General features: G+C 40.0%; 2 protein-coding genes across 3 annotated transcripts; one reads left to right on the top strand and one right to left on the bottom strand.

The window, feature by feature from the left end:
* Positions 1-4870: 4870 nt before the first annotated feature.
* On the top strand, positions 4871-5675 carry LOC128979667 (tubulin polymerization-promoting protein family member 2-like). Its single transcript, XM_054398008.1, has 3 exons — positions 4871-5046; positions 5182-5335; positions 5493-5675. Exons 1-3 carry the CDS (start codon positions 4877-4879, stop codon positions 5673-5675), a joined length of 507 nt encoding a protein of 168 aa, XP_054253983.1. The 5' UTR covers positions 4871-4876.
* Positions 5676-16151: 10476 nt separating this feature from the next.
* Positions 16152-45971, bottom strand: SYK (spleen associated tyrosine kinase). 2 transcript variants are annotated; one of them, XM_054397837.1, is made up of 13 exons: positions 45558-45971; positions 43259-43419; positions 33569-33707; positions 32094-32175; positions 31087-31136; positions 26409-26477; positions 22032-22122; positions 21174-21351; positions 20010-20219; positions 19360-19549; positions 18023-18163; positions 17670-17782; positions 16152-16224 (listed from the first exon to the last, which is right to left on the bottom strand). In XM_054397837.1, the coding sequence occupies exons 1-13, from the start codon at positions 45969-45971 to the stop codon at positions 16152-16154; spliced, it is 1911 nt and encodes a 636-aa protein (XP_054253812.1). The 2 variants fall into 2 exon arrangements, with proteins under 2 accessions (XP_054253812.1, XP_054253813.1); XM_054397838.1 differs by lacking the exon at positions 26409-26477.
* Between the last annotated feature and the right edge of the window lie 26118 nt (positions 45972-72089).

Here is a 72089-nt window from a genome sequence, read left to right as displayed (position 1 = left end):
GAGGGTACTCTCAATCCCCTCATCCAGGTCATTGATAAAGATATTGAACAAAAGTGGGCCCAGTACTGACCCCGGGGGGGCACCACTTGCCACAGGCCTCCAAATTGACTGTGCCACTGATGACGACACTCTGAACTCTATTGTGGAGCCAGTTTGCAATCCACCTCACTGACCAACCATCTATGCCACATCTCCTGAGCTTTTCTATGAGGATGTTATGGGATATTTCTAAGTAGAGTCTTGAAGAGGGCAAAATTAGCCCTCTTAAAGTCCAGGGTTGAAATTTTACTTATCACTCTGCTTCTTTGTCTGTTGATGTTAAACTCTAACATGTCATGGTCACCACAACCAGGATTACCCCCAACCTTAACATCTACAACCAGTCCTTCTTTGTCCAGCATTGCACTTCTCCATGTTGGTTCTTGAACTACTTGCAGGAGAAAGTTGTCATCAATGCACTGCAGGAACCTTTTGGACTGCTTGTGCTTGGCTGTGATCTTTCCAACTAATATCAGAGTGGTTGAAGTTGCCCATGAGCACCAGGGCACTTGATCTTGAGGCTACTTCCAGCTGCCTGTAGAAGGCCTCATCAGTAGCTTCTTCCTGGTTTGGTGGTCTGTAGTAAACACCCACAACCTATCACCCCTGTTTGCACGTCCCTTCATTCTTACCCATATCTTTCAATGCTTTCATCATCTCCCCCTGGGTTAAGCTCAACACAGGATATGGATGATGGGCAATCTGCACCAGAGGTGTCTTCACAGTTAGAAAGTCCTACCATTTGTATTACAACCACATCCACAAGGAAGTAAAGAAGAGTTATGGTTGTAGATGGCTCCCTTCTGAGGGGAAAAAGAACATCCAATATGTTGGGTAGACCCTCCTCATAGGTAATCAGGCTTTCTCCCTGGAGCAGGACATCCCTAGGAGACTTCTTATCTTGGTATGGTTCTCATGCTATTGCCCATTACTGATATTCCACATAGGTGTGGAATATCAGATATTCTACATATCTGTAGTTCAAGAGTGATCAAAAGAGACTTCAGTGCCTTGGGATGGTTGGTGCGGGAACCTGAGACGTATTTTTTTCCTCTCTCCTTCCAATTGCAGGCAGTGGCACTGGAAGAAAGAGGTGGATCCATTCTACTAATATACGGCTCTGTGGCTGGTGTCACCACCACAATTTTTTTTTTTTTTAAGGGGATGCAAGCACCAGGCTTGCTGACATCTAATAGGAAACACCTTTCTCAAATTGGGAAGAGGATCTTTGTTCAGGAGTTTGCAGGGCTGATTGACAGGGCTTTAAAATAGATATGAAGAGAAAGGAGAATAATAATAACAGTCTTATCTGTGACAAGATGTGGAATGACACACTGGGGTTAGAGGGCCGAGGTGCTAGTAGGGTCCTTCAACTTGTTGTCCTGAGCCATGCCAGGGACACTGCAGCACAGTCAAAGTCTTACAGTGAAGAGCCAGGGGCTCTTGAGGTAGTAGAAGCCAACAGGAAAACATCTGTGAAACACCTTAAGGAAAATTTTTTAAAGGTAGAAAGAAGGACCCTGGGAACTATGAACCTGTCAGCCTCATCTCTGTGCCTGGAATGAACATGAAACAGGCCCTCCCAGAAGCTCTAATAAGGCACATGGAGAACAGGGAAGTGATTCGAAACAGCCAGCATAGCTTTAGTAAGGGAAAGTCCTGCCTGACTCACCTAGTGGATTTCTACAATGAAGTGACTACCTCAGTAGACAAGGAAAGATCAACAGATAGCAGGTATCATCTTTCTGGAATTCTGTAAAGTCTTTGACACAGTTCCTCCACAACATCCCTAAGTTGGAGAGACATGGACTTGAGGGGTTGACTGTTCAGTGGATAAGGAATTGACTGCATCCAGTGGGTAGTGGTCAATAGCTAGATGTCCAGACAGAAGTGGGTGACAAATGGTGTTCCTCAGGAGTCCTTACTTGGATCAGTGCTGTTTAGTATCTGTATCAGTGATAAAGACAATGGAATCAAGTTCACTCTCAGCAGGTTTGCTGGTGACACTAAGTTGAATGGTGCAGTTGATAGGGCAGAAGGGCAGGATGTCTTCCAGAGCTACCTTGACCAGCCAGAGAAGTGGGCCCATGTGAATCCCATGAGGTTTAACAAGGCCAAGTGCAAGGTCCCACACCTGGGACAATTATCAATACAGGCTGGGGGATGATGTGATAGAGAGCAACCCTGTGAAAAAGGATTAGTGGGTACTGGTAAATGAGAATCTGGACACAAGCCAACAATGTGCCCTTGCAGCCCAGAAGACCAATTGCATCCTGGCCTGCATCAAAAGAAGTGTGGCCAGCAGATTGAGAGAGGTGATTCTGCCACTCTGCTCTGGTGAGACTTCACCCGGAGTATTGCATCCAGCTCTGGAGCCCTCAACACAGAAAAGACATGGAACTAAGGAAAAGGTCCAGAGGCCACAAAAATTATGAGAAGGGTGGAGCATCTGTCCTATGAAGACAGGCTACGAGAGCTGGGGCTGTTCAGCCAGGAGAAGGCTCCAGGGAGACTTTATAGTGGCCTTCCTATACCTGAATGGTGGTGGAGGCCCCATCCTTGGACAACCCCACTTGATGGGACCCTGAGGAACCTGATCTAGTTGGGGATGTCTCTGCCTGCTGCAGGGGTGTGGACTAGGTGACCTTTAAAAGTCCCTTTTGACCTAGTACCTATTGTGATTCTATGATTCTGTAAGAATTATGGCCAGCCCAAGAGTAGGACTGAAAGCATGTTGAAGTGCAGGAGCAGTGGACATGCAGCAGTATCTGCAAAGTTTTCCTGATGAAATGGGTAAAGCCTAGCCAAACTTACCCTGCTACTGTGGGCTTGCTGTGACAAACAGAAAGACTGGAAAATATATGCCTCTTAAGTAGTGTGGAGAATAAAATATTTCTGAACTAAGGCATGTTTAATACCTGGTTCTGTGTTGCTAAGCACCGCTGAAGGAAAATAGGTAAATCAACAAATGAAGGCACATTAATTTAATCTTACATGGGCCACAATGATTAAATGCCTTTTTAAATGGTGTGGTATCACAGTGGCCCTACAAACAGAGTATGACTACCAAGGTGCAAGCTGAGCCTTGCTGCTGTCATGAAGATCGCAGACCCAATTTTCAGCTGCATTGTTTGTGAGCCTATCAGTGGAGAATTGCGTTTCTCAAACTTTTTTTGACAAGTGATGGGTGTGGTGTATTTCTTCCTTCACACCACACACTGCCTTTTCATAGAATCATAGAATCAGTCAGGGTTAGAAAGGACCACAAGGATCATCTAGTTCCAACCCCCCTGCCATGGGCAGGGACACCTCACACTACATCAGGCTGGCCAGAGCCTCATTCAGCCTGGCCTTAAACACCTCCAGGGATGGGCCTCAACCACCTCCCTGGACAACCCATTCCAGGCTCTCTCCACTCTCATGGTGAAGAACTTCTTCCTCACATCGTCTGAATCTCCCCACTTCCAGCTTTATTCCATTCCCCCTAGTCCTATCACTACCTGATAGCCTAAAAAGTCCCTCCCACCTTTCTTGTAGGCCCCCTTCAGATACTGGAAGGCCTTACAGATTTCCTGGTGACCCCCTACAGGCATGCAGGTACGTCCCCTAGCCAGGGCATGAGCATGATAGCAGCAGATCAGCTCCTCAAGGAAGGAAGAGCAAGATCTGACTCCATTTCCTAGTTATAGTGTTAAATGCCCCTTTTCTTTGAAGTACGTGTCCCAGCATGGATGACCTTTTAAGTGCATGATGCTTAGGTGAAGAGGCTGCAATGTTCACATTTTTTCCCCTCAGTAAACTGCAGATTCAATAACATCCTCCTAAGAATTTAGACCACCATGTCTCTGGTGGCACAGGTTTTCTTCCTCTCTCACTCCCCACCCTGTTGTGGGCCATCTGAGGACTGTGATGTGCATGGGTGCTGAGGTCACAATCAGCCAGGAAGGTATAAGAGGTGGTTTTGAACACCTACTGCCACCATGACAACAGGGAAGGTGCCAGCCACTGGCTCACACAGGTAATCTGGATCCACATCTCCCAGGGATGGAGGGAAGGTGTCCTGGGAAGTCGCTGGCAAAGCAACCTGGGGACTCCCACTACCCACTTCCTGCTTGCAGCACACAGCCTCCCTGGTACAAGGCTGCCTGATTCATGCTCTAGAGAGGTGCAGACCCACACAAGAACAAACCTCTAGAAGAGGCTTTTGAGAATCTGAGGATATCTCATGAGCTGCAGGAATTGTCTGCTTAAGTTGTGGTAGACTGATTTACAAGCCAAGTTATGGCTTTTACATTATCAGAGATCCTTGATACCTAGTTGCAGTGGTCTGAGTTGATGATCAGTGTAAAATTTATTAGTATTAGGAGCAGGACAATCTAATTCAGGGAGTAAAGTGTGATGGGGAAAGAGAGGAACAACTTTTTTTTGTGACTACTTGCAAGAAGGCCTGTATGATTTAGGCACTTATCTGGAGCTTAGAAGACAAATGTGGAATCTTTAACATCAAGTAACAGAGCATAAAATAGCTTACAATGCAGACGTTTGTCTTGAGACAGTCTAACTGAAACTTGTATTTCAAAAAGGTTCAGGAGGAATTCCTCCTTTGCCTTGTCTTGAGTTCCAACATGTTCCTGCCCTGATTCTGCCTGGATCCTAGGTGCTTGGTACCAATGTCCATGTGGTTATGATGGTTGTCCCATGTTGGAGAGAGACCTGTGAGAGTGTGTCTGTGTCCTTTGCTCTGCTAGAAATGAGATGTGTGTGACACGAATGTGTTCAGTAGCTGCAGATGGTCCTCAGATTCTTTCTGATAACTTCTTTTCACCAGAACAGCAAGATGTCAGGGGTAGAAACAGCTTTCCGTAAATTTGCAGTGTATGGTGACACAGCTGCCAGTGGCAATGACATGACAGGGAAAAACTTCTCCAAGATGTGCAAGGAGTGTGGTGTGATGGATGGAAAAGCTGTGACCAGCACTGATGTTGACATCGTCTTCAACAAAGTCAAGTGAGTGTTGCAGGCAGGCACAGTGGGCAGCAGAGCTGGGTGGGAGAACGGGAAGTGCAAGAGGCAGCCTTGGGTGGCTTACCATCCTGCTGTCACCTGCAAGGCAACTTTCCTATTGTTCTCTCCTTGCCATAGGACCAAGGGTGCCCGCACCATCACCTTTGCTGAATTCCAGCAGGCCATGAAGGAGCTCTGTGGAAAGCGCTTCAAGGGCAAATCACCGGAGGAAGCGCTGCAGGCTGTGTATGGCCTCATTGAGGGGAAGGAGCCTGGCCATGTAGGTGCCACGGTAAGTATGAGTTTCTTCATCTTCTATGCACCTTGAGCTGTTACAGGAACATTCATCCCAGCTGTAAGGATGTGTGCCATCCTTGTGTATAAGGAAGATCTTGTTCATGAGCTATTTCCTAATGCTTCCTGTCACTTGCTGGTCTTGTTTCCTGCAGAAAGCCACCAAGGTTGGTGGGGTCGAGAGGCTGACAGACACTAGCAAATACACCGGCACCCACAAAGAGCGTTTTGATGAGAGTGGCAAAGGGAAAGGTCTTGCTGGCCGTGAGGATCTGACAGACAACAGTGGCTATGTTGGAGCCTACAAGGGAGCTGGCACATATGACAAGACACACTAGGATGGAAGCTGCTTAAGGAAATAAGAACTCTTAGCCTGTAACATAAAATAAACATCTGAAGCAAACAGCCTTCTGTGTCTGTGCATCCAAATCTAGCAGCAGGGGGAAATGCATGAGGGACAGTTTCCCTGACATGATGTATAATTACTTAGCTACACTATCCCAGTCCTACAAGCCCTCATCATGGGCCATGACAGAAGTGTGCAAGGCACAGTACTTGCTCAGAGTGCATCGTTGCTCTTTGGCTTACAGCAGTCACAAATGTTCTCCTTGCTGCCCTAACCCGAGATAACATAGTAGTTGGTGGATTGTGGTGAAGGCACCACATACCCAGACCCAGGTGCCAGCCAGACAGCAAAAATAAGCCACCTGCCTTCTAAGGGGTAAGCAACCAAATGCACCCATGGCATGGGATGCTTGTGCTCCTGCCAAGTGAGGGCATCATTCTAGCTTCATGCTTTCTATAGGCTAAATCTGGTTCTTGACAAGAGTGCCCACTGGCCAAATCCAGCCTTGAGAAACTTACAAGTATTACTCCAACTTGCAAACAAGTCACTCTCTCTTTGCCCGAGCTTTGTAAGCTCTCTCCTTGCTCTCTTTGCCTGAGTGCTAAGCCTTTGTTGCTAAGCTCCACAGCTATTGCTAGTAAGCCTTCCATCAGGCTCTGCTTGCAAGCATACTAGTGGCCTCTGCACTCTGGAGGGAAGCCAGCACCCCGGGAAGGGTTGCCAGGCCTCAGTTTTCCTGAGGAATCTGCAAAGGAGAGTCTGTCACTGAAGCTACAGTTAGCCAGCGCCATATTGACAGTCCCACTGGACTGGAAGAGAGCCTGCCGTGTCTTAAAGAGGAATGGACCCTCGAGGGTAAGCCATTAGCCCAAAGGAGAACTTGCCCAAATCCTGGAAGTCCAAGTATCTGCTACAGCCATAAGGCAGCAGACAACAATCCACAGAGCCTCTGCGCTTAGCTCATGAAAGCAGGAATTGCGCCCTGCCGCATCCCGCGTGACCCCGCCCCGTTCGCAGGAGAGAAGGGAGCCTCTCCGCAGCTCGGTAGACCCCAGGGCAACTCAAAGTCGGGACTACCCGCGAGGGAGGGAGTCCCACCAGCTCACTTTGAGCCAAGGGGAAGCGGCTGCAGCCGCACCCTCTTTCATCCGGAGCCGCGGTGGGCCGACCCCCTCTGCTCCCAAGCAACAGCTCCAGGACGAACCACCGTCCCCCTCGGCTGGCTCACTGTGCGAGGCCGCTCCCCCGCCCCACCTAACACAGAGCAGGATCGGAAACGTCCGAGCCCGCTTACGCGGGGCTGCTCCCCTGCCGGGCCGAATCCATCCAAGGAGCCAGCGCCGGCCTGCTAGCTCCGAACCTCCGGCAGAGGCCAGCCTTCCAGCAGCTACAGCTGCTCCGAGGGACTGCCCAAGCCGTCTAAGGGAACCTGCCGACCGGCTAGCCTACGTCTCGGCTTCCCCCCCACAGCGGGTCCGCCAGGAGCCGCAGCCTCAGCCCTAGGCGCACCCCCCCAGAACAGAGCAGCCCAGGAGCCAGCCCCGGAGCAAGCCGGGCAGGCAGCAGCCACCTATCGTAGCTAAGCAGCCGAACTAGCTACAAAGGACACAGGGTATCTTTTCAGTTTCACGTGTACAGCACCCACTAATATTCAGTTAAAAGCCTCCCGCGCCTACCTCGCGTAACATTTGCAGCTAAAGCTTCTGACACATTGTAACACTTCCCTATATATAGTTAAATCAGCCACCACGTCTTGTCGAGTCGCCATTTGGTGGACAAGCGGCGGAATTGCAGTTTCGTTCTTTAATCGAAAGCAATTTTGTAAATATTCTAATTGGGTTCAAATTGTACATACAAGACTAGTTATGGGATATATCTTACAATCATACAGTAGAATATGTATATAAAATAGTGATTAATCATTTATTAACTATTTTTAATAATTAATAAAATTATTTTCCTACTTAAAATTTCATAAATCATAATTAATAAGCTGTCCATCACATGGCTCTAGGAATTACAAAATCTTATTCATTCTCTCATTCACTCACTCACTCTCTCTTATGCTGTTCTTGTGTACCAATGATCTTTCAAGGTAATTTAAAAACAATCCATTGTAGTGAGTCAAACAGAAAGCTAAGCAGATGCATTGAGCATAATTGGCAGTATCTTGGTAGCTGGGGACTGCACTGGTAACCTGGAAGGAAGAGGTCACAGACCACCCTACTGCCTTGTAGTGGCATTGGTGCAAAGAAACTCCCTGAGCAGAGGAGGATTTATGACTCTAGAGGGACTGCCCCTGGTGGAGAAGGCCACACCAGAGAAAAGCAATCAGAAACAAGGACCAGCAAAAGAAGAGCAAAAGAAGGGATGATCCCAATCCCCTCTGCCATCTGTGGCCTCCTCAAAGGCATTTGAGACCAAGAAAGGGACAGGAGAGGTGTGTGGGTGAAAGCTCATGCATTTCCCCTAAGTGTTTGTTTAATAACTTGTCTTTATTTCTCAATACCAGACTTGGTAAAGTCTATGTAAGTAGGAAATAAAATAAATTCTGAAGACTGCTTCTTTGCCCAAGAGCGTAGGAATGGGATATAGTAAAACAGAAAAGATAGCACCAGAAAATATGTGCCTGCTTTTAATTTTTACTGTGACTCAGGTCTTTAAAAGACATACTCAGGTGGCTGTCCTCAGCAATGTGCTCTCTTGGTACATCAAGGCCTGTACAACAGTTGAAGCAAAGTACCTGTAAACTGAGAGATAACAAAATGTACAAAAAACCAAAACCCAAAGCACTCATTAAAACAATGACAGAACATTCTCACATAGCTCTGCATTTGGGGACATAGCATTTCTTATTTAAATAGTGTCAGCAGGTAATTGCAACAAAATATATTTCAGAGCTATGACTGCTATTCCTGGTGCTTTCTCTTACTAGTTTTTGAAGCAGCTTTACTCATCCTGTTGCTCTTAAGATGCTCCTGCGAAACATGGCTGAGAGGCTGCAGGGCTAGTATGATGATGTGGTGGGTTGAAATCCCCCCTAACATAAAATTGCCAGACCAGGTCAGTTGAAGCTGTATTTATAAGCACAACTACAATCTAGAAATATGGAATGCAATGAATATGTAAAAAATATACAATATTCATGTATATTTACAATTTACAAACAACACAAGAACTCTCCTGGACAAATCCAGGGAGTTAACAACCTCTTCCCCCTTCACCCCCCTGTACGTAGGACAAGAGAAAAAGGGAAAAAGGCAGGGAGTCACTTGTTACTACTTATCCACAACAAAGCACAGCAGCCAAGGTCAGCAACAGCTAAGCAAAAGCCAGCTAGTGTCTGCCAGAGTGAAGCAAGCAAAAAGAGCAAAAGATTAGCTTATACAACTAGCTTTATGTTAGATACCAGGCCAATGGAATTATGTAGACCTTATCATTATTTTTCTTTTGCATCCAATGGTAATTTATTGACATTCTATCACTCTCTGTTCAAGATCTGTGGAAAATTTTCTAGGCACAGCCTAAAACTACCACAGATAGTGCCCTGGACCTGGACACCACACTTTAACTGGCTTCTGTGCTTTGATGTGTATTCTGTGATTTGGTCTTCCTGGGATGAAGGGCTGATTGATTTCTTTCTCCCAACATACTATTAGGTGGAGAACGCAGCTGGTACATGTTCCATTGTAATAAAAGATAATGGATTTGAGGTTCTCCAGTATTTTCCACACCCCTTCACATCTTAATGTTTGTTAATACATAATGTGTAGTGATCAGCAGCGTCCTGCTGATTCTTGCAGGCCAAGCAGAAAAGTGCACCAGCTCCATGGACCCGGCAACATACCACCACCAAATAAGGCAATTTTCAAGCAAAAGATGTAGGTATCAGTAGTCTCACAGCTCTATCAATGGCCAGGTTTGATGCAGCGTATGATGCCTCCATTTCTTCTAGTTACACTTCAAACACCTTGGGATCTATTTGTCTAGCAGGAAAGGATGACAAAGACTGCCCTCAATAACCAAGCAAACTTTGGGTGTATTTCTTTGTTCAGGCCTCAACCTCCTTGTAATGAAATGACTCAAGAAATTGCCCACATACAGTTCTGCAAACAAACACAGGAATGTGTTGTATTAGTGATTTCTTATATGGGAGCTTACATGGGAACAAACTGAGAGCTTTGTACTTCTGCTTCTGTGGTGTCTGAGCTCTGGTTTGTATTAACTTGGGTACAATGTGACACTGGAGGGTGAATTTCTGAGGTCTGACTCAATCTGTACTTCATCCTGTAAACCATCTTGTGTAGCATTCCAGCATCAACAAGAATTACTACTTGTCCTGCTTATTCCTTATAAGTAGAAACCACAAAAAGATGAGGAATGCCATACTCACTCCCTGTGGCAGCTACAGAGTAGACAGATAAAAAGGAAGTCACGGCTGACCGAAAAGTTTAAAAATAGTACCTGATTACTTCATGGCCCTGAGGAAGCAGCAGTACCAGTGGATATAAGATTTTAAAATAGCCCAGTAAGTGCATGTATTAATTACAGAGTCAAGGACACATCTGCAAAAAAAGAAAAAAAAAAAGTTTATTCTTCAGTGCACTGGGAGTCTGCGAGAATTGATGTGACTCCTCAGTGGAGTGTACATGTGGGATCCTGTTACACCCCTGACACCTGTTACTAAGTACAAGTACCACTTTGTATTTGCTTTCTTAAAGAAAACCTATTAGCAGGAAAACCATTTGTGCTGGGAGAAAGAGGCTAGGAGCCTTCCTCTTGGTTTTGGCTCAAATTTTTTGTGCATCACTTCTCTATGTGGGCCTTCAACCATGAGAGGCAGTGTGAGGACTTTAGGAGAGGGTCGAGTGCTGGTGCTCCTGTTGTAATTTAAAGACCTGTTTGCATAGTAGTCAGAAGAATGAGGCCTGTGGAAGCTGCTAGAAGAGAAATGTAGCTGCATATATACAAATGGTTCAGTTTGTGGGATTTACTGGCATCAGTGGAAATCTTGGTGAAACAAACTGACATTGATAATCTAGGTATTTATACTCATTTGTGCTAAGATGTGTCATTACTCTGGAAAAATAAGGAAACGTTGTCTCCAAACTACATCTTTGTGGGGGAAAGAAACATCAAATTAAGCCAGTCAATTTACTTCTGCCCCAAAGCAGAGTGGAAAAAATACCCCTAAGTCCTGCTCTTTGGGAAGTTCAGTGACTGTGTTTTTCTGGTGCATCTCTTGATGTATTCCTGCCCCACACAGCTGTTCTCTTCCAAGCAGTTTCCCTTTTTATCTTCTGGAAATACCACTCAAGACCAACATTAACAATTCTTTGACAACCTGTCATTGCTGCAGGTTACTGGAGGTGGGACCCGATACACCAATCAGACAGAAATAATTTCAAAACATTGATAAAATCTGTATGCAGATTTATAACAAGATCTGAAGATACAACTAGAGTGGCTGTGTAGGAAGAACCGAGGCAGTGGGACAAGGCAGAATTGAACACAGGTAGGAAAGATGACAAGAAACTGTGTGTGTGTGTGTGTGTGTGTGTGTGTGTGTGTGCGCGCGCACGTGCATAAACTGTAAAGCAAAGTTGTCAAACTGTGCCAGAGTATGAAAGTCCTCTGCTACCTGCTCTGCCAGTCAGGCATAGTAACAATTACAGTCTTGATACTCTTGCTGTTGCCGAAACCACACAATTTCACTTGAACAGAGTAGGAAGAACAGACAGACGTTTATGTCAGTGCAGCCACAAGTTGGTAGCGATGTGGCAGGACAGACCAGTGAGTATTCACGCAAAGTAACGCTTGTGCTGCAGCATGGGCAGATGGATAACACAATTTTCTGCAGTATTGAACTCTTCTTTCAGGAAACATTCCCTGGTGTGTGTGTTGCAGGTTGTATTTCTAACATGACAGAGCCTCAGGAAAGCTGGTACTCAACTTACTGACCTGCTCTTTTACACAGGGTGTGCCAGACCCACATAGGTGTACCCCGGTGGCACTGGGACTCCTCCATGAGCACTTTGTACAGTTCAGCAAAGCCTGGACCTAACAGGCTCTTATTCTGACAGTCTGAAGCATTTGCATTACTAGACAGATGTGGAGAGTTACGAATCTGTGCATATTCATACTGGTCTTGTCATCCAGGTGCTATTTACACCTGGAGTGATGATTTTTTTTTTTTTTTTTTTTTTTTGAAGAACAGTGTAATGCTTTCCCTGGGCTGCCTCTTTCTTCCTCTGGGTCTCTGATTACGTGTACAACTCCATTGCCTCGAGGAAGCTGTGGATATGTGGATATACTCAGGGCAAAGTTGATTAAATGCCAAAGAACCCAGTAGGTATTCACCTCAACTTGTATGACAGAGAAGAAAAAATACCCATTTGGAGATGATGCCCAGTGCTAGCGTGGCTTCAGAACACTAATTGAAAGACTGTTGTTTGAAGTTTGTTTGTACTAAAACTGAAGGACGATGTACATGCTACAGACTTTGTTTTTTGCCAGCACTATCAACTTGAGACAATTTCTCTCCCTATACGCTTAATTTTTCTGATAATTACAGCATGCTCCAGCCTGATTGCTCCCCTCCTTTTCCTGTTGCCAATCTTCACAGGCTATATGGCTGCCCCAGTAATGGTGTTTGTGTCTCAACCTCTAGCTGTCTTCAGTTGCAGCAGGAGGGATTCATCTGTTGCTGTCACCAGGTCCACAAGCCACCCTGGCAGTTAAAACCGGGACCCGAATGTGATTGTGCCACTGTCTCATGTTGCACCATGGTGTGTAGCACTGGGACACAATACTTGGGAATGGTGATGCTGACTCTTGAAGTGGGTCTTCTACATTGGGAAAAGTCTGAAATTGTTTTAAGTCTGATACTGTTTTTCTTCACTGCTGCTTTTCTTCACTGTCAAGAATCACATACTGCCTTTTTTCCTTCCCTGTCCTCATTTTTTTTTTGTCTCTTTCACATGACTTACAGGCTTTCTTTGTTCACTAAACTTAAGTTGGTTATTACAATTGCTGGATTAATATTCCCTTGTACCACTCAACTATTTGCAACATAAACAATTGACAATTTCCCCTCACAGTGAACAGCAAACAGAAGAACAAGCTCCTCTGCACTGCACAGGCACAGCAACAACCAGGGTGGATGGGAGAGAACAAAAAATGCTTGGACAGGTACATCAGACTAGCAGTGTTCAAGAATGGCCACTGCCTGGTAGGGTCAGGCCAGGCCACATGACTGACTGCCTCCCCCCTGCACACAGCCCAGCTAAGCTCCTACTGTTCTGAATGGGATGATTTCATCATATGGATATTTTCCACTGGTTGATTCACTGGCAAAAAGTCCCCTTTCCCCCCCTCCTATGCTTTCAAAAGACTCCACAATTTGGTAGATTTTGAGCCTGAAATGAAGCTGTAATGACAGTGTTTTCCTTCAGTGAAAAACCTGTTCAACATGTTCTCTCCTGCTCCTTCTGAGGAGCTTTCATGCTGCGGTTTGCTACCCCTTAATTCTGCTGTGATGATTACTTGTGGGACTCCACTGCCAAATGGCATTTCTCATACAAGTCAATATAAAAATAAAGACAACCAAATCCAGACAGCCAAAAGTCCCTTAATTGATGGTGCAGTCCCACAAGCAGGAAGGCAGAACAATTAGGCCACATCTGCCACACGGGAGAACAGCCACAGTGTAAGTCAGTCCCAGATTGATCCCTCCCAAAGGTAAGTACTTGCTTGAAGAGCTGCCCACAATTTGGCCTTTAATTATTCAGACACATATTCAGCTGCATCCAGCCTTTGCTTTCTTGAGGACTCCAGCTTGTCACAAAAGCTAAATGAAAAGAGTAAGACCTCTCTGCTATTATTTCAGAATTCCTGTAACAGTTGCCTGCACCTTTGAGGGAGGCTCTATGTGGCATAATGTAATTAAATCCTACACAGCTGACACCTGGAACGTAGAAAACTGCTGATACACTGCATTGTCTCCTGATGGCCTGTAGCTTTCCAGATCCAGCACAACACTGCTGAAAAGCAGTATTTTGGAAAGGCTTAGGTGTAGTAACAACACACATATTTTGGGAGATTTTCTTGATAGTCCTTAATAGGTCCAAAAGGAGCTCAGGCTTCAGAGGGCTTATCTGTTGCATCAGGGACTTTTCAGTGTCAATATGGGAATCTCAAGCTTCCACAACAATCACAGCAATTCAGTAAATATACAAGCTCTGCACAGCATTAGCATTTTTAAGGAAGCACTTAAATATTAAAGGATTCTTATTAAAACAATGTATTTTGTAAAACACTGCATTTAATTTTAAATCCCAATCCATTTATTTCACAATAGTTTATATTCTCAATGTAAACTTTTGTTACATAATAATGAAGTTAAAAATAATCAAGTAACAACAAAAAGTGACACTCACTCAGAAAAGAGGGGAAGAAATATTCCTCCAGTTTTGTTGTAACAGATAACAGTTTGTGAAAGTCAGCAAGCTATGTATAAAGAGAGATGTCTCAGGTAAATTGAGTAGTCATTTGCTGGCTAGTAGAGATTTGTGCAATTTATTTAAAACTAATATCCCCATGAATGTATTCATTGCACATGTAAAACTAACAATTTATTTGCAACATGATTAAAGCAACAAAACACCTACATGCAGCTGTGGCTAACTTTTACACAGGCTGTCATTGTAGAAAAACATCTCTCAAAAACAAAACAAAAAATTATCTTCAATATAAGTCATGTTTGGTCACATTTGAAATATGGTCTATTGATCTCAGTAGCATGTGCTTTCTGAGGTGTCTTGCACTGGATACCCAAGATTAAAATACCAAAAAATCACTATTTTTTTTCTTAAATAGACCATAAACTTAGTAAAAATAACAATAAAAAATTACAGCAACTCCTACATTTGTTTACAGTCATATCTTCTATGAAAATTATTTCACAATTTTTCAGTGTAATTGCCCACATTGTTTCTTTGCGACAGAAAACCCCCCACCACTGCATCTCTAAGAATACCCTGTTGACACAATTAAAACGTATGTTTTAACCAGCCATACGCCATAAATATATCTAACTCCAAATCTTATTCTTCATATTCTTCTAAAGTTTTTTTATCAGGAAGATAAAATATATGTACATGCCTGAGATACATTTAAATGGCAGTAAAGTAGCTGCTTGTGCAGAAGAAGTGAGAGAAATTTTAATACTTATATTTAAAATGAGATTAGACAAATGAAGCATAAGAGTAAACACAGATTCAGGTTTGTTACTACCATTTCTGTATTTGCACATTAATATAGATGCATATTACAAAGAGTGGTAAGATAAAAACCTTTTTGTGAGATGCTCACGGTGATTGGAACAGGACAAATACTAACATTCAGAAGCAGAAAAAAGTAAACTTGATGTCCATATGCCTGGTAAAAAATTTTTGAGCTAGCAGTGAAACTTAGCTCTAGAGAGGACAAGGTGTGGTGAATTCTCACAAAAGCTTTCCAAGAGAACTTTAGAAAAAGACAGAAAAGATTGCTGCTCAAAACACTATACACCAAAGACATACATAGAAAAGATATCTCTGTAGATGGCTGAAACAGCAAAGAGAAGGAAAGGTGCTGCTCCATCACCTTTCACTATGCGGCTATCTTATCAGGAACGCAGTGACGGACCTTATCTTGAAAACCTGAATCGTTGTCTTAGGTGCTGATATGTTCTGATCCAAGACGAGAGCAAGGCTTTTTGTTCCCACATTTCATGAGGGAAAAAAATAACTCCCTGAGGGACTGCTGTGTTTCCACATGAGATGAGGAATGCAAGAAGTTGGTCACATTTAAAAGAGATGATGCTAGAAATTCTTATCTCCCGGTTTCCCTCTTCCTAAATTATTACTGAGAAGAATATAATTTGGTTTTAAAGGAGCTTGGGGGTAAAATGAAACAGTCAGTCAAAGTAACTGACGCAATTTCACAGTGAATTTCTTTTATAGTGAGTAATGTTTATGTTACTCTTCCCTGGGGAGAAGAAAGGCTGTAACAACAACTCTTAACACATTTGAAAGCTAAGAAAATTAGTCACAAGAATCTAAATTCCAGTCCACATTCAGATACAAGAGAGGAAGAGGGCTGAAAGACATTACAAAGGCTTTCCATGACTGCAAATTGTAATGCCAATAAAACTGTAAATCAAATTAAATGAAATGTAGCAAAAATACAAGCATCTGCTCTGATGTCCTTGCTGCTGGCTTTGGAGTCTCTTTACTTACTGCACTCTACTTCAGGGCTGGCATTGTGCAGAAGGCAAGAAAAGGCAATCTGACCAACACAGGGCTTAGCACTGAGCTTTGCATAGTGAAAGCGGCAGTACAAAAATCAAAGTCACTTGGTTTCAGAAACTGAACTGCTTCTTGGAGGGTGCTGGCTGGAGGAGAGGAAGCTGCTGTTCTTCATGCTGTTAGTGGGAAATGTCGTAATAGTAGTTACGTAATCTCATCTCAACTGCCACAAATCCCGGTCGGTCATCAACACTGTGGAAAGACAACAATTATCACTGGCAAAGTGCAAGGGCCTTGTAATACCAGGGAACCTACCCTAGTGACAATTCATTTATTGCTGCACACAGTATTTTGAGGCTACCAAAATGATGCTACAAAATACAAAGTGGTCAATGTCACTACAGAGAACCCAGTCAGTAGATTTCTATCATGCTTGTAACTTTGAAGTTGCTGAAGGTACCAGTAAAAAGAAACAGCAAATCAGCTCCACTTTCTACTTCATTTACATCAGTAACATTTACAGTGCAGTACCTGCCTTATAATGGGTACTGCAGTCACACAGAGTATCTTAGCACCACTGAGAAGATTCTATACTTACACTATATGGCTGTACTGGCTTTCGTTCCTCTGTATCTGCAATTCTTTGTTGACTTGGTAGAATACACTGAAACTGATGAGGCCTTAATACCTTGCATAGTGAGACAGTTACACTGTCTGACTTGAGTCTTCTTTTTATATCTTTATTATTTGAAAACAATTATGTGTACAAACAAACAAAAAGCAGCCTGCTTTACGGTGTGTTTGTCAGTCACGACAAAACATGATCCCTTTCGCTCTCAGAATGGTTAAGGCACTCTTTAAGTCAAACCAAAAGGCAAACATAATTTTATTTTTCCACATTCTTTCTAGTACTGGAGATCCTCCTACAGCTAAAAGTAATTTCAAGAAAATAGTTTAAAATTATAAATCACAAAACGTTTGTAATAAAGTTTTGCAATATATTAATTAAGAAGGAACAGAAGGCAGGCTTTCTGATTTGTCTTCTCTGTATTTCACAATTCTAACTTCAGAATTTTTATCAATCAGAAAAAAATAAGTTTCTGACATATTAGGTATCATCTGAACAGGATGTCAGTGTAGGATCCAATCTGAGTATAGTCACACAAACACTTTGGTTGGAAGAGAGCTTTAAGATCACTGAGTCCAAAAGTAAGCCTAGTACTGCCAAGTCATCATTAAATCTTCACAAAACAGAGAAAAATAAGTCAAAACAATGAATTACTGAAGAACGGAAATTTTCATTTGGTAATAGATTTCCAAATTTCAGCTATAAAGAAATAGTCTTGGAAATTAAAATTTAAATAAAATACAATCCAAATGAAAAAAAAAAGAAAAGCTTCATTTCAAACTTTTCAAAATATGCCAGGCCGATCTTTTTGTGGAATTACCTGATTCTTAGGACACCCTTTTTTTGTATATAACTCTTCCAGCATAATCAGCTGTGCAGAATCAGCTTCTTGTAGAACACAAAATCATGCAAAAGTACAATTGACTCCTTCATTTAGAGGTTGTTTATAAGCCGAAATGATGTATTTCGAAATATCTTCCCCCTGCTACTGTCCTCCCACTTTCTGGATAGTAACTAAATTGAGTAAGATCTACTTCTATTAAAAAGCAGAGCACGATGTCACACTCACTTGTATGTCCAACACAATTTCATTAGATCATAGACTTCTGTTGGACAGACTTCTGGACATTCCATTCGTTCTCCTCTTTCGATCATCTGTGCAACTTCACCACCTTTCATTCCCTGGAACAGGTGAACAGAACAGTCATTAGAGTTGGAAATCATGACAGCACAGACACTTGTATAAAATAAATAGAGGCCAGGAGTTCATTTAGGGGCTATCTTTTGACTCCTTTGTTATAACAGATAAGGTGCTAAGGTCTACTTTGGCCTGCAATAACACTTTTTAGGTAGGAAAAGGCATTGGTTAAAATTTGCTTAGAGTTTTTACAGGAAAAAAAAATGCCAGATAGAACTACTCACCTTATATGGTTTCTGCCCATAAGAGAAAGCTTCCCACATTAACACCCCAAAGCTCCAGACATCACTTTTGCTAGAAAATTTGTAGAAATTCATGCATTCTGGAGCATACCACTTGACAGGCCATTTTCCATGACTTTGTGCCTGAAATAAGTAATAATAGAAAGGATGAAAAAACAGGCTAGTAAACATCAAAAATCATATAAGCCAAGTGCACTTAGATCTGCACATGTTTATCTAAGCACCATAACATTTATGATTCAGTTAGCATTAGAGTGAATGTGCAACAGCTTCTTCAGAGGTGTTGCAAAATTGTTCCTGATCTTCTCCTTTCAAAATAAGACCATGGAATTAAACCTGTGGTAAAGCAAATCTTAGCTAAATGACCTGGAGTCATGTTTTTAGTGGCATTTAAAGTTGCTCTTAAAAATATTTCATCTAAGCTCTCCATTGAGAGCAAGAGATATAGGTGAATTGAGTCTCATTACTACGTTGAAGTTGATGCTTCATTTCAAAGTACAGCGACTGCCCTTTTGGCAAACTTTGATTAAATTATGTCAGAATGCTGTGTTACAAGAACGCAAGTGTCAAGCTATCACACTGCAATGACAGATCTGTTGAAAGAACCCCACTGCATTTTGTGGAATTGTAAAGAGAATTGACCTTGGATATGAATTTTCAAACCTCTGACAAGCAGCTCTGGTTAGGTTAGTGGTAGGGATTTAAGATGTTACTGCCTGATAGCAGTTACTATTCCCATAGGAAGGTCATCAGGGCAATATACCAGAAAAAAAAGATGAAGACACAATTAGAGCTATTCCTTCCCACAGGTGTTTTTACCTTATTAAATGTGGCAGTTACTTCAGTCCCTTTAGCTGCATGGAGATCAAATGAATTCAAAACCAAGCTAAAGAAATTCTGCTTAGATCAAATCATTATTTATCTATGGTATTCTTGCAGAAAAGCTCCTGAAATTCAGTTCTGCTAGACAATAATGCAGTGTGCCAGCCTACATTTTAATTGGACATGTTAAAAATTCTAAGTGCCCAAAAGTTTACATCTGCAACACAGATATTTCCCCCCTTTTGTATAAGAAGGTACATTTCCACCATCAATTTCCACCTTCTGATGACCAGTTTACCAAAAGCAAATGAAGGATCTTGCTTCTTCATCTCTACATATCTTTTAATGTTGGTCATGCATTTTGAAAATTCATGACCTACTATCAGGTTATAAAAAATACCAAATGATATATAGTATTTCCAATATTCAAGTTTTATAAACAATTGCACTTGAACTGAAAATAGCCTTAATAAGCTATGTTACTATACAAACCTTACCTTATAATAATTTTCATCAGCACTAAGAGCTTTAGAAAGTCCAAAGTCACTAATTTTGGCATAATGTTGGGTGACTAATAGCACGTTCCTCGCAGCCAGATCCCTATGAACGAAGTTATTCTCCTCCAGGTATTTCATCCCCATGGAAACCTGATGTACCAGCTCTGTTATATTCTTCTCTGTGACATGTCTGAAAATCATAATTGAATTTTTAAGAGGTCAGGAGTTCATTTTCATGACTTTCATGGAGTTCAGATACAAATCTTTACTATGAACTTGCCCACATTACACTAGGAACCTGATCCACTTACGTTTAGCTAAGCTTTAATTAGACCAGGCAGCATCAGAAAGTTCTGAGCAAGATGATGCATGATCATATCAATAAATGAGCAATTTAAAGACATGTGAAAAGTCTTTTTTATTTATTCATTCGTTCATTATTTACCATAAATATTCGACAGTTAGGAGACATGTACAAGGTAATCATGTCCTGGTGAAGAGTAACTATCATCAATAATTATTACATTATCAGCATATCAATTTAAAATTGCCCTTAAAAAAACAAACAAAACAGATAAAAAACCCAAACAACTTCTATCTTTTTTTGCCCTTTTCATAAATCTTATTAAATGGAATCAAAGCTTACATACCTATTTTTTTGTAAAAATTTATTCAATGGCCCAAGTTCAGCCATTTCCATTACTAACATCCAGGCCTCAGCTTCACATACACCTATCATTCGGACAATGTATGGGTTATCCAGTTGCTGCATTACATTTGCTTCTCTCAATAATTCATCTTTTATGGCTGGATCATTACTTTCATTCTTAAGAATTTTTACAGCCACTGGCTTGGCACCCCTACAAAAAAGAATCCAGTTCTGACATCATTGCTGAAAAATCTGTGTGCAAACACACACACTTTTCATCTGCATTTCTGTGCACATATTACAGGCTGACAAAAGACAGGATTGGCATTCAGAGAGGAAAAAACAGGAGCATCTCTCTACTGAATGCTCAGAAGATGGCTAAGCAAAAGACAAAGAATGGAAAGAACTTGCGAATATTATGAATAGTCATAAAAATGTCTTACACAGCTTGAAAACAAACAGACCAGGCCAAATTTTCTTGTTTACTCTGGCAAGAAAGTCATAAAGCTTTTCTGACATGAAAAGCTACAAAGGCCTTTCTAAGCACTGATGTAGTTTGGGGCTGCGAGTAGAACATGCTGCATTGCAAAACCCCAAGGCAGTGCTCTAAAATCCTGAAGAACTGCCTACTCCTGCAACCTTCAGCTCATACAACTGATTGAAAGAGTGATTGATGAGATCAACAGAGCTCAAGTGTGAAACAAGATTAGCAAATACACAATCTGCAACCAGAGCCCTTCAAATCCCCTCAGTCTGGACTGGAGAAAGAAAAATTCTCCTTGGCTCTGAAAACCCTGGTTAAATAAATGCCTCTAGCTTCGAGTGGTGAAAGTGTATACATAATCAACCCATGCACTTAAAACAACAGACTCATAACATTTTGGTATGAAAGTGCACAGGCAGGTGCTCCCACTTCTGCTGGTCACTTTTACAAGGTGACTGTGCTACAGGCAGAGAGGTGTCTGCAAGCAAAGAAAAGAAAATGAGTATATAGAAAATGAGTCTATGAGTGTATATACAATGGGAGAAATCAGTGAATGTTAGCTCAAATTACTTAGGTATAGTCTGTCACCCTAAACAACATGTAAAGATTACTAAATAAAAAAATAAAGGCTAGAGATTTCATATATTAGGCTTCAGGAAGGAAACAGAAGGAAACACTTACTTTCTCATCCTGTAAAACCCTTTTTTTACAGTACCGAAGTTGCCAGACCCAAGTTCTCCTTCCTCCAAGGTTAACAATTTCCTGTCAAGTGTGACATTTTTTGGCTTCATTTCATCTGGATCAGCATATGGACTTTCATAGACCTCAGTATCCATGGGTAAGGCCTCTCTCTGATCACCTATAGTTCAATCAATGGAAAAGTTAGACATTATGTGAGACATTTTTGCTGCCACAGCTATTATATTCACCCCTTCTATATTCAGGATCATTGATATGTTTGACCTATGAGGGCATTATGAAGAAGCTGCCTGCAGCCCAGCTACAGTCACTTTAGAATACTCCAGAAGAGAGTGACCTTAACCTACTACCATGATTTAACTATGGAACATCTGGGTAATGCGGAGCCAGAAGGTTCCTTGGCAGAACAAGGGTTAAAGGCTGGCTCTTCTCCCTAGTACGTTCTCTAGTATGATATACCTCAGACAGTTCTTCATTCAAAATACTGACTTATAGATAGCTCATTCTTAGGCACCCATCTTTAACTGCATTTTACAGAAAGCCTGAGCACCTACTTGGCACTGTGGATGCAACAGGGCATGATTATTTTTATGACATGTAAGAATGCAGCTTGTATAGTCAAGAAAGTAATAATCTTGTACTTTAATGTGGAAGAAAATATTTCTGCTAGAAGACATATTACAGATTGTGACATCTGGCAGTTTGAGCTATCAGGCTTGAGCTATGACAGTAGCTATACCAACACACAATATGGTGTGAAATATATAAAAGAAAAAAGACAGTTAAGATCTCTGGCATAAAGAAGGAAGTTGTGTTAATGATTTAAATTACTCTGCCTACCTTTGTCTGCTTCAGTAAGACCTCTCTTCCTTTGCAGAACATAAGGATTAAAAGGTGCTTCATCAGGTGGGTGGCTAATAGTTGGTTGAAACTGTAGCACACAAATAGTTTTATGTTTAGCAATGAATAGGTAATTAAAACCATTTTTCCCCCAAAGCATTACAGCACAGTAATTGAAAGAGACACAAAGGTGATAATCCAAAAGTAAGAAAGGGATCCAACCAAGTTTATTTCATTCTGGAGGTTATTGCTTGAGTAAATATGCAGGTCAAAGGAAACATACACTGATAAGCATAAAAAATTATTGCAAGTATTTCAGAGCATTTGATTGGAGAGAATTAACTGGAATGGTTCTTGCACAAATCTTGTTCTGCAGACATTAAGTTTACATGCTTTTTTTCAAATGTGCCTACAGGGATTTCTCTTTAATCTGTCCTTTCTTCCTTTTCCAGTTATCAGTCTCCAAATGTAGGCCACAGAGAAATTCCTAGCACAAATGAAAACAAAAAATACATCCCTGTTTCTTTTGTGGATGTTACAGGGTGCACTTGGAAAAAACTGGGGTAAAAAGTAATTATTTTAATAGGCTTGTGTAATATTGTGGACTAAATATTAGGCCAGTCTATCTGCTCTGAGGAAGGAGAAAATGAAGTAATTATTATTGTACTTGAACATATGGTTCAAATGCAATCCCTCTGCCTTTACTTTTCATCAGAGGAATATTAGAGATCACACAAACCACCTTAGCCAGAAACACGGTATGTTCTCGAGCTACTTGGCTGAAGGATGACTCTGGCCCAATAAATTATAGATGAGAGAAATTTATAACCTCGTAAGTGACTCTTAGGAGGGTGTGTTTTAAAACGTTTTAAAACCAAAAATTCAAACATCAGTTAAGTTTACTCAGCTTGAACAGGAAACAAAGACATATTTTATTTGCAAAACACTGGATAGGGCTGTACTGAAAATATTTGAGTATATAATTCTTCATTTTAATAACTGCAGCTTTCAGTGGCATAAGTTCCTGCCTGAAAAAAATGTGGTTTTCAAGTGAAGAGAAACAGAGCTTAAGAAATGTTCAAATGCTACAGCAAACAGGAGGCCAATATTGGCAAAATTCTGGCCAAGTGGGATGAACACAGCATACTTAGGTTTGCTTTATTTATTGCTAGTTACTATGACCCTTTCAATTTCAGTACTATGAAATGATTAGAATTTCTACCAGCCAGCTTCTTGTATTCCTTCTTCCTAAGTTAATTACATTTATGCTTTAAAAGTGAGATTACCAGAAGGTGATTGGAATCAACTAACTGAGTGAATACAAAGAAATACGGACTGCTGCAAATTGCCACACAGTGCAGATTTTATGAAAGCCTCTGGTTAACACTTCTTGGCCAAGGTGTCCAGAAAAAAAATGTTAAAAACATGATGACTACCTAAGAAAGGGTCTAAGAAGTTAAGTCTTTGTGGCAGTTTCCAGGATACAGGAAGGAATGTTCTGAAATACTTAGGAACTATAGACCCATAGTTGCAAAGGACATCTTTTGGGTATTTTACCCTTAAAATAGTCTTTCTCATACAAATGCAAAGGCTTCAGCATATAAAATCTAGAGGAGACTGCACTGCTCTGGGGCTCCTTTGTTTTTTGAAAGCTTTGATAAGACTACCAATTGTTCTCAGTTCGCTGTGGGGAGTACTTTAACTGTGCACCAAAAAGTGTGATCCGAGTATCTGAACCCAAGCTTTGAAATCTTCCACAGCACATTCTTCACTTAAAACATGGAAATCTTTCTTGTATTCACATTTAGGTAAAGCCACACGGGTGTGTCTGTAGTTTAAACTAATCACAAGGCATAGCAGCTCCATTTTCTTTTTTTTTCCACAAATGAAGTCAAGTGCTGGACAAAGTTTGTGTAGTCGCTCCTACATAACAAAGCATATAAATTTAGCCCAGAGTAGGGTACATTTTCAGCAGATCTTCCTTGTTTTCAGACAAGTAAAAACATCATGAACCTCTTCTCACTTTAATCCATGCTTACAAGAAAAGCACTTCGGGAAAGACCTGAGAAAGGTTTGGATGCTCTTGGTTAGAAACTACATTTAAAAAAACCTCATGAATGCATCACTGCTGTGCTTGTGAATAAACTCTGCAGCTGTAAATTGGAAACAACACAGTGACACCAAATCTAACAAAGCATGTTCTATTTGTCAGAGAGCTGCTCATGTTTGAGTGATACCTATCACCTATCACACCTAGATAAGATGAGTCTTACCTATCATTAGTGTTAGTTAACTAATATGTATGCTTCCTATATTCTTTTTCATTAATATTTGCAGCTGAATCCTGTTTAATGTTTCACAAGGAGTATTGTGCAGCACCCAGGAAAACTCAAACCATTTTTCTTTACTTCTGCCAGTTACGTATTTGTGCCATGTAGCACTCTAAATGCCTTTGAACAGGATTTTCTACCAGAAAAGTTGCAATTTTTCTCTTGAAGTCGAGAGAGGCTGACTAAAAACGGTGCAGGAGGTATGCATTATTGCACATACACTGGCCTTGACATTAGTCCAATAAAATTTCCTTTTTTAACACTGACATTAACATCCAGAGTCCTTCCCCCAACACTTTAAAATCTGCAAGTTTAATTCTGCAGATCTTCCTCTGAAGAGTGGAGCTTTGTCTTTTGCGTATGGTAGGAGATCACTCCTTGTATTCTTCCAAGAACTAGAGAAAGGGCAAAATGACCACAGATGTGCTCATATATTTGAAAAAAAAAAACAAACCACAAAGTAAGGAGTCTACTACAGGATCCTATTAAAAATGGCACACGCTATATGACACCTTGTGGTATGTACACTAGTAACTGTGGGGCAAGCTGTTATTTTTACATTCTCATACTAGGAAGCTGTTGTAAGCCTCTCTTCTTTTCACATCAACATATTTTTTTCTTCTACTAGGATTTAACTTTTAACTTCTCAAGTGCCCATGGTTAAGCTAATCTAAATGTGTCATTCTTCCTCTTATTAGGAACTAGCTATACTAGTGTGTTACTTTTGTAGTAATACAGCCACACCCACAACAAAAGGAAATCAGGAGGTAGCGAGTTGGCATTAGCATAAAGGTATTTTTCCAGTAAAAGGAATACTACTTTCTACACATGGTTAAGGCCTTATTAAAATAATCCCTAATCAAGATTGAAAGCATCTAGTGGATGCAATGACCACAAGACTCACAGTTTTCTTCAAAATATGAATGAAATGGCTCCAACTATTCCAAGTCAGAATTTTATAGTAAAGAATATATTTATGAAGGCATTCAGTACAGGAAGTGCTATTTCTTTTCAGGCTAACAATTCTGATTTGCAAAATTGGAATTTTAGGTGTATATATATATATACACCTATATAGAGTGTGCATATAGTGTGTGAAACACTGCAAATCAAAGACATAATTAACCACTCACCGAGCTTTGGCTAACACCTCTTAGTCGCCACTAGGTGGCACATGTTCACCTAAACTGTTGCCTAAATTGCTAACGTCACAGGTTTTTCCAAAGCCTGCAGGAACGTGCTCCTGTGTGGCCCGCCCTACGTGGTCCTGCTTTGGCAGGGAGGTTGGACTAGATGATCTCCAGACATCCCTTCCAACCCCTACCATATGATTCTATGAAACAGAAGAGAGAGACTCGTGGGTGGAAGAGGGGTGCACATTACTCTCAAGCACACAAAGCTGTATGTCTCACCCTGACATCAATTACTGGGTAGCATAATTTTCTGCCTATGCAGTAGTATTTGCATTATTACAGGGTTCAGCTCCCCTTGACTCCCATTCTGCTTCGTCTTGTGACATCCCACATTTGCCCAAACACAATTCATGTTAATGCAGTACAAGATTTGTGCACACAGGTTCTATAAGAACATGTTTTTTTGGTTGTTATTAACAAATTGTTCCATAAATGAGGTCATAGCATTGTGTAAACAAGCCAATTCTCTCACTACAAAGGATAGTTCAGGCTACAAATACAATTTTGTTCTCCTACAAGTGAGTTTTTTGAAAAACATTTTATCACTTGTACTATTATTTTATCACATATTATTATATATTATGGAATGTTTTGGAATGTGAGAAATTTCTAAACAAATAGTACCCAATTTAAACAACTTCTTTAAAACCATTGCTCTAGTTACAAAATCAAAGCCATAATGGTGCAGATGATTAGGAAAGAAGCAGAAAGCTTACAAAGCCTTCACAATCTAATTGTTAGTAACCAAGACACACATTTAGTAACAGCAAGCCAAAACAGGGGGAAAGCGTGAAATTAGGCAAGTGTCAGTCCTTTTAACTCAGTCAAAAACCTATAAAGACTGTATGAGGCACCTTTTTGCTGCCAGCCTTTGGAAAGGTATACGATTTGAGTCTTGAGATAATTCCACCTCCTGCCCAACTCTAGAAACCACAATGTCAAAGAGGAACAGTAAATGTGTCAGGCAAATTGCTAATAGTAAATTTTCATAATTTAGTAACAGCAGTATATAAAAACAAAACAACTTTCTCTTGTGGTACCTGCAAGTAAGCACATGATGCATCAAAAAAAACGTAGCATAGAAAATCTTAGTACCAAATTTTATTTGAACTATATTACTGTGAAACCATCCTGAAGCTGTAGATATAACCTAAGGTAGTTTTTCAAATCAAGCACATGGCCCTTTCTCCAGATCTTTTCCACAGTACGTTTCTCCTGTCTTTCTTACTGAACTGAAGCCACTCCCTGATACAGTCAGCAATGTAGCTCAGCAGGCAACTTTAGTGTCTTGAAGTATGACTCAAGATCTAAAGCAAGATTATGCATATCAAGCACATCTTGGTCTTACAATGTGGTTACTGAATCAAAAAGCATGGCAACTGATACTAATTAAAACCAAAAATGAATGAGCTTCAGATTTTACATGTGCACTTACAGCCAGTGAGATGACCTACCCAATTAAACCTGCAAAGCATTTTAGCATTTAAGCTACTGAGGTTGAAATAATGATCTGAGCCACATTCTCAGCCACTGTAAACAGGTTTGAAGTGACTTACAGTTAACGTTTGGACCTTTTAATTGATGCATTTAGACATTTAAAAATATTTTTCCCTGTTTTTTAAACAGTAATTTTCCTAGCTTTATTAAAACAAACAAACAAACAAAACCGACCAAACAAAACAAACAAACCAACTTGCTTGATCACACATAGAAAAGATGTCTTTTGTTTCAGCATACCAAGGATAGCCATGCAGCCCTTATTCCTGCTGGAAGAACAGAAACTTGACAGTCTTCATAGCTGTGATACATAAAAATTCAGCTATTGCCTACTGAGAAACCTCAATGAATCCACTATGTTCTTTTACCTCACTAAGTCTCTTTCCATACTAGGAATAAATGAAACTTGAAGCACTTCTTAGCTATAGTTTTGCAACAGATAAGTTCTCTAAGAGGTTAAATGCTCTTTTACACAGGGTGAGCATGGTTCATTATACTTTTCCAAGAGTAGTTTCCAGCACTTGATTAAGCAGTCACTTTTACTGCCTTGATAGGAAGACTGCTGTATTAGACATGCAAACGCATGCTAAGAGGAATCTTTAATCAGGGTCAACAGCAGTACTAGTCGAAGTTATGTTGCACTTGTAATGTTTAGGTCTGTTATTACTATCTGATAAACCGAGGCTAAACAAATTAAATACTGAAAAAGGTTAAGTGGATAATCTGGGAAGTCCAGAAACTGGCAGCTTCATTGTAATGTCAACAACTGATCTGAGGTTCACATCTAAAGTTCCACAGCAGGTTTAAATACATATTGGGATGATCTGCAGGGAGAAAGAAATAATTTACAGAATCAAAGGGGATTAAAATCACCATAAATCTAGTTATGGAGCCTCTGGTGAAAGGCAAGAAAAGCAGTAGTTCATACATGTACTGAGAAAAGTAAGGAGGAGTGAGCCTCCACACTCTGCATGGAGCAATCATCTCCACACAAACTCCACAGGGAAAGTCCTTCTTTTTGTAGAGCAAACATATTAGTATCATTAAACAGAAAAAGTAAAAAGAAACAGTAACCTTTTGCTACTTTAAGTTTGTTCTTGGCACATTAGCAAATACTACAGAAATCCCTTCTCTGATGTAAATTTTACTCCAAGTCCTTACACACAACAGTTTGCAGTAATGAGTTGGACAGTCTAACATGCGTATTGTGCAGCAGATCTTTCTACAGTTGTCGTACACTCTCTTAGCTTAAAAGCAACTTCAGAGTTGGGTTTAGAATCTCACCGGTGTACGCAACATGTATGTAATTCTTATATAAAAGAATTACTGAAAAACTAGTCTGTATGGGAACAGCAATATTAGAATGTCCATCAGAACAAGCCATTTTCCACCTTTCGCTAGCAGTTAATCATGTTCTGTCCCTCTGCTCCAGCTCTTTTCGCTTCTTTATTCTCATGAATCCTTTCTCACACATTACTGTCATTCCTCTTGCCTTGCTCTGGATTATCTCCTGTTGGACAACATTCTTTGGTGCAGTACCAAACACTGGTGACATGAAGACTTTATCAGCATTGTACAAGTTCTTGATGTTGCCCTTTCTTCTACCAGCATGGTGGCTGCTGGTGCTCCTATTCTGATCCATTACAGATACCATAACCTCTGAAAAATGGCAGCTGCTCCCCATCCTGTGTTCTACAGCTAAGCATTAGAAGTGCAGTATCTTGCACTAGTTTCTGCTGAACTTCACTTGTTTTCCCCAGGAGTCACAATTCAAACATTCACAATTCCAATTCCCATATTTTGGCAATCCATTTTGTAAAATAATAATGGAAAATAAAGCAGTGCTTCAGAAAGTTCATCAACTCTAAAACTTAAATCTTCATTATGATGGTGTAAATAATATGAAGATAGATTGCACATCCTCTGCATAAGATGTGTTTGTTCTTTTCAGGATGCATTTTTTGGTTTTGCAGTTTGAATTCATTGTGTTTCAGGCTCTGCATATGAAAAAATCTACATGAGTGGTCTTTAGTGAGTTAGTGTTTTTGTACACAAATTATCATGTATGAGAACCCTACAATATTAGCTGAAGTCTCTGAAGTCCACAAGGAGTTATTTTATGAAAATAATTGCAAAATATGCACTCACTACATCTCATTCACAGGCCTGATGTTTGTCTCTATCATGAAGTGTCTTATATGTGACTGCTACTGCTCAATTCTGAAAACTTTAATGGTTGTACATAAAATGTGGAAGTGAACAAATATACTTAAGCCAGCTACTTGGTAAAGAAGTATGTGTTCAAGCGTGCAATTAATCTCACCTAATGACAGTTACATTACCTAAGAGTAAGCATACAGCTTTGACTAAAACTAGGCTCTTTCTGAGTGGAAAGGCAGAAGCATGTACTGGTGGAATATCATTCCACCATTTTAGGCTTGAAGTGACATGTAGATAGGTATATGCCTCTCCCTTGCTTCAAAATTAACTCAAAAGCAATCCTTCGTGATGTGGTGGCAAGATTAATTATAACCTGTTAGCATGACTGACTCTTTCACCTGTAAAGCATCATGAAGAATTGGGGCAGTATTACTGGAATGCATTCATGAAAAAAGAGGGTGCTCCATTTACTTTCAGTGCACATTCCTAAACACCAGCCAACTCAGTCAGATACACATTTGTTTGGGTGGGTTTTTTTTGTTATTACTTCTTTAATAATCAAATACCTAAAGTAAGATTTCTTTAGTTTACTTCCATTTACAGTTTAACTGCAAAATTGTCTATGGATAATCTACAACCAATGTGGTATTCCACATTAAATGTGCTTTTATATATATATATAGATAGATAGATAGATAGATACAGATGTATAGATATAGATATAAAAGCTTTTATACATACAAAAGAATATATGTATGATAAATTGTGAAATTTAAGCATACGGAACCACACACACACATACATATATATGAATGATATTTACGTGAAATATCTGTGAGGCCTAAATCTCAGGACAAGATTTTATAAAAAAAAATTATGCTGATTTTGATTGCATAATTTCCAAGGATTTAAAAGGTCCTTCTGATTTTCAGAAATTGGCGTATGCAAATGCTTGCTTACGGACACACAGGGATTCAACGGCACTGAAACACATTCACAAAGTCTCAAGCAGAGGATGTGCAATTTATCTTTGTATTATTTACACCACCATAATAAAGATTTAGAGTTTCTAAACTTTCTGAAGTACTGAGTCCTTTGTTTTTTTATTTTACGAAGTAGATTGCCAAAATAAAGGAAACAATGAAACAATTTAATTGCCTACCTGAACAAAAATACTTTTTCCTCTAATGCAGAACTGTATCAACATAATGACCTAGATGATTAGGCCTTCCAGGGAGCAGTGAAACAGCTAAATTAAACTCCCCTATTTCAGATGAGATCAACTACAGCTGAATGAGGTGGTGTTATGTATCATACCTCAGGTGACTGCCCTCATCAATGGACTCTTAAGAACTTAGACAATTGTATTCACAGGTGGGCTTGCTCACTATTCATGGAGTTGATGAGAGAACTGCCCCTAATTTCATTGGACAAGGAATCAAACCCTTGTGCAAAGTGGCTAACTTACACATATCAAATCTGAAAATAAATTGCACTTCCATTTCTGCTTCAGTCAGAGTAATTCCGAAATGGACAACATAAACAAAGCAGTACCTTTCCTTTTAGCATTCATACAGTCACTAGCGAATGTGATCACCAATGAGGCATTTTGCATATGAAAAATACTGATTTTTTCATATACATGATATGTACTTAAAAAGTTCACAAAATCAAGTAAGTAACTCATGCAAAACACTGATGAAAGCAATAACCATGCAAGAATATTTTAAGCTTATTCTTCTCAACTTTCTGCTTATATCCCAGAAAAACAAATTCACTGCATCTGTTATATCCAATCATTAGGAATCCTGGAACAGCATGTGACTGTAAGCCTTCTCACATGAATGCTACTGCTACATCACCACCTACTCTTACCTTAGAAAGTGTTCCAGGAAGAGGAGGACGAGTGTTAAAAACAACATTATCTGTAAATGAATCAAACATAGAAGGATTGTCAGCAAAGTGTGAAATGTGTTGCAGGAACACAATGTTTCACATAGGGGACCAACTTTCTAGCTTATAAATCACATTACAGAGCTTCTCCTTAGCCCAGCATCTTTGCTATTGTCCCTAATATGCATCAGACTCTGGTACTCGCTGCCATAGGGACAAAAGTATGTGCAGTGCCTAAATAATTCAGAGTCATACCCTCTCACCACAGCACTGGTATGCTGTCAGAAAAGGCATTAGAGAGGTAACACCTTTTCTGTAACAGCACAAGTTAGAGAAGGATCAGGCACATGTAACAGTTTTGCACCCTTTTATCCCTAGCAGTCAGGGCAAGAGGCAAGACAAGGTCTCATCACTTTTTAACATGATATTAAAGAAGAGGCAAGCCAAACAGCATACTGGATCTCAGGACATTCTCCCTTCCTCAATGTTATTAAGGAATGCCTCTCTGATACCAGTTTCAGCATCAAGTGCAGTCAATTCTTTGTTCTGCCCTGTTCTCCTGAATATGGCAAATAACTCCTCATCTACCAGAAGCTCACCTGTTGGGTGAGCGTCTTACACTGCACTCAACTTGAATGCCTGCAGCATCACTACAGATATGCCTGACCTTGGAGTAGGGATCACTGGAGGAGTGCTGGGACAACCACCTTATCAGTGTGTGCCAAGTAGCAAAGACATTAATTTAGAGCTAGCAATAACTTGAGTTGGTAACCTCTGTTACCTACAGGACCTGCCTCTATCCTGCATAGTCTGGCAGGCCTTAACTAATTTGAAAATTGGGAAATCTAACATTAATGATTATTTTTTTTAACCCAACTTTAAAATACCATAATCTGCATCCATCTACATGGCAAGTGGAAATAATGTACACATTTTTATCACCATAAGCATGGCTATTTATACGTACCAAAATAACAGGAATAACTTACCATTTTCTGAGCCAAATCGTGGACAAGGAATTGTAAGAACCCTTAATAATCCATCTGGTTTGTACGAATAATGCTCAACTAACTACCAGAATGAGAGGGGCAGTGGGGAAACAAAGGAGATAAAAAAGATATAAAAAGGTAAGGGAGGTATAATTAAATATTCTGTTTCTTTAAAACTGTGCATATGTACAATAATTGGTAGATACTCTAGAAAATGAACTGGGCATACAGTAGATCTTTAGTGCACATGTTCTTACCTCACCTTCACTTATCTCTACCAGGGGTGCATGTTTCTGAAGTTACCTCGTAGATAAATTTGAAACCTGATCCAAGAACTGGATTTGCAAGACTCAGTACTCTATGCTGATTCTACTACTAACCAGCTTCGTAACATTGATCAAACCCCTTCTTTTTATACCTCTGAATTTCCACCCACCCATTTTTTTTTTAAGATGGGTATAACTACAGTGCAGGAATTGTGACAATATGCATTACTTTCTTTGGACCTCAAAAGCACAATGGGCTGTAAGCATTTAATAAATCTATAGCACCAATGATTGTGGCCATTTGTGTTTCTGGTTTGTTCTTTCCATGCCATTTTATTATAGATTTGTTACTGCTGTTTTGGCTTTGGTCTCTTTGGGTAGAAAGGAGGGGGTCTGTGAGTGAAAGAATTCCAGATAATGAAAAAACTTGTAAGACAGCATAGCTGCTTTTAAATTTCCAGTGAATCCAGTAAAGTAACATGCAGGACATTTACAGGAAACCCTCAGAATAAATATGTAAGTGAAGACTTGTATTTTAGGTTTGTGAATCACTTTACACATTTTAATAGCATTTTAAGCAAAAAAACATAAAAGATTTCTGCAGGATTTTCAATTCCCTTAGCATTTTCAGTTTAGAGTAATTTCTTCAGCATTCAGTTTTATTATTGATTACGCCATAGTCAATTACATATTCCTTAACTGCTTAATCTCTAGCAGAGTTCTGGCGTATTTTGGTGGTAACCTCAGTAAGCTGAAAATAGAGAATTTTGAAGTATGTGTACAGCAACCTAAACCATCCCCTTTTGTGCCTTCTAGAACTCTGTTTATTGCTGTCGTAAATGGTATTAGTGAAACACTATACCTAGCATAGCTGTTGTTGCATACAAATAGTTGCATTTGCAAACTGTCTTCCATTCCAGAAAAGGTTCAGCTAACTGAGTAATAACTACAGCCATTTTGAACTCAGCCACACTGCTACATCGGATTTTAAAATAATATAACTCTCTACACTTACACAGCTGTGCACATTAATGTATATTTTCTTCATGCATAGAAACCACATAAAACTGGAAACATGACAAATAACCTGCCAAAACCTGTTGCTGTTTAACTAAAGTCTGTTGTCACGCAGCAAAGTAAAACAAGCTGTCCTAGTCAGTTATACTGAAACATGATGACAGACAACCAAGTGATTCAAATCTAACAGACCTGCCAGAGGGTGTCAAATCTTTTTCCATCCGGTATGGAGAGCTTTCCTGTCTTGTCTCGGTCAATACGGTAATGCAGTACTTTTCCATCACTCAGCAGACACAAGGCATAGGAACCATTGCTGTCCCTTTCTCGGATACTATAGGAATAAGAGAGACGTTCAAGGCTATGCTTCACTAGGAATATGCATCTGCATTGAAATTATTTTAAAATCATCCTTTCCTTTAAGCTTTTGAATCAAAGCAAAGCAAAATCAGCACTGCAAATTCTGAAGACACTTTGTTAAGCTTTTAATTTTTTTCTTAGTGTAATTTGTTTTCAGATAGAGTTCCCTAAGCTTTTTATTTTTTCCCCCAAAAAGCAAGAGATGACAGTAGAAAATCCATGATATAGAGCTCTTTGCTAGACAGCTACAGAACACTGTGTAGTGCGCAAAGTGCTCTTTGAACAAGAAAGCATTTGAAGGCTTGTGCACTGCAGGCTTGCAAAGCCCATGGAAGGCTGAGGCCAGGATCCAGCATATCCAAGCTCCTCTACACCTGACCTAGAAGTAAAACCCACAGATAAGTGCATTAATGAAAGCAAGATTTCTCTCATATACACAAACACACAAGTATACATATATAAATAAATGACAGTAGGGGAAGAAGAAAAACAATAGAAGAATATAAAGTCAACACAAAGAAAGGGAAAAATCCTTGTGCACTGACAATCATATGCTTCTGTAATCATCAATTCTTGTAATTTCTGTAAAGAAATGAATGCTTTGCAGCAGACCACATAAAATTCACATGGAATTTCACATACTATTAGGTAATATTTCTGGTCTAAACTTCACCAGTCTGTGATCTCAGAATGTCATATAAAAACACTGTATAAAATTCACAGGTAGCCAGGATGATCTTCTTCTTCCATGAGATTGGCAAACATCACCTGAGATTCCTGTAAAGTGTTGCAGAGTTGTTTTATATGTGCTCAAAGCTAACTCATACTGAGACTAGCACTTGTTGCTGACAGTAAAACAGCAATAGAGCTACATTAATATTTTCTGGAATGATGGTTCAGGAACATTGAAACATTTCTTGTTGCAGTGGGCACAGAAATTTACTCCTCCTTGAATTCTCCAAAAGTCCTGAATAGAAATACAGCAGGATATGCTCACTAAGGTGTTGGGAAGCTTTGTTGGTGCAACACTGGCGCTTGCTGTCACATCTCAGTAGACCACAGAGGCAAGCATTAAATACTGATTCTTGGCTGACTCACTCAATACTTTGTTTAGTCTGAACTACCCACACAGAGATACTCTTCTTGCCTAAGATGTGAACAGGACACTGGATAAAAGGAAAAGGGAAGTAGCATCTGTTTTTTTTTTTTTCTGAAACCAAAGTGACTTGCCTAGTGTCTCTAAAGCAATTTGAAATGCATTGTGGTTTTTCATGACAAGCAGGTTATTTTCTCAGCATGCTGATTTCCTGTGCTGTCAACCCAGTGGACAGAATCAGGTTTTCACAAAATGAAGAGTGACCTTTGCTTTGTTTTCCCTTGACTTGATTCTAGCAAATAAGGCTTAGAAAAATATTTTCAGAATAGAGGGTATTGCTTCTACCACAAATGAATGGCATGTCATTGCATTCAGACTTCAGAATACAGCACAAGTTTATAAAAATGTGATACATAATTTCCAATAAGAAACATCTTCAATTCACATGAAGAAATTGTAGCTGCATTACAAACAGCTCTACTGAAAAGGATTCTTATTTGCAAGAGTTATTACAGTTCTTGAGAGCACAGGCATCAGTGGAAGAAAACAGTCCTGATTTCTAAAGACCATGGCACATACCCAGACAGCCCTATCAGTATCTAGTGCAGGATTTAGAAAGAGTACAGGTTTGTGAGATTGTAGTTGCATTTCTGAGCTTTTTCTTCCTCCAAATCAACACCTATGTAACTCTGAGAACACCTGCAGTTCACAGTCATGGCAACTTCTACCCACCAGTTCTGTTACTGCACATACAAAAAACCTCCATTCTGACATTTATGACTGACCAACATCCAAAGAGAACCTTGTTCTCTTGAGGCTATGGTCCAGGTTTCTTATTTCAAACAGTAACCAGTCAGCTTCAGGACAATCTGAATCCCTACAAAATGCAAGAGGTAGTACTGCTATATTCCAAAATACATCTGAAGGCAAATATGCCGAGAGCACTGAAGCAATGGCCAAATGATGGTCAATGTCTTAGTTTTGGCCACCACATTCCTTACTGGAACAAAAGTAGTTCTCACAGAACTTACCACCACAGTCCAAACCAAAAACTTTTACTGCCTCTGGTGTCAAGGATTTTCACAGGCCATGTTTCACAACTTCATTTTGGTTTTGTAGGCTGTGATAATGGCTATCTAGGTTAGGCTAAGCTTTCAGTACTCCACCTGGGTACAAGGTATCCAGGACCTTACAGAATCAAGGACAAAGGCTGATAAAACAGAAAGGTTGTAAACTGAAACCTCTTAAAATGGAAATCAAAGTTTTCACATCTTCTTGACTGTGCTGCCTGTACTACTCCAGGTCACCACATAAGATCTGTGGGCTCCCTTTATATATGGGACTTTCCTTCTATAGAAAATAACAATTTTCAGAATTTTAAGAAAAAAAATCCTAAATTCCAAATGCACTCTCTGTTTTAATGTGCTCTGAAATCATACATAACATTTACTGTTCTTCAGTACTAAATTATAACAGCAACAACAAAAATATTTTCTTTTTAACAAGGTGTGGTTTTCTGGTTTATTTTGTTTGTTTGTTTTGTTTTTTTTTTAAACCATTTGGCAAGGAAGGAATCCACCAGTGAATTATTGCCTGGTCTTCCATTCCATGCCACTGCAGAAAATTACTGATCTACAGAAGAAAAATCTAAAGATTACAAACACTTGTAAATAAAAAATACTGCCCTTTCATCTACTGAAATTAATCAGGAACATAAACAACTTCACAGAGAGCAAACCTGAACCCATATTAGAGAAGCACCACAGTACCTGGATTTTATATGACATACATTTTAAAACAGCAACTTTAGAAGAAACTGAAAAATCTCAAATTGTTACATGATGCAATGCAATGAAGGTTTAGTTACTTATTTTAATTTTCATGTGGTCTATGCTCGAATTTTTTTTATGTTTTTGTGAATGCAAACGTGAATGATACTCAAAACAGCAAACAGTAACTACTCGGAGTATTACGACAGACTGAATAAATAGCTATACATTCTCTCCTTTGGTAGTGTCTATTTTTGCTTGGAGTCAAAAAAGAAATATGTCACAATTTTTTCTGCTTCCAACTGAGAAGCCAAATGATTTCTTTCTTTCTCAAGGTAAAATCCCTGAGGGTAAAAAAACATAAACTGCTATTACAGCATGCCTCATTGACTGTGTCAGAAAAAAAGCCACAACATTTTACAGTTAAGAATAATGGAACGAAATAAAGCAGCAAAATGCTTGCTTTAGAAATGATTTGAAATTATTTTCACTCCTAAATCCAAGGGCATGCCTTCTCAGTGGCTGCAACTTCCTTGATGCCAGACACTTGACATTCTCCACTACTTATCAAGCTCCAGCCATTCCCTGCTCGCCTGCCTTTATGACCATCTCTCTTGTAATGTTATTAACAACATGGCTAGTCATTATTTCCACAAATATCTGAGGCACACTGCACATGTTCCAGGTTTCAGAACAAGGGATGAACTCTGTGGCATTTACGAAAGGATATATGAAAGAAAATACAGATTGACTGCAATCTTCACTTATGTAATTTCTTCTTTAATAGCACACCCAAAGCTGTTTCAGAAATGTCAGCACATCACCAAATTCAGGAGCTAGCTCAGCCACGCACTGTTGATATCTACAATGAAACCTAAAACGTGATCTCCCAATAAAGCTACTGTGATGTGCTGCACAGTCATGAAGCATTCAAGAAAGATTGCATCACTGTAATTCTATTTTGGTGGCGTTGCCCTCCCAGCAAAAGACACTGTGCTCCACCAAATCCCTAACAAATAGCTTTCCTGTATAACTGCAGCTGCATCAGGAGGTCTCCCAGTACAGCCACCTCAGTCAGGGGTCACAGTTTTTCTTCACACCTCTGACCCACTCTGCTGCTGCAGCGCACAGCATAGAGCTAGCTTTGAGAAGCCACAACTCTATTACAGTGGTCTGCAAGTGGCACTGAACATGTATATAACTGAAGATCAGTAAACGGCTCTCCCAAACTGCTGTGGACATCATCCAGGCTGCTGTGAAACCTGGAAACATGATTCACTATCTGAATTTTAACAACTAAGCCTAGGAACTGCTTGTGATTTTGAAGAAGGATTTTATAATTAATATCCTTGAACTAAGGTCATGTTTAGTTGGACCTTGTCTGATGTCAAAAGGTCCAGTTTCATTTATGGATACAAACATAATACTGATAGATATTTTAAAGTATTGTTCTATTTTAAAGTATTGTCAGGTAACTCACCAAGTCAGTATGACAGCAGTGGTAAACTCATAAACACAGACATTAATGTAAATTACAAACACAGAGATTAATGTAAATATAGATTACCACATGTGTCAGAAACACAAATTTTTGGTTTGACAAAAGAAAAAAAGTCTTAAGGACAACTGCACTTCAAAACTTGTTACTAGTGTTACCTATTGTGACATCTAACAGTTAGTTTAGTCTCCAGATGTCATTTCACGGCATGATGAGCAGTGCTGTGAGTCATTCTAATAGTCTAAACTAGTTTTGCCTTCTTTAGTAGATATAGTTACAAACCATACCTATTCTTACAATATTAAAATTATTTTTTTACTTCCCTTTTGCATAACCGTTCACATTTTATGTTAACTACCCATGGCTATGACCCCAAACAAAAGGTTTATAGAGACTAAACTGCTAATAATGCAGTGTCTTCACCCACAATTACCTTTATGCTGAATTTAGTTTAGCAGTATTTCTGAAAACTGTTTACCTTTCTTCAGCTTCAGATTTTCCCATTCTTAATACAGATGCAAGACCACACATTCATGTAACTGAAGTGGTCATTACCAATGACAAACCAAGATGTGCCAAGAGCTACCACACATTTATCAGTGTTGCTTCCTATGTGAAACTGCAGATGAAACCAGTACTTCTTACACTGCTATCTGACACTGTTAGCAAATTTTTAATGTCTTTTGCAACTGGTCCACAAATACATGTACTCACATAGATAAATTAACAATATTGTCAACATAATTACAGATTACTAATTTTAATATTATTATAGTGTTAAAGACAACATTAATAATATTGATTGTATTATCTGTGATAACCTAGACTATATTGATCATCATATTCTACAATTAAGCCCTCTACTAGGCAAAGTCTAATGGAAAACAGAAGTCTGGCAAGAAACAGTATCCTACATAGTGTACAAAGTAGTATTAATGAAGCTAACAAGGGCTTGCAATATAAGTAGTCTATTTTCAGTTACTCTTCAGGCCATTTTAGAGATATAATAATTTCCTTCTATTCCTCTGCTATAGTTTTTTCTCCAAATTTTGTGGCTAGATGGACAATCTTTCACAAGTGTTCTTCCTGGAAGAGGTGAACACTGCTTCCTATTTTACATTATCGCTTCGAAAACAAACTGCATAGTATCCATATACGTACGTCACTGACATCTCAGTCATGACAAAGACCTTTGAAAATTCTGTAGTGAAACAGCCACAGTTACCTCAGAACTTTCCTACCAGCTTAAATAAATGTAGTGTTAGTTTTATGACGCTATTAATGACATTTTGAATTGCAATCAGGAGACTTTTCAATTATTTACATGCTTATTACATATATATAAAAAATAATCCACATTAGATAACGTTCTAGTGCTGCAAAGCAGTGCTAAAGAAATCCAAGTGTTAGATATATTCTAATGCAGATCACTGTAACTGGATTTTTTTTTGAAGATAGGTACATCAGACAGCAGATTTCTGCTTAACGAAGTTTTTCAAGACCCTTAGAAAATAATATACAGAAATATTCTAGCCTGCTAAAATTTATTCTTTTTTTTTTTCATAATAAAGAAGATGATTTTTGGCATAATCCTACACCTGCTTGTGGATTTGTTAACAACTGTGAATTATATATATTGTCTTCTTGAAAATGTAGCTTCCCTCTGTGTTCCCAGATTCCTACTTTAAGAAGTGAACTCCTCTTAGACATTGAATGTTTCTAAATTTTTCCTTTTAGTCAGCTACTAGGCTTGAGGGTCTCAATCACTGTGAGAAAAACAGTCCTACATTCACATGCATAAGGTGTCCACAGATGTACAGAAGATTCTGACAAGTGCCTCTGCTAGGTAAGGAAAAAGTAAATGCTTCTCTCTGAGTTGTAATACAACATGCCTCTCTAGCACTCAGTAATTTTGCTGCTATTTTTTTTCAGTTAGACAACAAATGAGTGGTACAATTCTCAACACCTGCTGAGGAAGTCCATGCTAGGCATACTACTGCAGAGAACAGAAATCCTCTCTGGATTAGACAGTTCTTTCATTATTTGCTATGAGCCTCAAAGTCTACCAATCTGAGAGCTCAAGAGCTCTGGAAGGAAAAATAACCAATTCTGATACAAATGAACACCACCTTATTTCTCCTGCTGCTCTGGATGCTGAATCAGGCAGATGAAGATCTCACTCTGTTTATTCTCTGAGAGTGTAAGAGTGAAAACCAGCTATATGGTTACTGAGCTCTAAAGAACAATTAATGTATCAGAAGGCATCCTACAGGTGCAGAAGTAAATGGTATTGTCCTTAGCAAGAGGGACATAAGCTATCAGTTGTGTTTTCATATTATTTAAGTTCCAGTGCGACTTGTATGCTTTAAAATGAGTTTTAAAGCTAGCATTTTCCCCTCTATGTTTTTATCTATCTGATGTGAAAGCAGCTGTCTGAGTTCCAGCAGAGCTAAATAAAGATAGACACCCACTGGCATAGCCAGTCCCACAAGAGAAGGTCTGATTGCTCCCTCCATAGCTCATCAAACATGTCACTACAAACAGCACCAGAAATGCCTCCTAGGCCATCTCTAAGGGAAACAGGAAACTACTGGGGATATATTTCTATTTAAATCTGTATAAAAGATTAAAAAGAGACCAGGGTCTGTAACAGAGATTGAAAATGTCAAATCTGCTAAAAAATTACACTCCACCACTCCAAAGCCCATTCCTGTCATTAAGAAATGTTAGCTAAGGGATACACTTCTCTGACGAAAAAGTAACTGCATTTTTTTCCCCAAAAGAGAAGCACTTTGAACATACAGAAAACATTGCATGCAAGAGGCAAAGTGGAAAAGGTGCAAGTTTTAATACATGATCGACGTCATGACCCAGCTGATAGAACACTGATTTAGTAAGAAGTTACTATCAAAAGTGATAATATTTTAGGCAAACCAGGTCATTAAATGAAAAGGTTGCTGCTTTGTTTCCAACTACACATCCAGCTCTATGTCTAAAACGCAGGAAAAGAGACTATTAACTTCACAGGGGAATGAAAATGTGAGGTGGTATGATAATGCTGTCATGGTAATCACAACAGCAGCTAAAATCAGCAAATTGATGAAACTTATCCCATGCTATAGGGAGAAATATTCAGAAAAGAAGAATCTGATTACGGGAATCTTTGCCTTCACAAACTCCTGTAACTGTTTTTGGTTACAAATGACAACATAAGCAACCAGATAAATGGCCCTCTAGATGTGATCACAAAAACCAGGGAGTACAATTCTTAATATGTGAAGACACTTGGGGTGAGAGTGACCACGAAACAGAAAAAAATTCAAGGACTGAGAGAAGGAAATGGATTTCAAGAAATGAGATGTCAGTACCATCAAAGTATTCGTAGGTACGACGTGACAGGAATTAACTCTACTGAAAATATTTAGAGGAGTTATTGTTACCCTGACAATTAAAACTGAAACACAGAAACATATGAAGGCTGCTTCTACATTAGGAATTAGTGTGGCAAAATTATGGCAAAGTTGGTATTGAGGAAGCATATCTGTCCCACACTCACTCCTGTGGTTTTTCTTTGGACTAGCTTTAAAAAAAGACAAAGGTAGCTGAGTGCTGAAGGAGACTACATAGGTAAGTGAAGAAATTTCTGTCAGGAATTATACAGATCTATGTGATTCTTTCTTGGCCATGACCTTTAAGTTTAATTTTCTATCATTATATAGATACTTCTATTTGAGAGTGGGGAGGAAGGAAAACAGCTTAGCAAAAACATTGACTTCTTTTTTTTCAAGAGAAATTTTTTTTGTTATAAGATTTTGACTGGCTCCAATGTTCGTAAGATGACAGCTGTTAGTCATTATCCTAAATGACAGATTTGCACTCAGAAAACAAAACATCATGAGGTCAAATAAAACACAGACAGCAGCAGATGCAAGATGGCATTACCAAGGTAAAAGCAATTCCTTCTGCTGCTTAACTACGATGCCAAGTACCACCCCTGGCCCTAGGAAAATTGACAGTTATGGATCTCAACAGTCATTAATGTAGGCAGTTTGCTTGCATTTCTACTACTTTGGTAAGTCAGTGTATTTGATGCAGGTGGCCTGGCTTTGGCAGTGGGGATGGCAGTAGAGACCAGGGCTGGTCAAAACTGGTTCCTGCTAGCCCTGATAGACATCCCTGCAGGACACTGCCAAGCCCCTTGGTTATGTATGTAATGCCTCCACCTCTGTGAAAACATCATTCAGAAGGTGTGGAAAAAACGCCTAGCAGGCAACAGAGAGAAAGAAACAAATATATACCAGAAGCATCAGCACAAATACAAGGGGCAGAGGAAGTGGGGAGGAGGTGGTCCAGGCACTGGAACAGGGAGCCCCTGGCAACCCATGGGAGAAGTCACAACAGAGCAGGTGTCCACACTGCAGGCCTCCAAGAAGATGTATATTTCCTTAAAGATACTTCCTGTGGAATTACAGCTGGGATCAGCATGGGGAGGAAAGAACAGCAGAGAAAAGCTGTTTTACAGATTCACCACAGCTGCCCCATCCCCCATGCTGTTTGGTAGAAAGAGGAGTTGGGTGTGAAGAAGTGAAATTGAGCCTGTGAAAACTGAGGATGTGGGTGTGTGAGGGTAAGGCGTTTGTCATTATTTTTTACTGTCATTATTTTTACTGTCCAAATCTATGTTGATCGACAATAAATTAAATTACTTTTCCCTGACTGAAGTCTGTTTCACCTGTGAGAGTTAGTGCTGCATAATCTCCTCCTTGTCTTCATCTTCACCCAAGAGCTTTTATATCCTGTCTTCTCTCCCTGTTCTGCTGAGAAGGAGTGTGACAGCAGTCTGGTGGGCCAAGGCTAATCTACAACAGTCAGTTAGTACTCCTTCTCAGTTACAAAACAAAATTCAATTATTTTTTCGTGGCATTGTGGTTCTGTCATGATCCATTTAGAATTTAACCTAGTATTTGATGATCAAAATTGTTTCCCAGCTTTAGTTATGTGGAAATCTAACCTTGATTAGTACAGGGATTACTATGTCATGTTCATCAAGCTGGACTGTCAATGAGCCATCTTAAATGACATACTCTCACTCTGAGATTCACTCAAAGCAACTCTCTAGTAACATGGGTTCCAAACAGCAATACAACAGGAAAAGCACTCACAGAAATTTTCCATTGTTTCTCAACCCAACAAGGATACGGTGCTCTGACTCTTCCCGAGAGATCCTCCCATGGAACCACGGCATCTTCTCATGGGCTGTAGTGGCAATCAATTTCTCCAGCTGAGGTTTTTGACTAATGATAGCTTGTTCAAGAGCATGCCCCTAGAGAGTGGTAAAAACACAGTGGGGACAGTCAAACTGTCTTCTGTAGTAAAAACATGACAGGTTGAATTCCAGTACTGGATTGCTTTTGGAACATCCAAAATCTGTACATACTTGTATGTGAAGAAAAGACCAGGTTGCTATAAACGTGTTACAACTATAACAAACATATGGGAATCTAAACATCACAAAGATAGGATTATTCCTTTACCTCTGAGAAACAGAAGGAAAGATAATCAGTAAATAAGGCATTAAGTGTATCAGTATTTCAACTGGAATTAACATTGTATTTTTATGTTATATGAGACACAGCTGTATGTAGAGTCACTCTTAGATGTCATAACATAGCTCCATATTACCTAACCTATGGCAGTTTACTGAAATAAATTGAACACATTTTGCATTGTTGTAGTATGTTTAAGTTGAATACATGAATGCAAATTTCCCAAATGCAGACAGAACAGTTCCACTTTTAGAGTGAACTATGTTAATACTGTAGGTATAACCTATCCCTTCAAAATTTGCCCCAGAATCTTATGGTAAAAACTGCTAGCACCAGTTTTCAACTTGAGTTCATCAACTTCCTTCTAGATTGGGTTCAGACTCATCAGAAAAAAAACAAATTTTTAAGCCTTAACAGTTTTAGTAAATGTAGTATAACTTTTAGGATTTTTGCAATTTGGCATTACTCCATGTATTTTACAGAGCAGAACACACAGGGTTACTTGCTAGAACCAAAAGAAATGAAAAATGGGATAATTCCATAAGTTATTCTAGAATAACCCCATGAGTTTAAACTGGCAACTAGTGGCACCCCAACGTGAAGTAATATTCCTGTTCAGAATCCTACACTAATACTTCCGTGTCAGCTAGTGTTTCCATGTCAAGACTGGTTTCTTAATAGTCATTCTAGGGGGAAAAAAACAGCCTGTGTTCCTCAGCATGGCACATTCCTGCTTTACACACATAGTACCAAATCCTACAGGCAGTGCCCTGCAGTTGAGATGTTCTGTTTCAGACACAATCTAAATAAGCATGCAAGGAACAAGACTATCTAAGCGGGGAGAATGTAAAATAAGTCAACATGTTGTCATGCCTGCCTGCACATCAGTCCACAAAAATTTGGAATGAATTGCATAAACCATTTGTCTAGTTTCTTAATTGTGGTGCCTGTGGAAATCTGATGATGCAGGTTGGTGCACCGGTAGAAAAGGCTGTGCTAGCCCAAGGCATCATAAAAGTTCCAAGTTTTGTAAAATTTCAGGAAACCATACTTATGGCCAAGTTACTGCACGCATTGGGAAAAACTCCACTGTTCAAAACTCAAACAGCTGATTCCATTATGATTACAGCAGTGGCAAAACGCAGAAATGATCGAGGTGATAGAAAGCAGCCATGTGGAAAAGGACTTGGGGATGCTGATGCAAACAAGCTGGACATGAGCAGACCATGTGCATTTGCAGCCCAGAAGGCCAATCACATCCTGGGCTGCATCAAAAGAAGTGCTGACAGCAGATCCAGAGAGGCGATTCTGCCACTTTGCTTTACTGAGACCTCACCTGGAGTACTGCGTCCAGGTCTGGAGCCCTCAATACAGGAAGGACATGGACCTGATGGAGAGGGTCCAGAAGAGGGCCACAAAAATCATCAGGTGGCTGTAGCACCTCTGCTACTAAGACAGGCTGAGGGAGCTGGGGTTGTTCAGCCTGGAGAAGAGGAGGCTCTGGGAAGACCTAATAGCAGCCTTCTAGTACCTGAAGGGGGCCTACAAGAAGGATGCAGAGAGAGACTGTTTACAAAGGCCTGCAGGGATAGGGCAAGCGACAATGGCTTCAAACTAAAGAAGAGTAGATTTAGATTGGATATTAGGAACAGGGTCTTTACCATGAGGACGGTGAAACACTGGAACAGGTTGCCCAGGGAGGTGGCTGGGGCCCCATCCCTGGAAATATTCACTGTGAGGCTCAACAGGGCTCTGGGCAACCTGATCTAGCTGAGGATGCCCCTGCTTACTGCAGAGTGGGTTGGAATAGATGTCCTTCGGAGGTCCCTTCCAACCCAGACTGTTCTGTGATTCTGTGATTCTACAACTCTCCTAACTTAAATACCAATTTATGGTAAAATCAGTGTGGATTTACCTGCAAATTCCAAGTTTGTCTGACATACTCTCTGATGAGGTTCTCTTTTAAATCTTCAAAGGGTCCTGTTTTGGGTTCAACACCTTGTGGTCGATTGAAAGGTTTTCTCAGTAGACAGATAAGGCCATCTGCTTCCTCTGAGTGATAGTTAATGAGTTCAGCAGGACTGGCATGTGACTTGCCGCCTGCAATAGCATATGAGCCACTTAATTCCCTCTCAATTGTATAATGATGAACCTTCCTTCCATGGGCCAAGGATAAGGCATAGCCTCCCAGGTAATTTCGGCTTTGGCGAAGCAAGTATAGTCCATCACTCATTCCTCCTTGTATCAGATACTCCTCGGCTTCTTCACGTGTAATATTGCCAAAGAAGTATGGCAAATGGTTAGCAGGGTTTGCCATGTTGGAAGCCATGTCTTTTCTTTTCCAAGTGACAAACTTAGTATCCTATATCTGAAAAACAAAGACCGAGGCATGAGTGTCAGTTGAAAAAAATGCGGATAAACCAGTAGCATGGCAGTTCAAATGTGGTAGGATGGTAACACACTTTAATAAAGATATTAAGATGATAATCGTATTTTTGTTTTCATCTAGTTAGAAGTCATCTAAATTCCAGTAGAAAATTTTCCACTGTAATACCATAATACAAACATCTTCTATAACTGCACAAGTTTCCCTTACCTCTTTCCTTCTCTGCTCTTTTGCCTAGCCACATAGAGGTGTTAACTTTTTCAACTGCCTGAATGCCTCTGTTCATCCTGTTCTACTGTCCTTGAAGTGTTTCCTAATAAAACGAAATAGCTAAGTAAGAAAGATTCAGTGAGAACAGTTTTTCGATCCAGGTTTGTGCCATCATAATTTTGGTTATAAGAGTAATACGCCATTATTTGAGCTGAGAATGAACAAAGTCCTATACTAAAATAGTTAACATTCCCCTCCACAAAAGATTTATCAATGTTTTTTAATGGCAAAAAATGCAGAAGTGATAGTGGAGTTTTTTTGAACAGTTTTTATTTCAAACAGTTTTTACTGAAATAATAAAAATATGCACTACCAGCAAAAACATAGAAGAGAATGAAGTTCAGAATCTCTGAAGAATACAGAATACAACTTAAACAGCTTAAATTATTTTATTCTTAACAATAATCTCTTAAGTATATTTAATACATATATCTTACACATTTAAGAGATTTTATTGTTATATATATTGATGTATGTTTAAAAAAAACCACCAAAAATCATGTACAAGAACACTATAGAACTCTAGCTACATGAATATTGTTCTCCTTGTGTCCTCTCTTTCCTGTGTTGCCCCAGACTCCAGCCCACATTGTCAGCAGACAAATTTATTTTCATTAAACCACATAACAGATCCACACCGCTTGGCAATCTAAGTATCATGCTGTAATTACTTTTGTCTCTTTCAGGTTATTCAATAGGAGACAACATCCACATCTACAGTTCATGTAGCTGTGGCAGTTCAGGCTGGGTGCCTCCTGTTACTGCCACATAAGCTACACCTCCGGTGTTCTGTGTGTCCAACCCAGTAAGGCGGACACAGGAAACGGCGTATTTCTACCCATAAATCCTGCCCCCTATCAATCCATCTGGCAAAGTCATTCTCTTTCTCCTTCTTCCCTCTCTGCTTCCATGGGAGATGCTCTCTATCAGTTAATGGTGGAGGAGTATCTCAAGGCCTCTTAGGCCTGTCTAGGCCTAATGCCAGGAGGAGAAAGGAGCTGGGGGGCAGTCTCAGAACTGGCCAGCCTGAGGCTAGCCCAGCAGTGGGGGGGAAGAAAGAGCCCTGGGGGTTTTGGGTAGACCCTCAGGTGGGAAGAAGGGAAGAATTGGGAAGCCTTTGGGTGTTGTGTGAGGGACTCTGTATGCTTTGGGTTATTCTTGTCACTATGCTTTGTAGTTTTTTTGTAGTTTGACCAATTGCTTTTCCATTTAAACTTTTCATCACTCTCCAATCCATTTCTGTGAGCGTCATTCTCTTGTCCCTCTCGGGGGCAAGAAAGGATCTGCCTGGCCTCAAACCAGAACAGTATCATAAAAAGAAGAGAACTTGATTTAGGAACAGTTTAACATCTTATTTCAGCCTAGAAAGAAAAGAAAATTTCCAGTTAGCATTATTGCCTGTCATCTGTGGAACAACTTCATCATCAAAAAAATTAATTTCAGGGAACACATGAAATGCTGAGTAAAACTAGCAGCATGTGCTTATGTTTGTATTATACACACACAGACACACACACACATATAGATACACAACGTGTACGTTAAACTTTCCCTTAGGAAGTATCTCACAACTTCATCACTGAAATTTTTATTTCTTTGTCTTTTAAGTTCAGTTGTGGCAACTTGATATTGAGAAACTTTCGAGTGTACAAAATAGCTGACAGACTCTGCTATCTGTGTTATACAGATTTTAGGCTAACCAGGCAATACTACAAGTACCTCAAAGGAAAAACACTATTGCTTCCTTGTCTCTACAAGATCACTGCACATCTTGCATTTTTTTTCCCAATGTTTCCAATATTACATAAAATTTGTATATACCAAATAGGAAACCTGTGAATGTTAATCTACAAAATAGTTAGTTATGTTTTATCCAGGTTCCTGCAGACCTCTTCTCCTGTCTTCCATTAACTTGGCTAGAAAAGTGCAACAGGATCAGAAATTCCTACTTTTATTGTTGTGCCAGATACAGCAGCAAAAAAATAAAAAAGGGAATGCTTCTACAAATGTCAGCAACAAAAAGAGGACTTCGAAGGATTTGTCCTTTATTGTATACAGAGGGAAACATAGTGACCAAGGATGAGGGAAAAGGCCCTTCTCACCTCAGTCTTTTGTAGCAAGACCAGTTGTTCAATCGATACCCAGCCCCATAAGTTGAAATATAGGCATGGGGAGCTGAACAAGACCACACAATTCAAAAGGAGATGGTTAGCAACCAGTTGCACCACTTAAACATATGCAAGTCCATGGGGCCAGATGCCATACACCCAAGGGTACTAAGAGAGCTGATAGTAGCGCTCAGGCACTTTTCATCATTTACCAGCAGTCCTGGTTAACCAAGAAGGTCCCAGCTGCTTAGGGATTGGCAAATGCGATGCCCATCTACAAGACAGCCTGGAAGCAGGATCCAGGGAACTAATGACCTGGCAGTCTGATCTTGGTGCTAAAACAGGTCATGCAGATCACCTTAAGTTCCATTAGGCAGCACACGCGTGGCAAACAGGTAGTCAAGCCCAGCCAGCATGGGTACATGAAAGGCACATCCTGCTTGCTGAACATCATCTTCTTCTATGACACGGTGACCCATGTAGTGGCTGAGGGAAAGGCTGTGGATACTGTTCACCTAGACTTTAGTAAAGCCTTTAATACTGTAGCAGACAGCACCCTTCTGGAGAAACTGTCTGTGCGTGGCTTAGATGGGTAAATGCTTCATTGGGTTAAAAATTGGCTAGGTGGCTGGGCCCAAAGAGTGGTGCTGAATGGAGTTAAATCCAGTTGGCTCCCAGTCATGAGTGGTATTCCCCTGGGCTCGGTATTGGTGCCAGTCTTGTTGCTATCTTTATCAGTGATCTGAACAAGAGGATTGAGTGCTCCCTCAGAAAGTCTGCAAATGACACTGACTTGGGAGGGAGTGATGATCTGCTTGACATAGGAAGGCTCTGTGGAGCGACCTGGACAGGCTGGATTGAACGTCTGAGGCCAACTGCATGAAATTGCACCGGGGAGGTTTAGACTGGATAGCAGAAGAAACTTCTTCACTGAAATGTTATCATAAACTGGAATAGGCTTCCTGGGAAGGTGGCTCAATACCTCTCCCTGCAGGTGTTTAGGAAATGAATCGATGATGTTAAGGGACATAATTTAGCACTAGACTTAGCAGTTAGGTAACAGTTGGGCTTGATGATCTGAAAGGTATTTTCCAACCAAAACAATTCTGTGTCATCACATCATTCTTTTTTACACCACTCTGCAACACAGATACTGCTGGTTATGAGATGAACATACATGATTCCTCTTCTGGCAAAGTGCTCTTTGAAGGAAGGCTTCACATCTTCAATCTCACTTTCAGGAAAGGTGGAAGAAAACAGATCTGCTACTAAGTTTTGAATAAAGAAAGAGCTTAAATCATGTTCCACCACAAGTGAAACAACAGAACAACTCCTATGTGAATCTTTATGGTGCTTAACAGCAGAAGCAGGTGGGACAAAAAGGAAACAGATGCCAAATTTTAATCTTGAGGTTGCAGAAGTTTTCTGTTGGCATATTGGTTGATAAGTCAGCCTGGACACAGACATATATGATGCATAGATGGACATAGGATCCACACTGGTTCCCTGCAAGCACTGTACAGCTAATTTGGTGAAAAGGCCAAAATAATCACATACAACTCTCATGCAAAGGAGAGTACTGCACCACAGTATTTGTCCAAAACACCTCAGTAGTGTTGTAGTGAAGAAATTTTGAACAGAAAAATGCTACCACATTCTTTATCTGTAGGAATTTATTTTCGTGAAAGTTCCCCTTCCCCATACCTTTGGTTTCAGACTTGAAAAAAAAATGTTAGGACCTTAATGTCTAAAAATTACTAAGAGCTTCAGAATGAAATTAAGAGCTAAATAAATAAAACAAGGCTGGGAGGTATGAAGGGAGGGGATACTCACATTCCTTGGGCACAAAAGATCCTGATGCAATGGCCCAGAGGGAAGTTTTCTTTTGATGGTCTGCTTTTTCTGTAGTTTGTAATGCCAAGTTTTTCCATAGGTGACAAGTCATCATGTTTATGAGTATTAAAATAAATGATGAAAAAAATGTATCTATTCATTAAGAAGTCACAGCACACACGAACACAGGTATACCTAGCAACAGGGCCAACAGCCCTGGTAAATTTCTCTACTCTTTCCAAAAGATGTTCTAAACCACTCTGCAAAGGTCAAGCTCATCTAGGCACACCAAGTTAAACTAACTACTCATCTCAGATACAGAAAGCATAGAAGGAGATGCACTGGTGCTTAAATGTTGACCTAGAAATCTAACTAAATGCTAAAAAACCTAAACAGTGCTGAGAATCATGCCGCTCTTCTGGCAGGGCTATTGTTATCAAACTATTAGATCTGAAAACAGTTTAACTACAAAAGATATAACCATACCTTTGGGGTCACCTGTGACTAGGCAGCAACAAAACTGAAGCCGGAATCTCCATAATCAGAGCTGAGATCCAGCATGTTTCTGGAGGCTCCTCACCTGCATGCTCATCATTCAGACTGTGACTGGAAATGGTCCTTGTTACTTCTTGCTGGAGCCTGGATTTTAGTGACCCTCAACTGTCTGACCTTCTAACATGTCACAGTATTGGCCTGGACTCTCTTGTTACCTATGGGCTGCAACTCTACACCAAGTTCTTCAATTTCCCTTAAAACCCAATATGACACATTTTATGCTAGAAGGACATAATTTGTTATCCTGAGCAGTCAGGTTCAACTCTGCAAGTGAAAGGGTATTACTGGTTTTGAGAAATCGAGTCTTCATACATCTCTTTCTGGTAGATGAGTTATGAGTATTATGGCTAGATTCAATAGTTAGCTTTGTTAATTAGAGTTTGTGGATTTGAGTCAGAGCTGCACTCAAGTAAAACAAAGCACTCAGAAATGCTACCATTGCACATTGGTATAGCAGTGCTGAAATAAAATACACAAATTTAACTGCTGCTATAAATCTTTACTTTAAGGGCTGTTTCTTATTGGGGTTTTTTTGTTTGTTTGTTTGTATTTTGGGTTTTTAAAATTGCATTTAAACATGGCAAAGAAATAGAAATAAAATATTTCTTTTAAGGAGAGTTTAATGAAATTTTCCCAAAGACATTGACTGTTGTAGAAGTCACTGAGATGCATTCTGTGTAGTTATTTAAAGATACAGCTTGGGTTCTCTGCTCTTCTTCACACTCCTTGACATTTTGAAGGATAGCAGCCTTACTGGTAAATGCACAAAGCATGATGCATGACTCAGCACCATTTCAACACAAAGCAAGCAGCTCTGTCAAGCAGCTCAACCATTCTCACTCCACTCCATCAAACCCAGTTTTTAGAACCAGATACTCTTTAGAAGCCTGCAGAAAACCTATATTTTTCTTTAAATCTTCTTTTCCTTTTCAACTTCAACTATGCAGAACTCTCTTTGAAATAGCACACTGCTCTGTCAGCAAGGTCTGTTTTCCTATGCACTACAACCTTCAAGAAAGAAACCAGGCTCTTTGTATTAGACTTGCATTTGCTTCATCTTCCAAAAATTGTCACAAGCAATAACTCCAGTACCTTTAGCTTCTTCCTATTCCATTAGCTACTGGAGAACAGGGAAACACTTGCTGCAAGCATGCATTTACTGTTTGCAGGCTTAGAACAATGTGCATATACTGCGCTCATGGTTTCAGGCAATGGAGACACTGTGCTGGCTTGCTGTCCTCTGGACACTTATTTCTACCCACAAATGTTTGTCCAGATTATCCGTAAGACCTTCTCCTCTGACAAATTAGGCCAAAAGTGAAAAGCTATCAGAGAAACCTGATGGTCTCTAGAAAAGCAGGCAAAAATAGTTGAAATGTGATCTAGCAGTTTACAGCAAAATCAGAATTCTCTCAAGTACACGAAACAACAAAAGGCAAAAGAGACTCTGGGCCCTAGTAAAGCAGTGGCACAGACTGACAGATAAAAACATTGTGAAGAATTAGAATACAGTGGAGTCTTGAGTGGTAAAAGGTAGGCACCCACAACAGATCTGTATTCAGGCTTCTTGGGCTCCTTATTGACACTATGACCTCTTCCAGCTGCAGTCCTTGGTAATACAATCTGCAACCTCCACTTCGTGAAATGACTTAATTCTAGCACTGACAATGACACAGCTGCAGCAGCTTGCACAGCTGCAGGACCAAACTGCCTACAATTCCCCAGAATTGTCCAGAACAGCTGTTCAACGAGTCTTTGTTCTTTGGTAAATTTCAGTCGCAACAAAACATTAAAATACCTAAAAGAGGGTTAGGGGGCTGGAACATCTACTTGACCAGGAAAGGCTAAGACAGCTGGGTTAGTTTATTATGGAGAAGACTGAGGGGGGAATCTCATTAATGTTTACAAATATCTAAAGGGTGAGTGACAGGAGGGTTGAGCCAGACTCTTCTCAGTGGTGTCCAGGGACAGGACAATGCACACAAAATGGAACACAGGAGATTCTGTGTAAGCATAAGGAAAAAACTCCTCACTTTGAGGGCAGCAGAGCACTGGAACAGGCTGCCCAGAAAAGTTGTAGACTCTCTCTCTGAGGGCATTCAAAATCTGCCTGGATATGTTCCTAGACAATTTATTCTAAGTGATTCTGCTCTAGCAGAGTGCTTTTTCTAGATCATCTAGATGTTCTATTATCTTAAAAATAACCACTGAGAGGCTTTTGGTTTATGATGATCTTGAGCGAAAGCATTCACTGAAAAACCAGACTGTTTCACTGGCATTTGTTGGAGACTCATTCAGACTTTGAGTGCATACATATCAGAACATCCATGAACATGAGCTAGCTCATGTGCAGGTAACTCAATCCTTCCACTCCCTAAAAACTAAACCAAAACCATAAAGCCTTCTACAGAGAGCAAGCATTTATATATATAAGGCTAATCAGGCAACAAATATATATAAACCTTGAAGTTCTATCCTGAATATTACTACCACATCTCATAATAAGGCAAGGCCCACCAGTGACCTCCTTTAACGCTATATGTTGTTATATATTATATGTAAAATTATCATATGCTATTCCTGTAAAACATCAAATGTTTGCAATTAAATTATGAAAAATATCAATGCAATATTATGGGAAGAATACTGAAACTTCCACTGTCAATGCTCACTGTTGGTTTACTCTAGCTGGGTAAGCACTGCATGGTTTCAGCTACTTATTATTTATCACTCTGCTACATCATCTTAAAAGTTTTCCCTGGAATGGGATACATTCAGTAGTCCGAATTTATGATTTTTTTTTCTACAGATATCTGCATTTCATAGATCAGCCATAACAATTCTCAAACTTTGTTTTCCCATATTTGAGTTTTTAGTCCAGATGTCAACTAAAGGTCATGGAAAAACTTAATTTTCTTTGCTTCTTAGAAGAGGGCATTTCAACACTATGCTCAACACCTTCCTGTGATGAGTACATTTAAAAATGTTGTTCTTTTACCAGTCTGTAAACCAGTAGGAAAACTAAGTCCACCAGTTGCAAACAGAAGAAATGGCAGTGTCAGTATGAAGTAGTATCTCTTAATTCTTCAGAATGTAAAATATGAAGTTCAAAGCTCAAATAAATAGGGAGGCCTGATATAAAAAGTCTGCAAAATATGGAGAAGATTTCTCAATAATCACTGAAAAAAATAGCAGCATGGTTCTTGTGACCTTTTATATCTCTCAAGCAATTTATTTATAATTGTGCCTGACAGCAAAGGACTGATTTATATTTACAAAACAGCTTAACATTGATGGATTTCAGGCAAGGTTTCTCCACCGCGTCTAATATATGAGGAGTAGTTAGTGTGTAGCAACATTATGAAATGTTTGGACTGATGTGTCAAATGGGTATGTGAGGAGCCAAATACACAAAATATTAGGCAATGGTTAAAAACTTCTTATGTATTTTGGACGAATTTCTGAGTTTGAAATAGCTGTTTTCTTTGGTTGGACTTTCAAAATCTTACCTTCCTTTTGGGTACTTAATAGTCCTCCAAAAATGGGTAATAGAGTAGAGGAAAACATATTTGGTTTCACACTTTTCTCCTCTAAATTCCTCCAGGCAACAAATAATGCCGCGCTTGTCAAATCAACATTGTTACAGATGTGGAGCTGTACAAGGGAGACAAAGTCCCCAGAGGGCTGTATGTAAGGCTTTACCCTTGAGAAGGTTGAAGGAAGCGTGGATAGTTACGTGAGAGATGCACTTGAGCATAACAGTAAAAGAGGGTCTAAAGTGCAACCTTACCCATAGCCATTAAATTAGAATTTCAAGGAAGCTACAAATTCAAGCAAATATCATGGTTATCTTACACGAGAGAGAAAAAAACAATGCAAATACATAGGAAAATTAGGTACCCACTTCCCTTCAGGCAGCTTCCTCATCAGTCTTGCAGACAGTAAGTACTCCAGACATAATGCAAGAGTTGAGTATGTCACACATTTCATGCATGCAGGGAAGCAGAACTTTCTTACAAGACAGAAGAGCAAAACTCAGGAAAACTCACCTGAAAAGCATTAAAAACAATCTATGTGGACCATACTGCTACTCTGAGCTTGATTCTCTTTCACGTCTTATATTTAGACAAGGATAAAGGGAGAATAATTGTGAGCAAAACAAAAAAACTATAAACAGGAGTATGGGTCTATGGGTATAAGATCTGTATTTGAAAATAGGGGTTGTTACCACCTTCCCTTGTTTTACAGCAATAGTACTCTGTAAGTAATGTGTGAAAGTAGTTTTGAGCACTTATCTTTTGCATGAAAAAGACCTAAGAAAGACCCACTAGACATTGCAGAATGATGAAAATATGAGGACTGGCTGAATTATTTCTAGCACAGGTTGTATTTCAAGCATCTAGTTTGCAACTTCAACAGTTCTTCATATAAAAAAAATACAATAACCTTAGAACAATGTGAATATGCATGCTTTTTTTCCTAAAATTCATGTTTAATTAGACTTCTTGGAATCAAGATATCAAAAGCACTACAATACTTCATTCTAAGATTCTTTTCTGTATTTCCATCTTATGTAACACATCTAGAAGTTGAAAGGAATTAAACACGTATAAAATTAGAAATACACATTTCATGGTGACTCCATGTAGTACATTAAGTATTTCGGTACTTTCTGGGTTTAGAATAATCTTAATGATATCCTCAAAAATAATGTAAATTCTGAAATCATTACCATCAAGGTATTATAAATTAATTGTTATTGCCTCACATTTATAGCAGATATTTATGTTTTTCTAACAAATAGAATGGATTTAAACAACTGTTCTATTCTTATTTCTTTACCTTTTCAATCACCTTCCAGTCTGTCTAGGCAGCTGAATGGTGGTCTTGATTTATCAGATTACTTTTAAATTTCTTCTTTACCTTTATCCATAAACATGAGGGCTTAATTTCTATCCAGACCTTACAAGAGGAACCTTTACGAGAAAAATAAAGAAGAACACGATAGATGTTTAATAGTAAGTCATTCGGGAAGGATATGAAGCAGAATACTATTTTCTGGTATTCAAACAAACCACAGTTTGATTGGGACACTAAGGTAGACTTCCTGACCTACTGAAAAAAAAACAAACCTGAACTCTTATTTAACTCAACTGCCAATACCAATGATTTTACAACTTTTTTAAACGGTGACAAATAATGTCCCATTTATCATACTGAAAGACATGTGTCCAGTACTGCCTCGAAGAGAAAAGTGACATATATGACACGATCAATATGTCTCTTCCAGTATGCTGATCTTCCTCCAGAAAGTGCTCTGGCTGTGTTCTGATGCCTCAGTATGTCTCAGGCTCCACCTCCTGCATCTCTCACCACCTTACAGCAGTGTTTGGGCCTTCTTCTTTTTGTGCTTTCTGCAACTTGTCTACGAGAGGTTTTCCTCATGCAATCAACTGCCTACTTCTAATCACTGCATCCTCTTACTGATGATCTGTGCGTTATGCTGCACTGGTTTTGTCCCTGTGCATCAGACTCAAAAATGTGCCTTTCTTCATCTCCAAGGGTTTTCTTGTTTTTACATACACGCTTTAGGCAATGCTGATGGATAAACAAAACATCTGTTAAAGAAAATTTCATTTTTACTATTTCTTTAACCATTGACCTCTCTCCTTAGCACTTTTACCAGACAGATCTGTCTTGGGTGCCAAGTTCCATGTTTTACTTTGTAGCAGTTTAGCTTCAGAAGCATTTTCTTTCTTTCAGATATTTCCAGCTTCTGTAATAACTTTAAGGTAACTACAGCGTTCCTGTACTTGGGTTTTTAAACACTGAGATGTATTCTTTGACAGAACTATAGATTAACTAAAGTCTGTCTGGGAACAAATAGGGTACGTGGTAACTCTGGGCCCAGAACACTTAGATGTTGGGGATTTCACAGCCTGGATCTAATAACACCTGTGGGGATTGTTCAGTCTGTAATGGGTTTTGTGTGTTCCCATGATTCTGAAAATTAGTGTCTCTGCTATTACCTTTCTCAGCTTAACAGAAAACTATGTTTGCCCCCGTTCAGCATTTTGGCCACATCAAAACAAAACATTGCTTGCTGAACAGGTGGTATTGGTGCTTCATCTGCTAGGTTTAGGGAAAACACCATTTATCTCCACTCTCCTATCAAAAAGCTATTCATCCAAAGAACTGGGGAAAAAAATAAAGGAAAATAAATAAATCACCATCACACCTAAAATTATTATTTTTAAAAATTGTGATTTTAGAAATACTCTTCTTTGGATTTGCCTTCCAGAATTATTTGTATCTACACTAAAGACAGAGAGATAGATGCTCTTATCTCCACTGAAATATGCCAGAAAAGCACCCATTTATCCTAAATTGCATCTGACATTCTGATATTATCCAACTACTCCAGGCATTCTAGCTGTTTAAATATTTCCTGAGGAAATACTACTTGACTTGGTAGCACTATTATTGCCCCTTAATAAGCAAACAGACTCTTAGAAAACACAGCACAGCACTGGTATGTTTTTCAGGGGGTTCCTATACAATCTTCTGCACTGAGGTCATGGAGGAGCATTGATGACTGAAAAGAGAACGTTCTTCACTGATGCTAAGAATCTGTTGTCTCTCTTCCACACCACCACCCTTTTGGGACTCTTCTGCCTTTGGTAGCCTTTACACTTGTGTTGTAATTTTCCTCTAAAAAGGTTCTTATGTTTTGATCAGGAGAAAACTGCCTTGGCCATATCATTGTCGAAAGAGAAGGGTTAACATTTACAAAAATTCCAGGTTTCACCTGAGGAGAAGGTGAGCACCAAACCTTGATAGCAGCACATTCATCTCAAACAAGAACAGAAGATGCCTGGTGAACAGAGAACCTACTTTTCTGGTTTCAAATGCAAAGTAGGGTGTGACAATGACTAACCAGTCGTTTACTTTTCTGTAAAACCTTGTTGCCATTTTGTGTTATCAGCTTATTTCTCACAAGGTGTGCTGGCTATATGAATTACCACCTACCACCCTTTCCTGCACAGAAATGGAATTAAACAAATATCTTAACTATGTGTGTTGATTGGTTTTTGCACACCGGGTAAAGAACCGAGTAAAGTTTTGGGACGTCACCTGTACTGCAGATGCTACTAGAGCTGCACAGAGCAAGCTTTGAAATGAACTTCAAATTCAGTGACAACTGTGAAGTGTAAACCAAAAAACACTATCAGCCTACCTACAAGGAGAATCATTAAAAATAAAGGGAACTGTCACCTTAGCCTTGCATTCCAAAGGCCAGCTCTTCAGCCTGCCTGAATTTCAAAGAGCAAGACTGTGGTTTTTTCCTTTCTTGGGGGCTTAACGATTGGTCACACGAGTGGCATGGGATATTTTTTTAAATGTTTTTCACAAATTCTTTTGATCACAACTTATTTTTTAATTTTTATTTTCTTAGTTAATCAGTTTAGTGACCATGTGTGTGGCTCAGATATGGAAACCACAGACAAGCAAGAAAGAATGCCAATGGAATACTTTATTTGCAGAGGACTAAACATGAGAAGAAAACCATCAAAAGCATCCTTGGTGCCATAAAAAGACAATGTGAGGAGGGGGTCTGAAGATCTGTTAAAGACTCATGCAAGTGCTGACACACAGGTATTTTGCTGAATCATGGTCCATGAATATGTAATAGGTATGAGGAAAATTGTATTAGGTAGGCGTTACCTTGCGAACGCTCAAGAAGAAACAACTGCAAGACAACAGGTGCACACGGGCTGCAGGAACAACCCACCGTGTGCCCAGTGCTGAACAGAGAAATACCACTTCATATGTGCAATGGTATTTAAGACGTTTATTTGATTCCAGTGTCAGAACTGCCTACCAAGTGGCCTGCGTATTTTCAGGTAGAAAGATACAGTGACATTAAGCACGTCAGCATAGCCTGTTTTCAGGTGGAATATATTCTTATTTTTACAGAAGACTGTCTAAAAAGACATCCATGACAAAACTATTCAGAACACAATAGCACAGTAAATCAGAGACACATCAGACTGCTGCTAAACTTTCATCCAAAAAAAATACTTCAAAATCTAGCATGGTCCACTACTGCAGACTGTTTTTCACAACTCAGAAGTTGCCAGAATAAGCAGGTCTATGAAAATGTTGTACCAACAAAACATTGAACTGAAATTTTCCTCATTGTTCAGGAAGGTAAAACCTGAAATACGCACCTCTAGCTCTGAGCACAGAGTTGGTGATACTGTGGATTTTTATTATCACGAGAACCGAGAAAGACTAGCTTCATTCATAAGGAAGAGGCTCCAAGCGTGGAGAGATGCACAATCTGTAATTTTGATTTTCATGTGTTGCGGTATCTCAATTTAACAAATTTTTTTGCTGACAGTATCTCTCAAAACTAAAGCATCATCAGTTCTAGAAGAAAGACACTACTATCAAACAGAAAATGGAATAAAAGCAATAGCTACATCTTGAAAATGAAGGCTATCCCAACAGAAATTTAACATTATTACAGTAGTCTTGGAAGCGCAAAAGCTATCACAGCACTAAAATGAAATGCCATGTTTCATTCAAAATCTGAGATAAACACTACTCTGGTTTTACTAGCGAGCAGACCCAAAAGATGTGTTCATAAGTATCTTTATTTAACTTTTATTTTAACCAGTTGTCTAGCTGTTGAAGAGTGACATTTCCAAAAGATATTATGAGGGGATGAATTCCCTTTCTTTGTGCAGCTTTGTCCCTCCCTACTCAACTTCTAACCTAGAGGCTACAAATGTATATCATGATCTCAGTTTCTCAGCCACAAATATTAGCGAATGTGTACTGGTAAGTGCACAACAAACCAACAAACATCTGCATCCTCCCACACTTCATTAATTTCTCTAAAATGTATTGCTTTATCTCTGAGATCACTAAAACCTGTTGCTGAATGGATACTTCAGTAGACTGGCCTTGCAAGTTAGTGAGGAAAAATTAGGCAGGTTCCTCTTTCTGACCAAGGTTATCTGTAATCTGAAACAGACCAGAGCATCCTAGTTTACGTAAAGCAGAGAAATTACTGCAGGAACAAAAATAACATGCTTTTCACACTCCTAGAATAGGCAAATTTCTACAAAACTGGTAAAGACCTCTTAGTGTCACTTTCTAGAGTCTATAAAAGCTGTACCATGAAAATCTCCTTGGAAGAGGATTCAGCAGGGTAAAAGTTTTGCTATATAGAAGCACTGAAACTGACAATGGCTCATCTCTTGCTGGCATTTACACTCAGAAACCCACGTACAGAAGAATAAGCTCAAAGGAAAGCTTCTCTTCAAAACCAGTATCCTCTGGCAATGGAGACAGCTCTTTCTGACTAGCTTTGGTCAAGATGTACATCAGAAAAGAAGAATGCGTAGCAAAAAAGGTTTCTCATAGCAATTAGTGCATTAGCAAACCAGTGGTCCAGGAAAGACTAATGCCATGTTCTTACGCCATACACCCTAAATCTTTGTAACAAGCAGCTCACCTAAAGCTTATTTCTCATCACTGCAAAGAGTGGCTCAGTCTCTTAGCAAGGCAGCAAACTTTTTTAGCCAGCAACCAACCACTTGGAGTGACTGCAGGCTCACCTCTCACACAGAACTTAAGAATGTTCCAGAAACACTAAGCATGAGTCTTCTCCTCCCCCACCATGGAGGCAGCCTATTTGTAACACCTGGACCACTGAAATACTTTTGACAATGCCTGTTTTATCATGCTGGGCAGAGAAAGGATGCACCTGGCCTCAACATGTTCTGGGCCAACAGGCAGAACTTCCCTAGCTCTTGCATGACAAACTGCCAGGCTTGTAAAAAATAGCTCATAGTCAAGCTTCTGGTGTTGTGCAGTTCTCTGCACAGCATCAATAGTTACATTGCTAAATGGTCCATTTGTAATTGTTGCTACAGATAGTTACTCACCAGAACACCAAAAAAATGATTCCATTTGATAACATTGGGCTCATGGGAGACAGAGGCAACTGGATTTCACACTAGCAATATCACTCCAGCACACCACTGCTTCCAGGTGAACACAGCTCTGCGGCCCTTGCACAAAGCTGGCTCCAATGGGTTTGAGTCCACTCTTCCCTTTCTGGATTTTTCCCCATGCTTCTGTGCATAAGAGTACTAGGAGACCAGACCTTTACTACATCCACTGGATGAAGACTGTCACACAGTTGTTCAACTCAGCTGAGGCAACGCACATGAAAACTTAGGACCGAATAGTTACTCAAGGTCTCCTGTGACGCTTACTTCAGTTCTGGAGCGTCCTGCTGCACGCATGACCAGAACAGCCCAGAGCAGTGCTCTCCCTCTTAGCCATTTTAAGTAAATAATCGTTTTCAGAAACTTGCAAGATGGTTTACTGATTCAAAAGATATGATAATCCCACAATCTCACGCACAAAGTTAATCTTTACTTTACTCACTTCCGAGCAAAACACTCTGGAATTCATATGTATTCTTTGACATTCAGCGGTATAACCTAACACTGTGTCAAAGATAAATAATGCTCCTTTACTTACATTCCCTGTATGTCAGATATTTGAAATTTCCATCTTGCCAAAATCTTAGCTTTGTACTCTGCACAGAGTGAACTTGTTTTCTTGATTCAAGTTACCAAATTTGGACTTGGCTTCCCAGAGTAGGAACCTATCCATAAACAACTGCTTAGTACACTTACAAGGTCCCTTTTCTACATCCTCTCCAAATAAAATGACAAGAAAATGTCACTTTAAGTTTTTCTGCAACGTATTTTAAAAAACGGCAAGGGGGGAGGGAGAGACTGGAGGGGAGGTTGTCTTTACAGTGAGTTTCCAACCTCACTTCTCAAATCTGGTTTACAAAATCATCTTTTCAGGTAACTCTATCAAAAATAAAGAAAAATAATTTCTTAAAAACATTAAGACATTGTTTTAAAACAAGCTTAATTCCTCTGAAGTTTGTAAATCCACATTTGAATTCAGCAATGAAAATTTTTAAAAGCACACCACCACACTCAGTGGTCAACAGCAGCACACACTTCATCATTTAGCTTTAGCATCCCACAGGTGCTGTTAGTCATGCTGGTTTTACCTAAGACACAATACGCTGGCTTCTATATGTTCTAGAGGCTGTGGCCTCAAAAGTTTTTTTTTTTTTTCTCAAAAGTGTTTTATTTCCCACTTATTTTTCTCACTTAATTATTTTATCCAAACAGGAAAAAAGAAAAAAAAAAGGGAAAGACTACTCAAGAGGGTAGGAGTAGGCGGTGGCTGATGTATTTGATGATGACCCCTAGTACTTTTACTCACTTTAGTGAACCTATTGCTAAAAGTCTGTTGGGCTTTTTGGATGTGGGGTTTTCTTGGGTTTGTTTTTTTGTGTTTTTTTTGTTGGTGGTGCATTTGTTTGTTTGGTTGGGTTTTTTGATGGTGTTTATTTTGTCATGACGTTAAAATATTTAGGCATTGTATGACCATTTCCTTGGTAAATGTTCTACCTTAACATTTTTCACCTGTGTTTCTTCTAGCTACTTCCAACTACTGTTGTCATTCCCGCCAATGCCAACTCTATCCCCAGTCTCCAAGTTTCCTCGTGGATTTACATGTCTGTATTTACATACTACATGTCTGGATTTTACAAAACCTTTTAACATCTTGCATACTGTCTCTACTTAATGCTGACAGATGCCTTGTATTGCTTCACTGTATTTTGAAAGGAAGAGAAGTTCTTGGATATATTGTTGAACATGCTATCCATTCAGGACAGCTGGCACCTCATAGCCCTTCAGAAGAAAAGTATTGCAGTGCAAATTACGACAAAGCTGGGGAAATGACAACGTAGTCCTAGCTGGTCAAACTAATACATTTCAACATCAAGTGTTACACAAATTGAGCTAATAGTTAAAGCATTATCTGTGTGCATAAACTATTCACTTGATACTCCTGTCTACTAGTTATTTCTCTTCTAATACGTGTTAGTTTTTTATTACTTACTCTAGTAGGTGGTGTAAAGGGAAGGCTTGTGGCATTTGCATATAATGAAGTCTCCTTAGAACATCAGGATGCCTGTCTCAAAAGTATTTTCTCCCCTTCTTTCCTTTATAAAGCAACCACGTTTCAAGAAGTGGTCATTTAGTCATCCTGTGTACAGGGACCGGAAGTTATGATCTAATTTTAACTTCGGAATGTAAAGGCAAACTACAAAACTTTACTTTTTGAGGCAAGTGGTATTCTCTGCCAAATACTACCAATGTTTATCAATTATCCTTTCCCACAGCAAATCCTGGAACTGTTTCATTTGATGTAGCAGCACACATCCTTCTTCACACTTCTTGCACTTGCAATGTTAATGTTTCCCCATGATCTCCACAAGCAATGCAGAAGTCAGTGGCAAAAAGTTTTCTTCTGCTTAATTGTATGCCTCCACGCTTCCCTGTCATGAAATTAAAAAACTAGACATTAAAAAACTCCTTAACTTTGCTGCTGACACCTTAGATTAAAAGAGGAAAATGCAAATACTAACCAACAACTGTGCAATGAAATTATTTTCACTATGCCCAAAATAAATAATCATAATTGTGCATTATACTATCCTCTACTGCATACAAGAATAGGAAATGGTCTTGTAAAGCCCATGGCTTCTTTTTCTTAGAAGAGTGATAAAAAGTGCTTATAGTAAACTGCAGAAATTAAAAATATGCCTATGTAAAAGTGATGAAATTATCAGGAATGTTTCTCTGTAAGAGCTTCTAGAAATGCCAGTTGAGACAAAATGTGCTACTATCACCTCTGCCCCCAAGACTTTCTCTGTCAAATGTAAACAAAGCCAGTGTAGAATTGGATTACAAAACTGCTTCCCTGTAATAAAATGCTAGTTTTGTCTTAAATTAGAAATTAAGAAGCTGATCCTGTTAATCCTTGCAATGTGAGTTTTCTTTCTTATTAACCTTACTATTCATCCTCATAAATGCCTGCAAGACTATCTTCAGCTTTTAAATAGGCACCCTGAATGGTACTAGTATCCTGCTCCCGTGGACTAACTTAAGCTTGTATGTAAGTAAAGAACCCAGTAATTTCAAATAGCTCATTGGAATGATCTTTCTGTAACTTTACTGAAAGGTAAGTGGTGTACTCCTTGTAATGATGACATAAAACCAGGTACTTCTTTTTTCAGCTATGTCATTCTGGAAATAAACATGTACAACTGAAAGCAGATTCTGTCACATCAAGTATAATGTGCACACAAGAGACATTAAGGCACTGATCCAAAAGTCTAAGAAGCTGGAAAATTGATACCACTACCTAGTATCTTCAGTGGATTCAGATGCAAACACAATTTCTTACAGTTGCAGTATTCAAACCAGCATAAACAACAGACTCATTGCTTTCTGTTAAATGCTACGAACTGAAAAAACATTAGGAAGGAAAAAGAAATTTACAGAAAATAATAACGATTGTGAGACTTCTGAACACAGCAAATATTTCAGAAGTAAATTCTACCATTTCCAGTGCTTCTGGCACAACTAAGTAAATGCTTCTGGGTGACTAACTAATGCTCCTAAGTAATTTTTTACGGGTCATCACTATCTTTAAAAGTGTTTAAATCTGGCTTATCATTTTTTCATCAGTCTTCTAAACTGTTATTTTGTGCTGCACATAACCCATTAGCTGCTTCTAAAAATAAGTTTCAGGTTTTGTCTTCCTAAACTTCAGATCAAATTTTGCTCTTGTAGCAGGATCACAATAGTACACAAATAGCAGAGATGCACAGTTCACTTTTGCTTTAACAGTGTTAATATTTTTTGACAGAAGCAAAACCAGAAGACCTCAACTATATTTCTCTAGGGATTTTGCAATTATTTCAGGTGAATGTGAAAACAGAAATAATTACTTAATCAATTTCGGCCACCTTTGAGCATCTTAGCTGTTTCCAAACCCTTTAGTTCAAACTATTTTGCCTTCACCAGACTATGATCTTTCTCCTCTACAGCATAACTGTTAGAATATAAAGAATACTCAAACTTCCTTATTTGTGCATTTATTGCTCAATGCCCAAAAAAAGAAAAGTCGTCAAAGGGCCTCTAAGTGGACTGTCTTAATGTACTCTACACTGCTGAAGTTTATGGCCTCCAAGCCTGTAAAAATATACATCATTACATGATTACTAGGTCTGCCCCAGATGGATTTGGCTGCAGATTCAGCTTAACAGCTCAGGAGATCTAAGCTTCTGTGGATAAGAAGAGCATGAAAGAAACTGAATAGAAAAGCACACTTTAAAAAAAAAAAAAAAAGAAAGAAAGAAAGGAAAATAAATTAATTCCCTTAAAATGAGTAATTTTGTTTTAAAATGGAAGCGCTTTACAATATATAATGCAATTTGGCCAGACTGGAACTCCATTTGCTATTCTTCTACTGGATTCTGTGTTATCTAACAAAAGTATTGCTTATCTTTATCCAAAACAACTTCAAACTACAAAGCACAGTTTATACAATACAGTACTAAAGAATAACGCTGGCAGAACACATGAAATGAAGGGCAACGATTCTGGCAGCAAGCTCACAGTATTCAACTACTTTCAGCCCTTCTCTAACACACCACAGTTGTTTTCTTGGAAGCAAAATAGGGAAGTTTGATAAGAAAGAAACGTATTTTTAAAGACGTCTTGTCAGGCATCGAATGTCTGACCCATTATGCACTTTCAGAGCAGAACCCCTACTTCTGTGTACGCTGCACTGTTTTAAACCTACCACCGCAGTAAGATATCAAGATTAAATGAAATCTGATTTATTGTTTTAAGCTCTCTATGTAAGCTCCTCAGACGCTGAGGCAGTGGTATTTAATTCCAGGAACGCTGTATTACAGGAAGGTTTCACACTTGCTTCCCAGCTGGTTCGTTTTCAACCGGCCGGGCCCGTCCGCTCCACCGCGCGCCGCGCCGCGAGCGCTGCCGGTTTGCCATCGCTCTCCGCGACGCTCCTGCTCCCAGCGACAGCTCGCCCTTCCAGCGGCCACCTGTTAAGCGCCGCGGGTGCCCATTGATGCGCTCGGCCGGCTCTTACCTCTGCCGATGCCTCCGCACTCCCCGACACTGGCAGACCCCTCGTGAGCGGGTGGCTACGCCGCCCGCTTCACTCGGCCCCGGCCCCGCCGTCCGGCTCAGCACTGGCGGGGAAGGAACACTGGCGGCGGGCGAGAGGCCAGCGGGGTCTCCATGCCGGTGACCCAGCGCTGCTACTCACCGGTTCCCGCAGATCGTCTGGCCCTACTGCAGCCGGGGGGGCGCCGGCAGGGTGCCGGTAGGCAGGCAGCTCTCGGGTGGCTGTGCCGTTCCGTTCGGGGTGAGGCCGGCAGCCCGGCGCTGGACCCGCGCTTAGCGGCGCACTTGTCGCTCCTTCCTCGTTTTCTTTCGTAGCCGCGGCCACTTCCTCAACGGGGTGTGGGCGCGCACTGCCTCCTACTCAGTGGGCGCAGCCGCGGTCTCCTCGGCTCCTCTTTCGGGCGACAGCCCCGGCGGGAGGACGGTCGGCGTCGCGGCACTGACCGCCTCGGCCTCCTTGGCCCCTCAGGTGTCACTTTGGTCGGGGGCACGTAAGCGTCCGTTTGCCCCGGAGCCTGCGGCATTTGGTAGCTTGGGGTTCTGTCATGTCGGTCCCTTTGGTGCCGCCTGATGTAGCAGTCCTTGGGACTCCATGAGTTTGGACTCCTTCATACCCTGCAATTTGGTCCCTGTGGCACAGGTGTCACCCTGCAGGCAGCTGGCTTTGCAAGATGGGCATGCCACTGCTCATCACCATGCTTGCAATGGAGGATCAAATGTAGGCTTCTTGTAAAGAGAAAAGAAGTATTGCACGTTTTCTGTGAGAAAATGACTCCTAGAGGGTTTCATTTTGGAACAACACAAGATGCTAACCATAGCACAGTATCTCCCATTCCTGTTGATTTTGACTCAAAACCTCAGCCCTGGATTTCAATTAAAAATATTTCTGTAGCAACTGCAGGTGTGGAGAAGACTCCAATGTACCCAGATACTGAGCTGAAGGAAAGTTCCTCTTCAAGGTTTCCTTTTCAAGGATTCCTCTGTACCCTGTGTGACAGGGAATTAATTCTTGCTGCAGATGGCCCCACACAGGCAAAAGGTGGCAATTGTCCTTTGCCTGGTTGATACAGAGCTGATGAGAAGTAGCACAAGGTGCCTCAGCTGAGGTCTGAGTGGGCAGATCTTCTTCAGCTGTGACTATGCTGCGTGACATGGCATCATGTCTGATGATGGGCATTGCAATTGGGAGGGAAAGTCCACTTCCTCCTTCCCCATAATAAATCAATATTATTGTGGGGATATAAGTTTGTTTTTTGTTTTTTGTTTTTTTTTTCCAATGGCAAAACACTGGCTCTGTTTCCTCACTGTAAAATGGACCATGACCAGCTGCCAAACTACAAAACTCTTGTGTTTCATACCAGTTAAAAAAAAAGTCACTGGTTTTGCTCTGTTTCAATAAGATTTTTGGTAATTGCTGTCATGACAGTCAGTTTCTTATTGGCACTGCCTTCATGTTAGGAAAAAGCAAAGCTTCAAAATCCTAATTCCTGTATGTTTTGATGGTACATTTCTTTTCCAATCAACATTCAAGTGTGAACAGAGCATAATCTGCAGGAAGTAGCTTTTGGGAAATTGTTATTGGAAGTGAGAAGTCTCACCTTAAACTGGAAAAAAAAATCATTAATAATGCGTGACTTTAAATTTTACATGGAGAATTGTATTAAACCTGGCTGGGATGGAATTAGCCTTCTTCACAGCAGTCAGTATGGTGCTGTGTCTTGGATTTTGAATAACAAATACAGATAATACTCTAGTAATTTTTCTGTTCTGTACACCACCGGTTTGTTCCAAATCTATTTTTTAACCAATTGTGAATCATGATAGAGTTGATAAAATTATTTAAAGGAATAATCTCAAATTTAATTTCTTTATTATACTGACTGTAGGAGCAATGTAATGTATAAAAAGAATATACACAGCCTTTCCAAATTTAAGAAATTTGGAGTTATGGAGTGTCAATTCTGTTGCCTTCCCACTGTCTTCATCATTACAGGGATCAGATGGTTGACAGAAAATACAGTCAGACCTGTTGAAATAGGCCTTTCTTCAGCTAAGCTGCCATACTGAATCACTGTTATTTCTTTAATTCTCCGAAGGGCATCTTTAGGTTAGTTACAGGTATAGTGGAATTTGCAGATGCACTTTGCAGATGTAGTTTGCACTGGTGGAATTTTGCTCCAAATGCAAAGGGTACTGTTGCAGCTTACCTTCAAGATAACTACAGGCTGCAGCTGAGCATTTAGAATGCCATCTCTGTTTCTGTATTAGGGAATGATGTAAACTGAGCAGATGCTTTGTTGCCTGTTTAAATATGTCATTCTTTAAAATACATAGCAACAAAATATACATCACCACAGACAGACAATCTCTTCGAAGTTCAAATTCTTCATACTCAACCATGCCTACAGCTAAAGTCAGGGGTCTCTATGATAGAAGCAATTAGCATCAGTAAAATAGGACTCTACATCTACAAAGAGAATAATACGGAAATGACTGATTTTGCCTTAGGAATATACAGTTTCTGCAGTTCATTGAATTCAGTCATGGTTTGAATAGAAACACGTGCTATTTGGGAGTCATTGTCTATTTAATTTATATTTGGTAGAAGCAATGATTTAGTGTTTGCACAATAGCAGTAAGCAACCTTTAGAGAAAATCAAAAGTCTGAAAGCAGTGTTATGACACAAAAGCAAATATCCTATATTACAGTCAGAAAGAACTGATCTGAATCAGAAGCTTTAAAAAGTAAGGACCATAATCTCACAATAATCTCTAGTCTCTTTTTTTATCCAAGAATTAGCAAAACCTTCTCTTTTACACAAGAACCAGGCCTGAACATATTTACTGTATTTTAAGTAACAACTAGTTGTGTTTCTCTTACTTATAGCTGAATTTAAGTGGAAAACAGTAGTGGCAGTCTTCAGGGAAAAGTGAGCACAATTACTCAGAAATAAGCTGGGGGAAGAGGTGCAGCAAACTAAACTACTCTGACTAGAAATGTCAGCAGTGATATTCTTTGTCATATGAAGTTAAGAGCAATAATAAGCAAATTCAAGGCCATCAAGGTGTTCACTTTATCAGCTTACACTAAAGGTAATACTATCTGCATTATTTTATGCCTAATTAACTTCAACAGTTTCAATACCATAATTTTGCATGCAAGAGCCATATTTCTTACCTTCCCCTTATGATACCAGCAATTCATGTGGGACAATGGAGGCTAAGATTATAGACTGTCTGAGAAAAAAATGTTTTCTGAACATGACATGACTTTACAAAAGACATAGTTACGTTAAAGTGAAGATGTAAACTTGGGCCAGTTTGATCTTTATGACTTCAGCTACCATATACCCATGGCTGGTTATCAGTTCTAGATTTTGTTGTTATGTTTTGGTTTGTTTCGGTTTCGTTTTTTTGAGGTAAATTGCCAAATCTCACAACATGAAAAGTAACCAAGACAGTGGATAATAAGGAACTGATAATGAAATTTTTGAGAGGTCTTGAGCAAAACCCTTAGGAAGGATTTGAATCATAAAATCATAGAATCATAGAATCAAGAAGGTTGGAAGAGACCTTAAGGATCATCGAGTCACCATACACCTCATGACTATCTAAACCACGACACCAAGTGCCACGTCCAATCCCCCCTTGAACACCTCCAGGGATGGTGACTCCACCACCTCCCTGGGCAGCCCATTCCAGTGGTCAACCACTCTCTCTGTGAAGAACTTTCTCCTCACCTCTAGCCTAAACCTCCCCTGGTGCAGCTTGAGGCTGTGTGCTCTTGTTCTGGTGCTGGTTGCCTGGGAGAAGAGACCAACCCCCTCCTGGCTACAACCTCCCTTCACGTAGTTGTAGACAGCAATGAGGTCTCCCCTCAGCCTCCTCTTCTCCAGGCTAAACAGTCCCAGCTCCCTCAGCCTCTCCTCATAGGGCTTGTGCTCAAGGCCTCTCACCAGTCTCGTTGCCCTTCTCTGGACATGCTCCAGCAATTCAACATCTTTCCTAAACCGAGGGGCCCAGAACTAGACACAGTACTCAAGGTGTGGCCTAACCAGTGCCATGTACAGGGCTACAATGACCTCCCTGCTCCTGCTGGCCACACTATGTCTGATGCAGGCCAGGATGCCATTGGCTCTCTTGGCCACCTGGGCACACTGCTAGCTCATGTTCAGGCGGCTGTCAACCAGTACCCCCAGGTCCCTTTCCACCTGGCTGCTCTCCAGCCACTCTGACCCCAGCCTGTAGCTCTGCATGGGGTTGTTGTGGCCAAAGTGGAGCATGCAGCACTTGGATTTGTTGAATGCCATCATGTTGGACTCTGCCCATCTGTCTAAACGGTCAAGGTCCCTCTGCAGAGCCCTTCTACCTTCTAACAGGTCAACACCTGCTCCCAGCTTGGTGTCATCTGCAAATTTACTGATGATGGACTCAATCCCCTCATCCAGATCATCAATAAAGATATTGAACAGGATGGGGCCCAGCACTGATCCCTGGGGGACACCACTAGTGACAGGCTGCCAGCTGGCAGTGGCACCATTCACCACCACTCTCTGGGCTCAGCCCTCCAGCCAGTTCCTAACCCAGCACAGAGTGTTCCTGTCCAAGCCACAGGCTGCCAGTTTGGCCAGGAGTTTGCTGTGGGGGATGGTGTCAAAGGCCTTGCTGAAGTCCAGGTAGACTACATCCACAGCCTGACCCACATCCACCAGGTGGGTCACCTGATCATAGAAGGAGATCAGGTTGGTGAGGCAGGACCTGCCCTTCCTAAATCCATGTTGGCTGGCCCTGATTCCTTGGCCATCCTTCAGGTACGCAGTGATTGCCCCCAAGACAATCTGCTCCATGATCTTCCCTGGCACTGAGGTCAGGAATTTATTATCAAAACAATATGTAAGCTCTGCTTTAGGTGAGAAGCATTATAAAGGTTTTTTAAAAAAAGAAAAAGGCATGGAGAGCACATTTTCATGGTCTTCTTCCATTTGGGATTCCCCCTGGATGGGTGATCAGTAAAAAGGTGGGGTAATCTGCCTTTTCACCTCTTGTGTATTGTAATGATTAGTGCCTAAATAGGAATTCCTGTGTGCCCATTCTAGGAATATAAGAGCAGAGCGCTACGGGATGAAAATGTTCTGTTAAGGGGGACTGCACTGGATGCACTGGATTAGATATGGTGTATTATTAGTTGTCATTCCTCCTGGTTGTGAGAAACGAACTCACTGTTAAAAGTATAAAAAGTTTATTATAAAATAAAGACAAACAGCTCTGGATGCCTAGCAAAAGAGAGTTGCTAGAGGCGCAATGATAGTGACATTGGCTGGTCTTAAATAGCTTTGGGATTACCTTGGGATCATGGCTCCACAAATCCCCTTACAATTCCCAAGTATGCCCTCACCCCTCAGTCCCACCCCTCTGTTGTTATTGGCGGTTTCATCTGGGATGGTAACTTCTCTGTTCTTGATGATCTCTAAGGCTCCGTGGCTCGACAGTCCTCCAATCAGGCTCTGATTCTTCCTGTCCAATCCCAATCCGGCTATGTCCCACCATTTACGAGCAGCCAGTCAAGCTTAGAGAAGTAGCTTTACAACCTCTGCCAACATTGAACACCCCTCCCGCCACCCTGTGTGAAAGCCAAATACGACAGCTTATTTCTCAAATGGTCATATGCATTAGCATTAGTATTATTTAGTAATAGGGATAATATATTTGGATAATTATCACTAGAGAACTCCCCAGCATGATGCAGTCAACAGACTATTAACCATAACTGATCTTTCAGAAAGGTGGAGAGGAAGCTGCATATCAAGGACAAGAAGGTCAACATGGTTTTACGAAGGGGAAGTCATGTTTGACCAACCTGATAGCCTTTTATGAGGACATAACCAGGTGGGTGGTACAGCAGTAGATGTGGTTTATCTTGGTTTCAGTAAAGCATTGGACTCTGTCTCCCACTGCATCCTTGCAGCTAAACTGATGAAGTGTGGTCTGGAAGATGGGGCACTGAGGTGGATTGTTAACTGGTTGAAGGAAAGAATGCAGAGAGTTGTGGTCAATGGGACAGAGTCTAGTTGGAGGCCTGTATCTAGTGGAGTCCCTCAGGGGTCAGTACTGGGACCAGCACTGTTCAATGTACTCATCAACAACCTGGATGAGGGCTCAGGCTCCGCACATGCGTG

Source organism: Indicator indicator, chromosome Z (genome assembly GCF_027791375.1).
Source record: "Indicator indicator isolate 239-I01 chromosome Z, UM_Iind_1.1, whole genome shotgun sequence".
In the NCBI taxonomy this organism is placed as follows: domain Eukaryota; kingdom Metazoa; phylum Chordata; class Aves; order Piciformes; family Indicatoridae; genus Indicator; species Indicator indicator.
The sequence above is the reverse complement of the archived record's forward strand: the minus strand, read 5'-3'. Positions and strand labels throughout refer to the sequence as shown.

Bases quoted from the DNA above. Each gene is read 5' to 3' on its own strand.
- LOC128979667 (XM_054398008.1), top strand. From the start codon at position 4,877: ATGTCAGGGGTAGAAACAGCTTTCCGTAAATTTGCAGTGTATGGTGAC. The intron at 5,047-5,181 runs GTGAGTGTTGCA...TCCTTGCCATAG, and splicing joins ATCGTCTTCAACAAAGTCAA to GACCAAGGGTGCCCGCACCA. The intron at 5,336-5,492 runs GTAAGTATGAGT...TGTTTCCTGCAG, and splicing joins CTGGCCATGTAGGTGCCACG to AAAGCCACCAAGGTTGGTGG.
- SYK (XM_054397837.1), bottom strand. From the start codon at position 45,971: ATGGCTTCCAACATGGCAAACCCTGCTAACCATTTGCCATACTTCTTT. The intron at 22,123-26,408 runs GTGCCTCATACA...TGTGTGCTACAG, and splicing joins CAAAGGCTGGCAGCAAAAAG to TTTCAACCAACTATTAGCCA. The intron at 20,220-21,173 runs GTAAGTGTTTCC...TCTTTTTTGTAG, and splicing joins GGGTTTTACAGGATGAGAAA to GGGTGCCAAGCCAGTGGCTG.